The following is a 72089-nucleotide window of genomic DNA, read 5'->3' on the forward strand; positions in this document are numbered from 1 at the left end:
AAGAGCATCTCCACTCATGTTGCTGTGCAAACTGCCAGATGATATAGGTTGTGGTATTTTCTGATGGCCTTTGCAAGCAAACAAGTCTGGGAGTAAAGTCAATTAAAACATGGAAAGTTATACTTAAAATTTTTTTTTCGATAGTGAGTCCTTTGAGAAATACATACTTTAATAGAATATGATTGCCTTATATGTGTCAATATTTTCCCCACCAAAGAAAAATCTGAAAATGCTTGATTGTAAAATGTCACTTGTTTACCCAAGAGACTGGGTATGACTAAAGTTGTTCTAGAAATCCTCAATCCCTAGGTCGTAGTTTGCTGATGGTGCTGAGGGGAACCCTGGTGTGCGATTCAGTGCCTGCTACTCACAGGGAGGCTCTTAAGAACGCAGAGACCCGCCCAGTGGACCCCACGTGTGAGGACAGGATTGGCGCCTCGGGCTGGACTTGAAGAGGGAAATGCTTTAGAGAAGTGGAAGGAGATAAAGGAAGGGCACCTGAGCCATGGGGAGTCAGGGGTGGCTGGTTTAGACCTCAAGGAAAAGTGTACACCTGAGCACAGCCTGGGCCACACTTAGGATGCTATTGGCACTTCTGCTTGAATGGGGAAGAGAAAGGACATCCCCCTCCTGCTGGACTGAACTCTGGATAGATGTCTTCTTTAAAGCCTGGGGAGAGGAGCTTCTCTCCCATTATCTCCTGATACCTGTGTACATTCGAGACCCTTCCTGCTTTCTTTTTTCCCTCTGTTGACTCCCTTTCCTTATTATTCTTCTTTTTCCCCCTTTTTCCACTTTGTATTTATTTTACATATGTATATTTTATTGTTGTAAAAGTACATATATGATGAAATCCAACGTCTTAACAAGTTTTGAAATGTCCAGTCAGTCCTGTTGACTACATGCACCTTGTTGTACAGCATATGTCTAGAACTTTTCCATTTTGCAAATAACACATTCTAACTATTGAACAGAGAATTCCCATGTCAACCTCCTGCCAGCTCTTGGAACCACCCTTCTACTCTCTGCTTCTCGGAGTTTTCTTTCAGTTTTTGACCTTCTGTGACTGGCTTATTTCACTCTTACAAATGTCCTCCAAGTTCTTTCGTGTTTCTGCAAATGGCAGGATTTCCTTCTTTTTCAAAGACTGAATGACATTCCACTGTATGTATACACCACATTTTCTTTATTAATTCATCTTCCCATGGACACTAGGCAGTTTTCCTATGTTGTGTATTGTGTATAATGCTGCAATGGACATGAGATTGTAGATATCTCTTGGACATTCTTGTTTTATCTCCTTTGTATATAAACCTAAATGAGTGATTGCTGGATTTTATGATAGTTCTCTTAATAATTTTTGGGGGACCTCCATTCTGTTTTCCATAATGGCTACACCATTTTACATTACTACAGGGTACAGAAGTTCCACTTCTTCACATCTTTGCCAGCATCCATTAATTTTCTTTTCTTTTCTTTTCTTTTCTTTTTTTTTTTTTTTTTTTTTGCAGCACACTGGCCTCTCATTGTTGTGGGCTCTCCTGTTGTGGAGCACAGGCTCCAAACGCACAGGCTAAGCAGCCATGGCTCACGGGCCCAGCCGCTCAGTGGCATGTGGGATCCTCCCAGACCGGGGCACAAACACGTCTCCCCTGCATAGGCACGCAGACTCTCAACCACTGTGCCAAACGGAAGGCCCTAACTGTCTTTTTATAATTCACATCCTAAGAGGTGTGAGTGATATCTCCTTGTGGTTTCATTTCCATTTCCCTGATGCTTAGCGATGCTGAGCAAATTTTCATATGTAGATTGACCACTTGTATGTCTTTATGGAGAAATGTCTAGTGAAGCTTTTTACCCATTTTGAAACTCAGTTATTTGCCCGTCTTTTTTGGAAATTGACTTGTAGTAGTTTCTTATATATTCTGGATATTGGTCCCTTATTCATATACAAGGTTTACACATATTTCCTCCCATCCTATAAGTTGCCTTTTCATTCTGTTGATTGTTGAAGAGACTATCCTCTCTTCACTTGGTAATCTTAGAACCTTGGCACATATTAGTTGGCCATATATATGTGCGTTTATTTGGGGTCTCTATTATATTTCATTGGTCTATCTCACTGTCTTGATGCCAGTAGCAGACTGTTTTGACTACTGTGGCATTGTTATGTGTTTTGAGTTCAGGAAGTGTTAATCTCCATCATTGCTCTTTGCTCTCAAGATTGTTTTATCTACTTGGGGGTATTCCATATGTATTTTAGAATTCTGTCCACTTCTATAATAATGACATGGAATTTTGTGGGTTGTTGCAATATATGTGTACATCCATTTATGTAGTATAGAAATGCCAACAGTAATTAATAATCCAGTCTATGTACATGGTATGTCATTCCAATTCCTTGTCTCTTCTTTAATTTCTTTCCGCAATGTCCTGTAGTTTTCAGTATACAAATTTTTCACCTCCTACGGGGCCTTTTCCACTCCCTTCCTCAGGTCTTCTAGAGTCAGGGCTGAGAAGGATGGACTCATGGAGAGAGTGACATCCATCCCTCCCCTCTGCACCTACTCTCTGATTATGTCTAATACAGGTGTACTGGGCCATGCCCTTCACCTCTGTCTACAATTGAGCCCCTTGCTGGGAATTCCTCTTGGATCTGAGTGTTGACTGTACTATTTCAGTGTCCACAAGGACTCTCCCAATGCCTGGCGTGGGTACAAGAGCCCAAGATATACCTACATACGAATCATCAGATCAGGCCATCAAATTTTCTGCAGTAAGGAACAGCCAGGGGAGGGGTGGCTGGTTGCCTCTTTCTCATCTTTGGATTTCTTACACCTGAGCTTTCTAGTGTGGTAGCCACTAACCAAATGTGTCTATTTATAATTAATTTAGTTCAAACAATAATTAAATCATTCTATTAAAAAGCACAAAAACCACACAATTGCTTGGTCACACTAGCCATGTTTCAAGTGTGTCTGTAACATCTGGAATTTCAGGTTGGTAAAGTTGACGGTGAAAGCTATAAATGGGTCTATAGAAGTGAGGGGTCGGAAGGTGATTTTCTCAGCATCTCTCCCTCATTTGAAATTTTCAACTGTGATCAATATCTTATTGAAGGACTCTGTCTGCACAGAGCACAGGGGAGGTCTGAGAAGCTGCAGGGAAGACCAGGGTGATGCTCTGTGAGCCAGCAAGTCGAGTAGGAGCAATGGGTGGGTCAACTTGTATAATAAATTTATGCTCATGGTTGTGTTTGTACAAAATGCATGGTAGAGAGCATACATAGCAGTGATGCTGATGACGATTCACGTAGGGAACAACTCTCAGTTAGGATCTAAAACGAGGCAATTCCTAGAACACTTTGGTTCCACCCGGTTCTTTAGAAACGAAGGAAGGTGAATATGAAATCAGGAAGAAGAAGGAAATATGTGTAGAATTCTGATTTGTTCTTTCCAAATTTTAATGATATAATAGAGTTATGTTGTCCATGTCCTTTGACTGTACTGTGCTTATAGTCATCTTTTCTTGCTTTGCCATTCAGAAATTTTCTTTCTCACAAGACTACTCTTTCATTGCTTTTTCACTGCCAAAAATGAAAGGTTCGTTTCTGTTTGGTACCTGAAGGGTATTTTGCACCAGGATTTTGGTTTCAGTTTTACATTCACGTATGATGGCCATATCCTAGTGGGAACAAAACTGTCATAGTCACTTGACACTGGAGAACAAGTTCTTATAGTGAGTGTCAGGTGGTGGATGAGACTTGAACTCTCTCCCTCTACACTTTCAGGACTTGTAGCTTCACCTTACTTTTGTCCTCACTGTTTATTCCTCATGGAAAGGGCGCTCCCAGAGGTGGATGAGTCAGAGGACACATGCTTTGGAGCCACTGCATGTGCTCAGTCTCCTCATTTCAGCCTCAGCACCTCCCAAGGCTGATGTGCTGAGTTGCTTCCAATTGAGAGGGCTCCACGTGCAACTGCCTCTAAAGACCCTTCATGGCCGGCAGGAATTGTAGAGGACTGTGTGAAGGGGTTGTTGGGCTCGTTTCACACACTGGCTCTCACAGCCCTGCTAACCTGGTCTCCTGGAATTCACCAGGCCCAGGACAGAGACTCAGGGCAGCAGGACCCAGTGTCACTGCTCTTCTTACAACCCACTGCTTCATCCGGACAGCCCTGCCCCGGCTCCCCACACCCCAGTCCTGCCTACCCTCGGACCTTTCCTCAGGCCTTCCTTGGGCTTATCCTTCCCAGTTCTTCCAAGGCTGGGGTAAACCCTGACACGTGCTGTGTGTTTTGGAGGCTTCCCCTGCTGTAGAACTTTTGTTTCAGTATTCCAGACTAAGGGAATTGGTTCAAGTTACTTTTAACTCTAATATTGCTTTCATCCTCTCTAAGGGGCTAAGAGACTTATGGAGTTGTTTTGAAGTACCTAAGGTTAGCTCAGGCACTGGACCCTTACTTGTTTTGTGAATTTGGTTGCATATCTAGGCTATTGTGGAGAATGCTGCAATGAACCTAAGTTCATCTCATTGTGATACTGATTTAATTTCCTTTGGATATAAACCCAGTACTGTGATTGCTGAATCATATGATATTTCTGTTTATAATTTTATAAGGAACCACCATACTCTTTTTCATAATAGCGGCATCATTTTACATTTATATCTCCTGAGGAGATATTTCCCTCTTACACAGCACAATTCACCTGTCAACAAAGCTCATCACCACTGCACACTGCCTGAACACTACCTTGTTCTTCCCTCAACACAGCTGTTGCCCAGATTTGGTTAATATTCCTTTTCCTCAGAAGGAGATGGTGCAGAGATAAATGTTCTCAGCTCTTGACCTCCTATGTGGAAAAGCCAAACTGAGAACACAGGTGTGGGTCCCAATATGGATGCTCCGGATCCCTGACCTGCACTTACCACTCAGCCAAGGGATCCTCAGTCATGGAGCAAGGGAGTCCCTGCATTCGTATCCTTGGCTGGAAGTCCTAGCATCTCCAAAGGTCCAGACCTTGCCCATCAGGTGGCCTTAATGATCACAGAATCCAGGGCAGCTATGGGTGGGCTTATCAGTTGACTTTGGCACAGTCATTAATGTGAAATTCACCTCAAGACCTGAATTCTGGTAAGCTCCCAGATTCTGAGAGGTGTGAGACCCCATGTATACAGTACAGGTCATATCTGTCAGTGCTGGTGTCATTGCTTAAACAAGGCCAAAAGCAAATAAGAATCAAGGAGCTATTTTATTGTATTGGATAACATTACCATAAGCCATAGCATTGGTCAATTCCTGTAGCCCACACCCAAGGACTCAAAGTGGACCCTGACTGTTAGCCTGTACACTTCTCCTGCACAGCTGGCTTAGAGACAGGCTGTGCTCAGTTCAGGCTCCCTCTTCATAACGAAGTGTCCCACTTATGGAACAGCTCCCTAGAGTATGGACAGCCCCTGACTCAGTGGGCATACATACATTGTATAGAAAACAAAGACTGGGAGAAAAATATGATACGATTGATAGTGGCTGTATCTAAATGGTAGGATTTCAGTTTTGTCAAATCTTGTGTATTTGATTTTCTTTAAGACAAGTGATTAGTGAATAAATATAGCATATTTTGTCTAGGACTGAATTCAGTCCTTTAATAGAGGTTGCTGTTAATCAAGTATAAAATATTATACAACAGAAGACATGATAAATGCAGTAGCTGGAATTGTGGATGCTGGGTAAAGAGTGATCTGTGAAGAATCAAGAGACAGTGGCAATTTAGCAGAAGCTCAAAGCATGGGTCATGGGTCTGTGTCATTGACACAGAGCATGCAATTTAGTGTTTACCATTTTTTAGATCGACCCTTCCCTTCTGATTAGGCTCCCCTTAGCTACAAAGTCAAAGCTCTGTTTTCATTTCCTTCCTCTTGTCCTTTGCCTTCCTTCATCCCCCAAAGAGGATGGGCCAACACCAGCTCAGCCGACACTTACTATCCTCCCACATCCATACACACCACCCCATGTCCTCATCGAGAAGAAAGCCCCTGAGTAATTCCTGAGCAGCATCACCAGTGTCCTGACAGTTACTCTATGTCCCTCCAGCTCTCCCAGAGGATGTGGCGGTTGACCTGCACCGTGATAGGACAGAAGAAAAGCCTCCGTGGATCATCAAGGTAAGCTGGATTTTTTCTGGTCTGAGATAGAAATATTGCTTTATTTCTCTTTCAATAGATTTAAGTTATGAATATTTGAGGGTATTCCTTCCAGATACATACAATTACCTTGGTTGGGAGAATGTGGAGTGAGAGTCTATTACCAACCCTTGGTTCCTGATTCCTCAGGACATTAAAATTGATAGCATCCATTACAGCCTGTAGAGTATGGAGCTCTCTCTCCTGCAGCGATTTTTCCTCTAGGCAAAGAATTCTGTAATTTCCAACCTAAATGGACTTGGAAGTTCCATCCTCCCAGCAAGGTTCTTGCCTTTCAGCCTGAGTAGGTTTGCTCTGATAACCCTTGCTGGGTTCCCTGGACCACTGTTTCTTATGAGGTTTTCTACTGTCAGCAAATGAACAAAAGACCTGAGCATCTCTGTGATCTTATCCTCATAGTGTTTTCTCTTCTGTAATTGCAGGTGGCCTTCACAGAACGTGTAAACAGTATGTATTCTGGAATCAGTCACTTGGGGAGGAAGAACTTTGAAGATGAGAAAGTGGGACATTCTTGCTGGTTTTAGTGTAGAGGGCAAACTGATTCCAAATTTGTGCTGGGAATGAGAGTAGGGGCCCTGGTGACAGAAAGTGATTTACAGGTAATGTGACCAATTACTATAGTCCCAGGAAGAGTCTGTATTACGGTTAGGTGGTGTAGGTTTGTGTGCATGAGACTGGGTGTGTCTGTATGTGAAATGAGTGGGATGATTCTGTGTGTGTATGTGAACATTTTGTGTTGTCTTTCCCTTGATTCATGTTCCCCTAAACATCACTGTGACTGGTGCCAACTTTCTAAAATATATTCCCATCAACAGTGCATCATGAATGGGTATGGATATAAAAGTAAATAAACTGTACACTTTCAGGGTTTGCATTGATTTTATACCAATTGAGCCTCATTTAACCAGGAAAACAAATCCTATCACAACCCAGGCAAATGTTTACTGGATTATTTTTTTTTTTTCTTTTGGCTGTGTTGGGACTTCGTTGCACTGCGCGGGCTTCTCATTTCGGTGTCTACTGTTGTTCCAGACCACGGGCTCTAGGTGCATGGGCTTCAATTGTTGTGGCACGTGGGCTCAGTAGTTGTGACTTTCAGGCTCTAGAGCACAGGCTTAGTAGTTGTGGTGCACGGGTTTAGTTGCTCCATGGCTGGATTCTTAGTGAACAAAACTGGGTTTCATCATCCCTACTACTGGGTCAATTACAACTTCATTTAATAAGAAATCTCATCTCTTAGTACGTCTCATAGCATTCTGAATGGTTATGATACATCTCTCTACCACTTCCCTCATTCTAACTGTTTCCTATTAGAGCCTCCCGATGAGTCCTCCCCCCTTACCTGAAGCACCTAGTGCTATGCAGGCCTCCTTCCTTTTGCAAGGAGCCCATGCTTCTACCCACATGCCACACCCAGTTCTGGAGGAGTCCGAGAAAGAAGGAGCCTCCAGGAGTAGATGGAGGAAATTCACTCCACCTTTCTCCTTTGAGGCTAATATTCACTATCAGATTCTGTGCTAAGGAAACGCAATGTCCTTCTCCTGTGGAAAGTCTGTCTTCCATCACTTGTGCCGGCCCTGTTTCTGTGTGCTGGGCAAGAAACACTGCATACAGTGAAGACAGAACCAAGAGATCTACCCCAGGGATTGAGCTCAGGGTGGGCACTGGCTCCTTTCCCAGGAGGGCGGACAGGAGATTGTGCTTTAGAAGGTGGGACAGAGAAACCAAGCAGTGTGACAAGAGCATCTCCACTCATGTTGCTGTGCAAACTGCCAGATGATATAGGTTGTGGTATTTTCTGATGGCCTTTGCAAGCAAACAAGTCTGGGAGTAAAGTCAATTAAAACATGGAAAGTTATACTTAAAAAATTTTTTGCGATAGTGAGTCCTTTGAGAAATACATACATTAATAGAATATGATTGCCTTATATGTGTCAATATTTTCCCCACCAAAGAAAAAACTGAAAATGCTTCATTGTAAAATGTCACTTGTTTAACAAAGAGACTGTCTATGAGTAAAGTTGTTCTAGAAATCCTCAGTCCCTAGGTCGTAGTTTGCTGATGGTGCTGAGGGGAACCCTGGTGTGCGATTCAGTGCCTGCTACTCACAGGGAGGCTCTTAAGAACTCAGAGACCCGCCCAGTGGACCCCACGTGTGAGGACAGGATTGGCGCCTCGGGCTGGACTTGAAGGGGGAAATGCTTTAGAGAAGTGGAAGGAGATACAGGAAGGGCACCTGAGCCATGGGGAATCAGGTGTGGTTGGTTTAGAGATCAAGGAAAAGTGTACACCTGAGCACAGCCTGGGCCACACTTAGGATGCTGTTGGCACTTCTGGTTGAATGGGGAAGAGAAAGGACATCCCCCTCTTGCTGGAGTGAACTCTGGAGAGATGTCTTCTTTAAAGCCTGGGGAGAGGAGCTTCTCTCCCATTATCTCCTGATACCTGTGTACATTCGAGACCCTTCCTGCTTTTTTCTTTCCCTCTGTCGACTCCCTTTCCTTATTTTTCTTCTTTTTTCCCCTTTTTCCACATTGTATTTATTTTACATATGTGTATTTTATTGTTGTAAAAATACTTATACGATGAAATCCGACGTCTTAACAAGTTTTGAAATGTCCAGGCAGTCCTGTTGACTACATGCACCTTGTTTTACAGCATGTATCTAGAACTGTTCCAATTTGAAATAACACATTCTAACCATTGAACAGAGACTTCCCATGTCAACCTCCTGCCAGCTCTTGGAACCCCCCTTCTGCTCTCTGCTTCTCGGAGTTTTCTTTCAGTTTTTGACCTTCTGTGACTGGCTTATTTCACTCTTAGAAATGTCCTCTAATTTCTTTCGTGTTGCTGCAAATGGCAGGATTTCCTTCTTTTTCAAAGTCTGAGTGACTTTCCACTGTATGTATACACCACATTTTCTTTATTAATTCATCTTCCCATGGACACTAGGCAGTTTTCCTATGTTGTGTATTGTGTATAATGCTGCAATAGACATGAGATTGTAGATATCTCTTGGACATTATTGTTTTATCTCCTTTGTATATAAACCTAAATGAGTGACTGCAGGATTTTATGATAGTTCTCTTAATAATTTTTCAGGGACCTCCATTCTGTTTTCCATAATGGCTACACCATTTTACATTACTCCAGGGTACAAAACAGGGTACAGGAGTTCCACTTCTTCACATCTTTGCCAGCATCCATTAATTTTCTTTCTTTCTTATTTATTTATTTATTTTTTTTGCAGCACACGTGTCTCTCATTGTTGTGGGCTCTCCCGTTGCAGAGCACAGGCTCCAAATGCACAGGCTCAGCAGCCATGGGACATGGGCCCAGCCGCTCAGCGGCATGTGGCATCCTCCCAGACCGGGGAATGAACATGTGTCCCCTGCCTCGGCAGGCGGACTCTCAACCACTGTGCCACCACGGAAGATCTATTTGTCTTTTTATAATACACATCCTAACAGGTGTGAGTAATATCTCCCTGTGGCTTGATTTCCAGTTCCCTGATGCTTAGCGAGGTTGAGCAAATTTTCATATGTAGATTGACCACTTGTATGTCTTTATGGAGAAATGTCTAGTGAAGATTTTTACCCATTTTGAAACTCAGTTATTTGCCTGCTGTTTTTCTGAAATTGACTTGTAGTAGTCTCTTATATATTCTGGATATTGGTCTCTCATTCAGATACAAGGTTTACACATATTTCCTCCCATCCTATAGGTTGCCTTTTCATGCTGTTGATTGTTGAAGCGACTATCCTGTCTTCACTTGGTAATCTTAGAACCTTGGCCAAGATCAGTTGGCCATATATATGTGCGTTTATTTGAGGTCTCTCTATTATATTTCATTGGTCTATCTCACTGTCTTGATGCCAGTCGCAGACTATTTTGACTACTGTGGCATTGTTATGTGTTTTGAGTTCAGGAAGTGTTAATCTCCATCATTGCTCTTTGCTCTCAAGATTGTTTTATCTACTTGTGGGGGTTCCATATGTATTTTAGGATTCTGTCCACTTCTATAATAATGACATTGAATTTTGTGGGTTGTTGCGATATATGTGTACATCACTTTATGTAGAATAGAAATGCCAACAGTATTTAATAATCCAGTCTATGAACATGGTATGTCATTCCAATTACTTGTCTCTTCTTTAATTTTTTTCAGCAATGTCCTGTAGTTTCCAGTATATAAATTTTTCACCTCCTACGGGGTGTTTTTCACTGCCTTTCTCAGGTCTTATAGAGTCAGGATTGAGAAGGATGGACTCATAGAGAGATTGAAATCCCTCCCTCCCCCTGCACCTACTCTCTGATTATGTGTAATACAGGTGTACTGGGCCATGCCCTTCGCCTCTGTCTACAAGTGGGCCCCTTGCTGGGAATTCCTCTTGGATCTGAGTGTTGACTGTACTATTTCAGTGTCCACAAGGACTCTCCCAATGTCTGGCTTGGGTCCAAGAGCCCAAGATATACCTACATATGAATGATCAGATCAGGCCATCAAATTTTCTGCAGTAAATAACAACCATTGGAATGGTGGCTGGTTGCCTCTTTCTCATCTTTGGATTTCTTAGAACTGAGTTTCCAGTGTGGTAGCCACTAACCAAATGTGTCTATTTATAATTAATTTAGTTCAAACAAGACTTAACTCATTCTATTAAAAAATGCAAAAACCACACAATTGCTTGGTCACACTAGCCATGTTTGAAGTGTGTCTATAACATCTGGAATTTCAGGTTGGTAAGGTTGACGGTGAAAGCTGTAAATGGGTCTATAGAAGTAAGGGGTTGAAAGGTGATTTTCTCAGCACCTCCTCCTCATTTGAAATTTTCAACTGTGATCAATATCTTATTGAAGGACTCTGTCTGCACAGAGCACAGGGGAGGTCTGAGAACCTGGAGGGAAGACCAGGGGGATGCTCTGTGAGCCAGCAAGACGAGTAGGAGAAATGGGTGGGTCAACTTGTATAATAACTTTATGCTCATGTTGTGTTTGTACAGAATGGATCATGGAGAGCATATATAGCAGTGATGCTGATGACGATTCTGATAGCGAACAACTCTCAGGTAGGATCTAAAGCGAGACAACTCCTAGAACACTTGGGTTCCACCCGGTTCTTTAGAAACTAAGGAAGGTGAATATGCAAACAGGAAGAAGAAGGAAATATGTGTAGAATTCTGATTTGCTCTTTCCAAGTTTTAATGATATAATAGAGTTATTGTGTCCATGTCCTTTGACTGTACTGTGCTTATAGTCATCTTTTCTTGCTTTGCCATTCAGAAATTTTCTTTCTCACAAGACTACTCTTTCATTGATTTTTCTCTGCCAAAGATGAAAGGTTCGTTTCTGTTTGGTACCTGGAGGGTATTTTGCACCAGGGATTTTGGTTTCCTTTTTACATTCGCGTATGATGGCCATATCCTAGTGGGAACAAAACTCTCATAGTCACTTGACACTGGAGAACAAGTTCTTATACTGAGTATCAGGTGGTGGATGAGACTTGAACTCTCTCCCTCTACACTTTCAGGACTTGTAGCTTAATGTTACTTTTGTCCTCACTGTTTAATCCTCATGGAAAATGCGCTCCCAGAGATGGATGAGTCACAGAACACATGCTTTGGGGCCACTGCATGTGCTCAGTCTCCTCATTTCAGCCTCAGCACCTCCCAAGGCTGATGTGCTGAAGGTGCTTCCATTTGAGAGGGGTCCACGTCCAGCTGCCCCTTAAGACCCTTCATGGCCGGCAGGAATTTTAGAGGACTGTGTGAAGAGGCTGCTGGGCTCACTTCACACACTGGTTCTCACAGCCCTGCTAACCTGGTCTCCTGGAATTCACCAGGCCCAGGACAGAGACTCATGGCAGCAGGGCCCAGGGTCACTGCTCTTCTTACAACCCACTGCTCCATCCGGACAGACCTGCCCCTGCTCCCCACACTCCAGTCCTGCCTACCCTCTGACCTTTCCTCAGGCCTGCGTTGGTCTTATCCTTCCCAGTTCTTCTAAGACTGGTGTAAACCCTGGCAGTTGCTGTGTGTTTTTGAGGCTTCCTCTGCTGTAGAATATTGTGTCAGTATTCCAGGCTAAGGGAATAGGGAAAAGTTACTTTTAACTCTAACACTGCTTTCATCCTCTCTAAGGAGCTAAGAGACTTACGGAGTAGTTTTGATGTACCTAATGTTAGCTCAGGCACAGGACCCTTACTTGTTTTGTGAAGTTGGTTGCATATCTAGGCTATTGTGGAGAATGCTGTAATGAACATAAGTTCATCTCATTGTGATACTGATTTAATTTCCTTTGGCTATATACCCAGAACTGTGATTGCTGAATCATATGATATTTCTGTTTATAATTTTAAAAGGAACCCCCATACTCTTTTTCATAATAGCGGCACCATTTTACATTCCCACCAGCAGTGTACAAAGTTTCCAATTCCCCACATCTTGGCCTTGACTTGCGGGCTCTAGAGCACGGGCTTAGTAGTTGTGGGGCACGGGCTTAGTTGCTCCATGACTGGATTCTTAGTGAACAAAACTGTATTTCACAATCCCTACTACTGGGTCAATTACAACTTCATTTAATAAGAAATCTCATCTCTTAATGGGTCTCATAGCATTCTGAATGGTTATGATACAACTCTCTACCACTTCCCTCATTCTAACTCTTTCCTATTAGAGCTTCGGGATGAGTCCTCCCCCCTTACCTGAAGCACCTAGTTTTAGGTAGGCCTCCTTCATTTTGTAGGGAGCCCATGCTTGTCCCCACATGCCACACCCAGTTCTGGAGGAGTCCGAGAAAGAAGGAGCCTCCAGGAGTAGATGGAGGAAATTCACTCCACCTTTCTCCTTTGAGGCTAATATTCACTATCGGATTCTGTGCTAAGGAAACGCAATGTCTTTCTCCTGTGGAAAGTCTGTCTTCCATCACTTGTGCCGGCCCTGTTTCTGTGTGCTGGGCAAGAAACACTGCATACAGTGAAGACAGAACCAAGAGATCTACCCCAGGGATTGAGCTCAGGGTGGGCACTGACTCCCTTCCCAGGAGGGCGGAGAGGAGGTTGTGCTTTGCAAGGTGGGACAGAGAAACCAAGCAGTGTGACAAGAGCATCTCCACTCATGTTGCTGTGCAAACTGCCAGATGAAGTAGGTTCTTGGTATTTTCTGAAGGCTTTTGCAAGCAAACAAGTCTGGGAGTAAAGTCAATTAAAACATGGAAAGATATACTTAAAAATTTTTTTTCGATAGTGAGTCCTTTGAGAAATACATACTTTAATAGAATATGATTGCCTTATATGTGTCAATATTTTCCCCACCAAAGAAAACACTGAAAATGCTTGATTGTAAAATGTCACTTGTTTACCCAAGAGACTGTCTATGAGTAAAGTTGTTCTAGAAATCCTCAATCCCTAGGTCGTAGTTTCCTGATGGTGCTGAGGGGAACCCTGGTGTGCGATTCAGTGCCTGCTACTCACAGGGAGGCTCTTAAGAACGCAGAGACCCGCCCAGTGGACCCCACGTGTGAGGACAGGATTGGAGCCTCGGGCTGGACTTGAAGAGGGAAATGCTTTAGAGAAGTGGAAGGAGATACAGGAAGGGCACCTGAGCCATGGGGAGTCAGGGGTGCTTGGTTTAGACATCAAGGAAAAGTGTACACCTGAGCACAGCCTGGGCCACACTTAGGATGCTATTGGCACTTCTGGTTGAATGGGGAAGAGAAAGGACATCCCCCTCTTGCTGGAGTGAACTCTGGAGAGATGTCTTCTTTAAAGCCTGGGGAGAGGAGCTTCTCTCCCATTATCTCCTGATACCTGTGTACATTCGAGACCCTTCCTGCTTTCTTCTTTCACTCTGTTGACTCCCTTTCCTTATTTTTCTTCTTTTTTCCCCTTTTTCCACTTTGTATTTATTTTACATATGTATATTTTATTGTTATAAGAGTACACATACGATAAAATCCAACGTCTTTACAAGTTTTGAAATGTCCAGGCAGTCCTGTTGACTACATGCACCTTGTTGTACAGCATGTGTCTAGAACTTTTCCATTTTGCAAATAACACATTCTAACCATTGAACAGAGACTTCCCATGTCAACCTCCTGCCAGCTCTTGGAACATCCCTTCTACTCTCTGCTTCTCGGAGTTTTCTTTCAGTTTTTGACCTTCTGTGACTGGCTTATTTCACTCTTACAAATGTCCTCCAAGTTCTTCCGTGTTGCTGCAAATAGCAGGATTTCCTTCCTTTTCAAAGACTGAATGACATTCCACTGTATGTATACACCACATTTTCTTTATTAATTCATCTTCCCATGGACACTAGGCAGTTTTCCTATGTTGTGTATTGTGTATAATGCTGCAATGGACATGAGATTGTAGATATCTCTTGGACATTCTTGTTTTATCTCCTTTGTATATAAACCTAAATGAGTGATTGCTGGATTTTATGAGAGTTCTCTTAATAATTTTTGGGGGACCTCCATTCTGTTTTCCATAATGGCTACACCATTTTACATTATTTCAGGTTACAAAATAGGGTACAGAAGTTCCACTTCTTCACATCTTTGCCAGCATCCGTTAATTTGCTTTTTTTTTTCTTTTTTTTTTTTTTTGCATTACACGGGCTTCTCATTGTTGTGGGCTCTCCCGTTGAGGAGCACAGGCTCCAAACGCACAGGCTAAACGGCCATGGCTCATGGGCCCAGCTGCTCAGCGGCATGTGGGATCCTCCCAGACCGGGGCACAAACACGTGTCCCCTGCCTCGGCATGCGGACTCTCAACCACTGTGCCAACCGTGAGGCCCTAATTGTCTTTTTATAATACACATTCTAAGAGGTGTCGGTGATATCTCCTTGGGGCTTCATTTCCATTTCCCTGATGCTTAGCGATGTCGAGCAAATTTTCATATGTAGATTGACCACTTGTATGTCTTTATGGACAAATGTCTAGTGAAGCTTTTTACCCATTTTTAAAGTCCATTATTTGCCCGTGTTTTTCTGAAATTGACTTGTAGTAGTTTCTTATATATTCTGGATATTGGTCCCTTATGCAGATACAAGGTTTACACATATTTCCTCCCATCCTATATGTTGCCTTTTCATTCTGTTGATTGTTGAAGGGACTATCCTCTCTTCACTTGGTAATCTTAGAACCTTGGCCAAGATCAGTTGGCCATATATATGTGCGTTTATTTGGGGTCTCTCTATTATATTTCATTGGTCTATCTCACTGTCTTGATGCCAGTAGCAGACTATTTTGACTACTGTGGCATTGTTATGTGTTTTGAGTTCAGGAAGTGTTAATCTCCATCATTGCTTTTTGCTCTCAAGATTGTTTAATCTACTTGGGGGTGTTCCATATGTATTTTCGAATTCTGTCCACTTCTATAATAATGACATGGAATTTTGTGGGTTGTTGTGATATATGTGTACATCCCTTTATGTAGTATAGAAATGCCAATAGTATTTAATAATCCAGTCTATGAACATGGTATGTCATTCCCTTTACTTGTCTCTTCTTTAATTTCTTTCCGCAATGTCCTGTAGTTTTCAGTATACAATTTTTTCACCTCCTACGGGGCCTTTTCCACTGCCTTCCTCAGGTCCTCTAGAGTCAGGGGTGAGAAGGATGGACTCATGGAGAGAGTGAAATCCATCCCGCCCCTCTGCACCTACTCTCTGATTATGTCTAATACAGGTGTACTGGGCCATGCCCTTCACCTCTGTCTACAATTGGGCCCCTTGCTGGGAATTCCTCTTGGATCTGAGTGTTGACTGTACTATTTCAGTGTCCACAAGGACTCTCCCAATGCCTGGCGTGGGTACAAGAGCCCAAGATATACCTACATACGAATGATCAGATCAGGCCATCAAATTTTCTGCCGTAAGGAACAGCCAGGGGAGGGGTGGCTGGTTGCCTCTATCTCATCTTTGGATTTCTTAGAGCTGAGCTTTCCAGTGTGGTAGCCACTAACCAAATGTCTCTATTTATAATTAATTTAGTTCGAAAAATAATTAAATCATTCTATTAAAAAATGCAAAAACCACACAATTGCTTGGTCACACTAGCCATGTTCCAAGTGTGTCTGTAACATCTGGAATTTCAGGTTGGTAAAGTTGACGGTGAAAGCTATAAATGGGTCTATAGAAGTGAGGGGTTGGAAGGTGATTTTCTCAGCATCTCTTCCTCATTTGAAATTTTCAACTGTGATCAATATCTTATTGAAGGACTCTGTCTGCACAGAGCACAGGGGAGGTCTGAGAACCTGGAGGGAAGACCAGGGTGATGCTGTGTGAGCCAGCAAGTCGAGTAGGAGAAATGGGTGGGTCAACTTGTATGATAACTTTAGGCTCATAGTTGTGTTTGTACAAAATGCATGGTGGAGAGCATAGATAGCAGTGATGCTGAGGACGATTCACATAGGGAACAACTCTCAGGTAGGATCTAAAGGGACACAATTCCTAGAACACTTTGATTCCACCCGGTTCTTTAGAAATGAAGGAAGGTGAACATGAAATCAGGAAGAAGAAGGAAATATGTGTAGAATTCTGATTTGTTCTTTCCAAATTTTAATGATATAATAGAGTTATTGTGTCCATGTCTTTTGACTGTACTGTGCTTATAGTCATCTTTTCTTGCTTTGCCATTCAGAAATTTTCTTTCTCACAAGACTACTCTTTCATTGCTTTTTCACTGCCAAAAATGAAAGGTTCGTTTCTGTTTGATACCTGGAGGGTATTTTGCACCAAGGTTTTGATTTCATTTTTACATTCACGTATGATGGCCATATCCTAGTGGGAACAAAACTCCCATAGTCACTTGACACTGGAGAACAAGTTCTTATAGTGAGTGTCAGGTGGTGGATGAGACTTGAACTCTCTCCCTCTACACTTTCAGGACTTGTAGCTTAATGTTACTTTTGTCCTCACTGTTTATTCCTCATGGAAAGCGCGCTCCCAGAGATGGATGAGTCTCAGAACACATTCTTTTGGATCACTGCATGTGCTCAGTCTCCTCATTTCAGCCTCAGCACCTCCCAAGGCTGATGTGCTGAGAGGTTTCCAATTGAGAGGGCTCCACGTCCAACTGCCCCTAAAGACCCTTCATGGCCGGCAAGAATTCTAGAGGACTGTGTGAAGGGTCTGATGGGCTCGCTTCACACACTGGCTGTCACAGCCCTGCTAACCTGGTCTCCTGGAATTCACCAGGCCCAGGACAGAGACTCAGGGCGGCAGGACCCAGGGTCACTGCTCTTCTTACAACCCACTGCTCCATCCGGACAGCCCTGCCCCTGCTCCCCACACTCCAGTCCTGCCTTCCCTCGGACCTTTCCTCAGGCCTTCCTTGGGCTTATCCTTCCCAGTTCTTCCAAGGCTGGGGTAAACCCTGGCACGTGCTGTGTGTTTAGGAGGCTTCCCCTGCTGTAGAACTTTTGTTTCAGTATTCCAGACTAAGGGAATTGGTTCAAGCTACTTTTAACTCTAATATTGCTTTCATCCTCTCTAAGGGGCTAAGAGACTTACGGAGTTGTTTTGAAGTACCTAAGGTTAGCTCAGTCACAGGACACTTACTTTTTTTGTGAAGTTGGTTGCATATCTAGGCTATTGTGGAGAATGCTGCAATGAACCTAAGTTCATCTCATTGTGATACTGATTTAACTTCCTTTGGATATATACCCAGAACTGTGATTGCTGAATCATATGATATTTCTGTTTATAATTTTATAAGGAACACCCATACTCTTTTTCACAAGAGCTGCACCATTTTACATTACCACCAGCTGTGTACAAAGTTTCCAATTCCCCACATCTTGGCCTTAAACTGTTAATTTTTTTCTTTATAATACACAGCCTAACAGGTGTGAGGTGTTCATTTGCATTGCCCTGATGATTAGTGAGGTTGAGAACCTTTTCCTATATTTGTTACTCATTTGTATGCCTTTTTCAGGAAATGTCTTATTTAAGTCTTTGCACATTTCTTAACCCATTTATTTACCCTTTTTAATTTTTTAATGTATTTTGCATTTGAGTTGTAGTGTTTTTCTTAGATGTTTTGGACATTAGCTCCTTTTCTGATATATGTTTGTAATCTTTCTGTAAGTTATATTTTCATCCTATTGACTGTTGAAAAAACTATACTTTCCCTATTTGTTGTCTTAGAAGCTTGGTGAATTTCATTTGGCCCTGTATCTATGAGTTTTCTTGGGATTTATTTATTCTGGTCTTTAGGCCTATGTATCTGTTTCTATGTCAGTACCATACAGTTTTGATTCCTGTGGCTTTGTAGTGTGTTTTGAAGAGAGGAAGTGAGAAGCCTCCATCTATGTTCTTTGTTCTCAGGATTGTTTTGTCTGTTTGGACTCCTTAGTGTTTCCATATATATTTTAGGATCTTTTTTTTTCTATTTCTTTGAAAATGACATTGGGATTTTGATATGTATTACAATGAATTTATAATTACCTTTGGGTAGTGTAGAAATGTCAACAATAAGAAATCTCCAGTCTATGAATATGATATGCCATTTCAATTATTTTTTCCTTGTTAAATACTTTCAGCAGTGGTTTGTAGTTTTCAGTGTACAGGCCATTTACCTTCTAAGGGCATTTTGTCCCTTCCTTCCCTGGATATTTCAGAGGCAGTGGTGAGAACGATGGCCTCATGAAGTGATTGAATGTCCCTCTCTCCCTTCTGCAGCTGCTCGCTGATTATGTCTAGCACAGTTGCACTGGGCCATGCTCATTACCTCTCCCCCCAAGTGGAACACCTGTCGGGAATTCCTCTAGGATCTGGGTGTTGACATTACTGTTTCAGTGTCCCCAAGGTCTCATGAGTGCCTGGCAAGTGTGCCTGATCCTAGGAAACACCTACAAATGAATCATCAAATCTGGCAAGCAAACTGCCCTGCAGAATGTGTTGGGCTGCACCTCTCACACCTGCAAGCCCTGTACTTGCTCAACCTCAGGGCTAAGAACAGAGCCTGGAATCAGGGACAGAGACATTCATGGTTTAATAGATGGGAGATCTTTCACGTCAGAAGCAATGTAGTCCTGGAGAGACATCCCACTGTAGATAGCCAATGGCAGTCAGAACGCAGCAGCAGCAGTAGGAGCATTCTTCACTCTGGGCGGAATAGGCAGGCTACCAGTTAAAGGGGGAATTGACAGCAGTTGGGCTCATCGGTTACCAGGGAAACCAGCAGAGTGACGCATCCCTCTTACCTCTTGTACTAAGTACTTCACTGGGCACAAGTTTTTCCTTTGATAAACCATCAGCAAACAGCCATCTTGAATGGGTATATATATATATATATATATATATATATATGGAGAGAGAGAAAGAGAGGGATGTGTATTACAGTGTGGTAGCCACTAGCTAGATGTGCCTGTTATAATTTATTTAACTCAATTAATGATTAACTCATAGTATTAAAATAAAACAAATAAAATATCCAATTACTCAGTCACATTAGTCACATTTTAAATGTATCCATAAGACTTGTAAATTCATGTTCGTGTTTCTACAGATTCGACTCTGGATAGCATTTGTGGCCGTGATAAGGAAAAGGATACAGGTAGGAACAACACTTAGGTAGGATCTAATGGCAGAGGGTTCCTGGAACTTTAGGGTTATATCTCCTGCTTTGGAGACTGAGGAAGGTGGATATGAAATCAGAAAGAAGAATAAAATATGTGTAGAGTTCGGACTTGTTTTTTTCATATTTTAATGATACAAGAGAAAGCAATTGTGTCCTTAGACGTGACTGTGCTCTATAATCACATTTTCTTGATTTGCTCATCAAAAATGATCTTTTGCACATGAGCTGCTCTTTCTTGTGCTTGTCACTCCCTAATATGGAAGTTTGTTTTCTGGTTAGCACATGTAGGGTATTGTGCACAGGAGAGTTTGTTTTCTTTTGCATATTGACCCATGATGGACAGAACAAAACACTCATGGGTTAAAACACTCATGGGCCCTTGAAACTTGAGACCAAGTTCTTCTAGAAAGGGTGAGGTGGTGGATGAGAAGTGAACTGTCTCCCTCTGCACTTTCAGGACTTGTGGCTCCACCTCATGTTTTGTCCTCACTGTTAGTTCCTCTTGTAAAGGACAGTCCCAGAGATGGATGAGTCACAGAACACATGCTCTGGGAACACTGCATGTGCTCAGTCACCTTGAACTCATCTCAGCCTCTCCATTTCCCCAAGGCTGATGTGCAGACATGCTTCCATTTGAGAGGGGTCCACGTCCAGCTGCCCCTAAAGACCCTTCATGGCCGGCAGGAATTCTAGAGGACAGTGTGAAGGTGCTGCTGGGCTATTTCACACACTTGCTTTCAAAGCCCTGCTGACCTGGTCTCCTGGGGTTGACCAGGCCCAGGACAGAGACTCAGGGCAGCAGGACCCAGGGTCACTGCTCTTCTTACAACCCACTGCTCCTTCCAGACAGCCCTGCTCTTGCTCCCCACCGCACAGTCCTGCCTACCCTCTGACCTTTCCTCAGGCCTGCCTTGGTCTTATCCTTCCCAGTTCTTCCAAGGCTGGGGTATACCCAGGCAGGTGCTCTGTGTTTATGAGGCTTCCTCTGCTGTAGAATTTTGTTTCAGTTTTCCAGATTAAGGGAATTGGGACAAGTTACTTTTAACTCTAATATTGCTTTCATCCGCTCTAAGGGGCTAAGATACTTACGGAGTTCTTTTGAAGTACCTAAGGTTAGCTCAGGCACAGAACCCTTACTTGTTTTGTGAAGTTGGTTGCATGTTCTTCCCTCAACACAGCTGTTGCCCAGATTTGGTTAATATTCCTTTTCCTCAGAAGGAGATGGTGCAGAGATAAATGTTCTAAGCTCTTGATCTCCTAAGTGGAAAAGCCAAACTGAGAACCCAGGGGTTGGTCCCAATATGGATGCTCTGGATCCCTGACCTGCACTTACAACTCAGCCAAGGGATCCTCAGTCATGGAGCAAGGGAGTCCCTGCATTCGTATCCTTGGCTGGAAGTGCTAGCATCTACAAAGGTCCAGACCTTGCCCATCAGGTGGCCTTAATGATCACAGAATCCAGGGCAGCTATGGCTGGACTTATCAGTTGACTTTGGCACAGTCATTAATGTGAAATTCACCTCAAGACCTGCATTCTCCTGGTCAGCTACAGATTCTGAGAGGTTTGAGACACCATGTACACAGTACAGGTCATATCTGTCAGTGCTGGTGTCATTGCTTAAACAAGGCCGAAAGCAGATAAGAATCAGGGAGCTATTTATTGTATTGGATAACATTACCACAAGCCATAGAATTGGTCAATTCCTGTAGCCCACACCCAAGGACTCAAAGTGGAACCTGACTGTTAGCCTGTACACTTCTCCTGCACAGCTGGGTTAGAAACAGGCTGTGCTGAGTCCGGGCTCCCTCTTCATAACAAAGTGTCCCACTTATGGAACAGCTCCCTAGAGTATGGACAGCCGCTGACTCAGTGGGCATACGTACATTGTATAGCAAACAAAGACTGGGAGAAAAATATGATACGATTGATAGTGGCTGTATCTAAAGGGTAGGATTTCAGTTTTGTCAAATCTTGTGTATTTGATTTTCTTTAAGACAAGTGATTAGTGAATAAATGTAGCATATTTTGTCTAGGATTGAATTCAGTCCTTTAATGGAGGTTGCTGTTAATCAAGTATAAAATATCATACAACAGAAGTCATGATAAATGCAGTAGCTGGCATTGTGGATGCTGGGGAAAGAGTGATCTGGGAAAAATCAAGAGACAGTGGCAATTTAGCAGAAGCTCAAAAGAGGCAGGATGGGTCATGGGTCTCTGTCATTGAAACAGAGCATGCATTTTAATGTTTACCATTTTTTAGATCGACCCTTCCCTTCTGATTAGGCTCCCTTTAGCTACAAAGCCAAAGCTCTGTTTTCATTTCCTTCCTCTTGTCCTTTACCTTCCTTCATCCCCCAAAGAGGATGGCCCAACACCAGCTCAGCCCACACTTACTAACCTCCCACATCCATACACACCACCCCATGTCCTCATCGAGAAGAAAGGCCCTGAGTCATTCCTGAGCTGCATCACCAGTGTCCTGACAGTTACTCTGTGTCCCTCCAGCTCTCCCTGATGATGTGGCGGTAGACCTGCACCGTGATAGGACAGAAGAAAAGCCTCCGAGGATCATCAAGGTAAGCTGGATTTTTTCTGGTCTGAGATCGAAATATTGCTTTATTTCTCTTTCAATAGATTTAAGTTATGAATATTTGAGGGTATTCCTTCCAGATACATACAATTCCCTTGGTTGGGAGAATGTGGAGTGAGAGTCTATTACCAACTCATGGTGCCTGATTCCTCAGGACATTAAAATTGACAGCATCCATTACAGCCTGTAGAGTATGGAGCTCTCTCTCCTGGAGCGATTTTTCCTCTAGGCAGAGAATTCTGTAATTTCCAACCTAAATGGACTTGGAAGTTCCATCCTCCTAGAAAAGTTCTTGCCTTTCAGCCTGAGTAGGTTTGCTCTGATAACCCTTGCTGGGTTCCCTGGACCACTGTTTCTTATGAGGTTTTCTACTGTCAGCAAATGAACAAAAGACCTGAGCATCACTGTGATCTTATCCTCATAGTGTTTTCTCTTCTGTAGTTGCAGGTGGCCTTCACAGAACGTGAAAACGGTATGTATTCTGGAATCAGTCACTTGGGGAGGAAGAACTTGGAAGATGAGAAAGTGGGACATTCTTGCTGGTTTTAGTGTAGAGGGCAAACTGATTCCAAATTTGTGCTGGGAATGAGAGTAGGGGTCCTGGTGATAGAAAGAGATTTACAAGTAATGTGACCAGTTACTATAGTCCCAGGAAGAAGCTGTATTACGGTTAGGTGGTGTAAGTTTGTGTGCATGAGACTGGGTGTGTCTGTATGTGAAATGAGTGGGATGACTCTGTGTGTGTATGTGAACATTTTGTGTTGTGTTTCCCTTGACTTATGTTCCCATAAACATCACTGTTCCTTGTGCCATCTTTCTAAAAAATTTTCCCATCAACTCTGCATCATGAATGGGTATGGATATAAAAGTAAATAAACTGTACACTTTCAGGGTGTGCATTGATTTTATACCAAGTGAGCCTCATTTAACCTGGAAAACAAATCCTATCACCAACCAGGCAAATGTTTACTGGATTCTTTTTTTTTTTCTTTTGGCTGTGTTGGGTCTTCGTTGCACTGTGCGGGCTTCTCATTTCGGTGGCTACTGTTGTTCCAGACCACGGGCTCTAAGTGCATGGGCTACAAAATTTGTGGCACGTGGGCTCAGTAGTTGTGATTTTCAGGGTCTAGAGCACAGGCTTAGTAGTTGTGGTGCACGGGTTTAGTTGCTCCATGGCTGGATTCTTAGTGAACAAAACTGGGTTTCAGCATGCCTACTACTGGGCCAATTACAACTTCATTTAATAAGAAATCTCATCTCTTAGTACGTCTCATAACATTCTGAATGGTTATGATACATCTCTCTGCCACTTCCCTCATTCTAACTGTTTCCTATTAGAGCCTCAGGAGGAGTCCTCCCCCCTTACCTGAAGCACCTAGTGCTAGGCAGGACTCCTTCTTTTTGCAGGGAGCCCATGCTTGTACCCACATGCCACACCCAGTTCTGGAGGAGTCCGAGAAAGAAGGAGCCTCCAGGAGTAGATGGAGGAAATTCACTCCACCTTTCTCCTTTGAGGCTAATATTCACTATCGGATTCTCTGCTAAGGAAACGCAATGTCCTTCTCCTGTAGAAAGCCTGTCTTCCATCACTTGTGCCGGCCCTGTTTCTGTGTGCTGGGCAAGAAACACTGCATACAGTGAAGACAGAACCAAGATATCTACCCCAAGGATTGAGCACAGGGTGGGCACTGGCTCCCTTCCCAGGAGGGAGGACAGGAGGTTGTGCTTTGCAAGGTGGGACAGAGAAATCAAGCAGTGTGACAAGAGGATCTCCACTCATGTTGCTGTGCAAACTGCCAGATGATGTATGTTCTTGGTATTTTCTGAAGGCTTTTGCAAGCAAACAAGTCTGAGAGTAAAGTCAATTAAAACATGGAAAGTTATACTTAAAATTTTTTTTCGATAGTGAGTCCTTTGAGAAATACATACTTTAATAGAATATGATTGCCTTATATGTGTCAATATTTTCCCCACCAAAGAAAAAACTGAAAATGCTTGATTGTAAAATGTCACTTGCTTAACCATGAGACTGTCTATGAGTAAAGTTGTTCTAGAAATCGTCAATCCCTAGGTCGTAGTTACCTGATGGTGCTGAGGGGAACCCTGGTGTGCGATTCAGTGCCTGTTACTCACAGGGAGGCTCTTAAGAACTCAGAGACCCGCCCAGTGGACCCCACGTGTGAGGACAGGATTGCCGCCTCGGGCTGCACTTGAAGAGGGAAATGCTTTAGAGAAGTGGAAGGAGATACTTTAAGGACACCTGAGCCATGGGGAGTCAGGTGTGGTTGGTTTAGAGATCAAGGAAAAGTGTACACCAGAGCACAGCCTGGGCCACACTTAGGATGCTATTGGCACTTCTGGTTGAATGGGGAAGAGAAAGGACATCCCCCTCCTGCTGGAGTGAACTGTGGAGAGATGTCTTCTTTAAAGCCTGGGGAGAGGAGCTTCTCTCCCATTATCTCCTGATACCTGTGTACATTCGAGACCCTTCCTCCTTTCTTCTTTCCCTCTGTTGACTCCCTTTCCTTATTTTTCTTCTTTTTTCCCCTTTTTCCACTTGGTATTTATTTTACATATGTATATTTTATTGTTGTAAAAGTACACATACGATGAAATCCAACGTCTTAACAAGTTTTGAAATGTCCAGTCAGTCCTGTTGACTACATGCACCTTGTTGTACAGCATGTGTCTAGAACTTTTCCATTTTGAAATAACACATTCTAACCATTGAACAGAGACTCCCCATGTCAACCTCCTGCCAGCTCTTGGAACCACCCTTCTACACTCTGCTTCTAAGAGTTTTCTTTCAGTTTTTGACCTTCCGTGACTGGCTTATTTCACTCTTACAAATGTCCTCCAAGTTCTTTCGTGTTGCTGCAAATAGCAGGATTTCCTTCTTTTTCAAAGACTGAATGGCATTCCACTCTATGTATACACCACATTTTCTTTATTAATTCATCTTCCCATGGACACTAGGCAGTTTTCCTATGTTGTGTATTGTGTATAATGCTGCCATGGACATGAGATTGTAGATATCTCTTGGATATTCTTGTTTTATCTCCTTTGTATATAAACCTAAATGAGTGACTGCTGGATTTTATGAGAGTTCTCTTAATAATTTTTGGGGGACATCCATTCTGTTTTCCATAATGGCTACACCATTTTACATTACTACAGGGTACAAAACAGGGTACAGGAGTTCCACTTCTTCACATCTCTGCCAGCATCCATTAATTTTCTTTCTTTCTTTTTTTTTTTTTTTTTTTTTTTTGCAGTACATGTGTCTCTCATTGTTGTGGGCTCTCCCGTTGCGGAGCGCAGGCTCCAAACACACAGGCTCAGCGGCCATGGCTCATGGGACAATCTGCTCAGCGGCATGTGGGATCCTCCCAGACCTGGGCACGAACATGTGTCCCCTGCATCGGCAGGCGGACTCTCATCCACTGTGCCAGCAGGGAAGCCCTAATTGCCTTTTTATAATACACAACCTAACAGGTGTGAGTGATATCTCCTTGTGGCTTGATTTCCATTTCCCTGATGCTTAGCGAGGTGGAGCAAATTTTCATATGTAGATTGACCACTTGTATGTCTTTATGGAGAAATGTCTAGTGAAGCTTTTTACCCATTTTGAAACTCAGTTATTTGCCCGCTGTTTTTTTGAAATTGACTTGTAGTAGTTTCTTATATATTCTGGATATTGGTCCCTTATTCAGATACAAGGTTTACACATATTTCCTCCCATCCTATAGGTTGCCTTTTCATTCTGTTGATTATTGAAGAGACTATCCTTTCTTCACTTGGTAATCTTAGAACCTTGGCAAAGATCAGTTGGCCATATATATGTGCGTTTATTTGGGGTCTCTCTATTATATTTCATTGGTCTATATCACTATCTTGATCCCAGTAGCAGACTGTTTTGACTACTGTGGCATTGTTATGTGTTTTGAGTTCAGGAAGTGTTAATCTCCATCATTGCTCTTTTCTCTCAAGATTGTTTTATCTACTTGGGGGGTTCCATATGTATTTTAGAATTCTGTCCACTTCTATAATAATGACATGGAATTTTCTGGGTTGTTGTGATATATGTGTACATCACTTTATGTAGTATAGAAATGCCAACAGTATTTAATAATCCAGTCTATGAACATGGTATGTCATTCCAATTACTTGTCTCTTCTTTAATTTCTTTCTAGAGTGTCCTGTAGTTTTCAGTATACAAATTTTCACCTCCTACGGGGCCTTTTCCACTGCCTGCCTCAGGCCTTCTAGAGTCAGGATTGAGAAGGATGGACTCATGGAGAGAGTGAAATCCCTCCCTCCCCCTGCACCTACTCTCTGATAATGTCTAATACAGGTGTACTGGGCCATGCCCTTCACCTCTGTCTACAAGTGGGCCCCTTGCTGGGAATTCCTCTTGGATCTGAGTGTTGACTGTACTATTTCAGTGTCCACAAGGACCCTCCCAATGCCTGGCGTGGGTTCAAGAGCCCAAGATATACCTACATACGAAGGATCAGATCAGGCCATCAAATTTTCTGCAGTAAAGAACAACCAGGGGAAGGGTGGCTGGTTGCCTCTTTCTCATCTTTGGATTTCTTACAGCTGAGCTTTCCAGTGTGGTAGTCACGAACCAAATGTGTCTATTTATAATTAATTTAGTTCAAAGAATAATTAACTCATTCTATTAAAAAATGCAAAAAACACACAATTGCTTGGTCACACTAGCCATGTTTGAAGTGTGTCTGTACCATCTGGAATTTCAGGTTGGTAAGGTTGACGGTGAAAGCTATAAATGGGTCTATAGAAGTGAGGGGTCGAAAGGTGATTTTCTCAGCATCTCTCCCTCATTTGAAATTTTCAACTGTGATCAATATCTTATTGAAGGACTCTGTCTGCACAGAGCACAGATGAGGTCTGAGAACCTGGAGGGAAGACCAGGGGGATGCTGTGTGAGCCAGCAAGTCGAGTAGGAGAAATGGGTGGGTCAACTTGTATAATAACTTTATGCTCATGGTTGTGTTTGTACAGAATGGATCTTGGAGAGCATAGATAGCACTGATGCTGATGACGATTCACATAGCGAACAACTCTCAGGTAGGATATAAAGCGAAACAATTCCTAGAACACTTGGGTTCCACCCGGTTCTTTAGAAACTAAGGAAGGTGAATATGAAATCAGGGAGAAGAAGAAAATATGTGTAGGATTCTGATTTGCTCTTTCCAAATTTTAATGATATAATAGAGTTATTGTGTCCATGTCCTTTGACTGTACTGTGCTTATAGTCATCTTTTCTTGCTTTGCCATTCAGAAATTTTCTTTCTCACAAGACTATTCTTTCATTGCTTTTTCACTGTCAAAGATGAAAGGTTCGTTTCTGTTTGGTACCTGTAGAGTATTTTGCACCAGGATTTTGGTTTCAGTTTTACATTCACGTATGATGGCCATATCCTAGTGGGAACAAAAGTCTCATAGTCACATGACACTAGAGAATAAATTCTTATAGTGAGTGTCAGGTGGTTGATGAGACTTGAACTCTCTCCCTCTACACGTTCAGGACTTGTAGCTTCATCTTACTTTTGTCCTCACTGTTTATTCCTCATGGAATGCGCACTCCCAGAGGTGGATGAGTCACAGAACACATACTTTGGAATCAATGCGTGTGCTCAGTCTCCTCATTTCAGCCTCAGCACCTCCCAAGGCTGATGTGCAGACATTTTTCCATTTGAGAGGCCTCCACGTCCAGCTGATCCTAAAGACCCTTCATGGCTGGCAGGCATTCTAGAGGACTCTGTGAAGGGGTTGCTGGGCTTGCTATACACACTGGCTCTCACAGACCTGCAAACCTGGTCTCCTGAAATTCACCAGGCCCAGGAGAGAGACTCAGGGCAGCAGGACCCAGGGTCACTGCTCTTCTTGCAACCCACTGCTCCATCCGGACAGCCCTGCCCCTGCTCCCCACACCCCAGTCCTGCCTACGCTCTGACCTTACCTCAGGCCTGCCTTGGTCTTATCCTTCCCAGTTCTTCCAAGGCTTGTGTAAACCCTGGCAGGTGCTGTGTGTTTAGGAGGCTTCCCCTGCTGTAGAACTTTTGTTTCAGTATTCCAGACTAAGGGAATTGGTTCAAGTTACTTTTAACTCTAATATTGCTTTCATCCTCTCTAAGGGGCTAAGAGACTTATGGAGTTGTTTTGAAGTACCTAAGGTTAGCTCTGGCACAGGACCCTTACTTGTTTTGTGAAGTTGGTTGCATATCTAGGCTATTGTGGAGAATGCTGCAATGAACTTAAGTTCATCTCATTGTGATACTGATTTAATTTCCTTTGGATATATACCCAGAACTGTGATTGCTGAATCATATGATATTTCTGTTTATAATTTTATAAGGAACCCCCGTACTGTTTTTCATAAGAGCTGCACTATTTTACATTCCCACCAGCAGTGTACAAAGTTTCCAATTCCCTACATCTTTGCCTTAAGCTGTTAATTTTTTTCTTTATAATACACAGCCTAACAGGTGTGAGGTGTTCATTTTCCTTGCCCTGATGATTAGTGAGGCTGTGAACCTTTTCCTATATTTGTTAGCCATTTGTATGTCTTTTTCAGGAAATGTCTTATTTAAGTCTTTGCACATTTCTGAACCCAGTTATTTGCCCTTTTTAATTTTTTAATGTATTTTGCATTTGAATTGTAGTGTTTTTCTTAGATGTTTTGGACATTTGCTCCTTTTCTGATATATGTTTGTAATCTTTCTGTAAGTTATATTTTCATCCTATTGACTGTTGAAAAAACTATACTTTCCCTATTTGTTGTCTTAGAAGCTTGGTGAATTTCATTTGGCCATGTATCTATGAGTTTTCTTGGGGGTTATTTATTCTGGTCTTTAGGCCTATGTATCTGTTTCTATGTCCATACCGTACAGTTTTGATTCCTGTGGCTTTGTAATGTGTTTTGAAGTCAGGAAGTGAGAAGCCTCCATCTATGTTCTTTGTTCTCAGGATTGTTTTGTCTGTTAGGAGTCCTTAGTGGTTCCATATGTATTTTAGGATTTTTTTTCTTTTACTTTGAAAATGACATTGGGATTTTTATATGTATTACAATGAATTACTACTTACCTTCGTGTAGTGTAGAAATGTCAACAATAATATGTCTCCAGTCTATGAATATGCTATGTCATTTCAATTATTTTTTCCCTGTTTAATTCTTTCAGCAGTGGTTTATAGTTTTCAGTGTACAGGCCATTTACCTTCTAAGGGCATTTTGTCCCTTCCTTCCCTGGATTTTTCAGAGGCAGTGGTGAGAAGGATGGCCTCATGATGTGAGTGAATGTCCCTCCCTCCCTTCTGCACCTGCTCGCTGATTATGTCTAGCACAGGTGCACTGGGCCATGCTCATTACCTCTCCCCTCAAGTGGAACACCTGTCGGGAATTCCTCTAGGATCTGGGAGTTGACATTACTGTTTCAGTGTCCCCAAGGTCTCATGAGTGCCTGGCAAGTGTGCATGAGCCTAGGAAGCACCTACAAAGGAATCATCAAATGTGGCCAGCAAACTGCCCTGCAGAAGGTGTTGGGCTGCACCTCTCACGCCTGCAAGCCCTGTACTTGCTCAGCCTCAGGGCTAAGGAAAGAGCCCGGAGTCAGGGACAGAGACATTCATGGTTTAATAGATGGGAGATCTTTCACGTCTTAAGCAAAGTGGTCCTGGAGAGACATCCCACTGTAGATAGGCGATGGCAGGCAGAACGCAGCAGCAGCAGTAGCAGCATTCTTCTCTCTGGGCGGAATAGGCAGGCTTCCAGTTAAAGGGGGAATTGACAGCAGATGGGCTCATCGGTTACCAGGGAAACCAGCAGAGGGACGCATCCCTCTTACCCCTTTGGCTAAGTACCTTCACGGGGCAGAGGTTTTACCTTCATTAAACCATCAGCAAATAGTCAACTTTAATTGATACAACATACAGAGGTGAATAAACAGGGGAGTGGTGGTAACATTCTCCATATATTATATATATATATATACATTTATATGGAGAGAGAGAGAGGGATGTGTATTACAACGTGGTAGCCACTAGCTAGATGTGCCTGTTACAATTTATTTAATTCAGTCAATGATTATCTTAGTGTATTAAAATAAAACAAAATAAAATAACCAATTACTCAGTCACATTAGTCACATTTTAAATGTATCCATAAGACTTGTACATTCGTATTCGTGTTTCTACAGAATCGACTCTGGATAGCATTTGTGGCTGTGATGAGGAAAAGGATACAGGTAGGAACAACACTTAGGTAGGATCTAATGGCAGAGGGTTCCTGGAACTTTAGGGTTAAATCTCCTCCTTTGGAGACTGAGGAAAGTGGATATGAAATCACAAAGAAGAATGAAATATGTGTAGAGTTCTGACTTTTTTTTCATATTTTAATGATACAATAGAGAGAAATTGTGTCCTTAGACATGACTGTGCTCTACAATCACCTTTTCTTGATTTGCTCATCAAAAATGATCTTTTGCACATGAGCTGCTCTTTCTTGTGCTTGTCACTGCCTAATATGGAAGTTTGTGTTCTGGTTAGCACATGTAGGGTATTGTGTAAGGTTAGAGACAGGCTGTGCTCAGTCTGGGCTCCGTCTTCATAACGAAGTGTCCCACTTATGGAACAGCTCCCTAGAGTACGGACAGCCCCTGACTCAGTGGGCATACGTACATTGTATTGAAAACAAAGACTGGGAGAAAAATATGATAGGATTGATAGTGGTTGTATCTAAATGGTAGGATTTCAGTTTTGTCAAATCTTGTGTATTTGATTTTCTTTAAGACAAGAGATTAGTGAATAAATATAGCATATTTTGTCTAGGATTGTATTCACTCCTTTAATAGAGGTTGCTGTTAATCAAGTATATAATATACAACAGAAGACATGATAAATGCAGTAGCTGGCATTGTGGATGCTGGGGGAAGAGTGATCTGGGAAAAATCAAGCGACAGTGGCAATTTAGCAGAAGCTCAAAAGAGGCAGGATGGGTCATGTGTCTCTGTAATTGAAACAGAGCATGCATTTTAGTGTTTACAATTTCTTAGATCGACCCTTCCCTTCTGATTAGGATTCCCTTAGCTTCAAAGCCAAATCTCTGTTTTCATTTCCTTCCTCTTGTCCTTTGCCTTCCTTCTTCCCCAAAGGGGATGGCCCATCACCAGCTCAGCGCACACTTACTAACCTCCCACATCCATACACACCACCCCATGTCCTCTCGAGAAGAAAGACCCTGAGTAATTCCTGAGCAGCATCACCAGTGTCCTGACAGTTACTCTCTGTCCCTCCAGCTCTCCCTGAGGATGTGGCGGATGACATGCACCGTGATAGGACAGAAGAAAAGCCTCCGTGTATCCCCAAGGTAAGCTGGATTTCTTCTGGTCTGAGATAGAAATATGGCTTTATTTCTCTTTCAATAGAATTAAGTTATGAATATTTGAGGGTATTCATTCCAGATACATACAATTCCCTTGATAGGGAGAATGTGGAGTGAGAGTCTATTACCAACTCATGGTGCCTGATTCCACAGGACATTAAAATTGACAGCATCCATTACAGCCTGTAGAGTACAGAGCTCTCTCTCCTGCAGCGATTTTTCCTCTAGGCAAAGAATTCTGTAATTTCCAACCTAAATGGACTTGGAAGTTCCATCCTCCTAGCAAAGTTCTTGCCTTTCAGCCTGAGTAGGTTTGCTCTGATAACCCTTGCTGGGTCCCCTGGACCACTGTTTCTTATCAGGTTTTCTACTGTCAGCAAATGAACAAAAGACCTGAGCATCACTGTGATCTTATCCTCATAGTGTTTTCTCTTCTGTAATTGCAGGTGACCTTCCCAGAACGTGAAAACGGTATGTATTCTGGAATCAGTCACTTGGGGAGGAAGAACTTTGAAGATGAGAAAGTGGGACATTCTTGCTGGTTTTAGTGTAGAGGGCAAACTGATTCCAAATTTGTGCTGGGAATGAGAGTAGGGTCCCTGGTGATAGAAAGTGATTTACAAGTAATGTGACCAATTACTATAGTCCCAGGAAGAATCTGCATTACGGTTAGGTGGTGTAGGTTCGTGTGCATGAGACTGGGTGTGTCTGTATGTGAAATGAGTGGGATGATTCTGTGTGTGTATGTGAACTTTTGGTGTTATGTTTCCCTTGATTTATGTTCCCCTAAACATCACTGTTACTGGTGCCAACTTTCTAGAAAATATTCCCATCACCACTGCATCATGAATGGGTATGGATATAAAAGTAAATAAACTGTACACTTTCAGTGTGTGCATTGATTTTATACCAAGTGAGCCTCATTTAACCTGGAAAACAAATCCTATCACCACCCAGGCAAATGTTTACTGGATTCTTTTTTTTTTTTTTTGGCTGTGTTGGCTCTTTGTTGCAGTGCACGGGCTTCTCATTTCGGTGGCTTCTCTTGTTCCAGAGCACGGGCTCTAGGTGCATGGGCTTCAATAGTTGTGGCACATGGGCTCAGTACTTGTGATTTGCGGGCTCTAGACCCCAGGCTTTGTAGTTGTGGTGCACGGACTTAGTTGCTCCATGGCTGGATTCTTAATGAACACAACTGGGTTTCAGCATCTCTACTACTGGGTCAATTACAACTTCATTTAATAAGAAATCTCATCTCTTAGTAGGTCTCATAGCATTCTGAATGGTTATGATACATCTCTCTGCCACTTCCCTCATTGTGTTTCCTATTAGAGCCTCGGGATGAGTCCTCCCCCCTTACCTGAAGCACCTAGTGCTAGGCAGGCCTCCTTCCTTTTGCAGGGAGCCCATGCTTGTACCCACATGCCACACCCAGTTCTGGAGGAGTCCGAGAAAGAAGGAGCCTCCAGGAGTAGATGGAGGAAATTCACTCCACCTTTCTCCTTTGAGGCTAATATTCACTATCGGATTCTGTGCTAAGGAAACGAAATGTCCTTCTCCTGTGGAAAGTCTGTCTTCCATCACTTGTGCCGACTCTGTTTCTGTGTGCTGGGCAAGAAACACTGCATACAGTGAAGACAGACCCAAGAGATCTACCCCAGGTATTGATCTCAGGGTGGGCACTGGCTCTGTCTGTCCTGTCCGTGATCCATCATTCATCATGGTTGTGACTCTTGGACAGACACTTATCTCTCTAAATTTCCACACCCTCCACCATAACATATGGGTTACAGCCCCCACTTTGCCCTCCCCTTCACCCCCAACAGGGCTGGGTGTCAGACATGATAATGGATATTCTCCATGAGCTGTAAAGCATTGTTCCCATGAAAAAGCTGAAGAGTAAGCTTGAATCCCCCTTTACTTGGAGCCGTCAAATCCCTTCTCTCCTTTCAACAGCTACGAAATATCCAGCTTCTTCATGCCATCATTCAGGATTGAACACTTATAGAGCATTTGTGAAGCACCGGTCCTTTATTTTTCAAACATTTTACCTGTATTCAATCATTTTTGGCCACATGACATAATGCTAAAAGTAGGCCATATTAACATTTCTACATCTCAGAACAGGGAACTGAGGCAAAGAGGGATCTACATATCATTCCCAAGCACATGCTTCTTCCAAACGGGATTTGAATCCAGTCCATCAGTCATGGTCCCAATGGTTTGCTGAGTTTCTAGACATTCTCAGTTAAATAAAGATATTTGCCCACAAAACATGTCTGTTGGGTGTTTTCACTGCATACCAAACTGCAATATCTTCCTAAGTCCAACTTTGTTTCAGGAGGCTCTGCTGGGCCGCTGGTGAGGAAAGGGACCAAAGGATTGAACTGTGAATAAATTATTGCTAATTTCCCCATTGTCTTCTGCCAGCAAGATGTCAATAATTGTCTCTATTGTAATGCATTTCCCAGGATGCTGCTCCCAGAATGCCAGAAGAAGAAACACTCATGAGAGGTCAAGAATATCAATCCCAGGCTGGCTGAAAAAGTTCCGCATCTGGCCACATTTTAGGGGGCACCCTATAAATGACCCAGCTGAAGGTACTGTGGAAAATTTTTCATTAGGTTCACTCAAGAATAATTATTCTAGTTGATTCAGTGCCTCATATTGAAGAAAAAGCTATGAAATATTAAGCAGTATTCTTCTTTTATTCCATGTGTTCAAATTGAAACTTACTAAGCCAGCTGGTACTGTTTTAACCATGGAAGTAAACATACATTTAAAATTCAACATTTGGTTCATGTTTAAGAGTGAAGATGGTCTCTAGTTACGGTTTAGACTTTAGCTGATTTTTGAACGTTAGCAACAACTCATCCCTCCCTGAAACCATGTTTTGAGATTTCTTTAAATTATTAGACATTATTTAGAACAGGATTATATTGACATAAAAGTTGTACATGCAGTACAGAAAATTCCTGTATCCTATCACTCCAGTTTCAGCTATTAATAATATATAGCATAGGTGAAGTACATTTGTTACAATTAGTGAAACAATGTAAGTATATTTTTACTAATGAAAAGTCCGTAGTTCACCTAAGAGTCACCCCTTGTGTTGTTATATTCAATGATATTTGAAATATGTACAATATTATTTGTCACCATTATGGTGCCATACAGAAATGTGTACACTAATGTTCATAGTAGCATTATTCTTAGTAGCCAAAAGATACAAACAATCCAAAGTCCATGAGGTGATGAATGGATAAATAAAATGTGATATATACACAGAATGGAATAATTTTCAACCATAAAAAGGAATTAAAGATTGACTTATGCTACAAAATGAATGATCCAAATAATATAAAAAATATTTTATTGTTAGTGAAATTAGGCAGGCACAGAAAGACAAATATTATATGATTCCACTATTATGAGATACCTAGTGTAGGCAAACTCACAGACACCGGAAGTAGAAATTACCAAGGTCAGGAGGCAGGAGTAAGGTGGATTATGATTTAATGGGTACAGAGGTTACGTTGAATTAATGAAAAAGATTAAGATGTAGATTGTGTTGATGGCTACACAGCATTGTGAAAGTAAGAAATGCTAGTGAACTGTCTACTTAAAAATTATGAAAAGCATAAATATGTATATTTCATCACAATAAAATAAGTCAAAAATCCAACAGAATGGACGATGAATGAAGGAGCGACAGATTTGATTAGAAGGAAGCTGAAAGAGTCTTGTAACATTTCAAGAAGAAGGGGGATTTGGAGGGACTTTGAAATGGGCAGAGGGGCCGTGGGACTCTATACTGAAACATAGTGCAATGTTAGTGTTTAAGCTTTTTCAGACTGACACTTTCAAATTGATTAGGTTCCCTACAGCTAGAAAGCTAAAGGTTCTCTTCCTCATTTCTGAAATGTTCCTCCCCTTTGCCTTCTTCCACCCACCAGGGAGGTTTGTCCAACAGCACCTCAGTCCACACTCATTAACCACCTGCATCCATACACTCCCACCCTGTGTGAACATTAACGAGGCTCTCTGAGTAATTCCTGAGCAGCATCACCAGTGTCCTGACATTAACCCTGTGTCCTCCTAGAGCCCCCTGAGGACCTGTTGGAAGAACTGCCCTATGTGAGGGCAGTTGAAGAGGCTCCTTCTACCTCCAGGGTAAGCTCCCCTTATTTATCAGAGATTAAAAGTTTGCTTCATTTCTTTCTTTTCCAATTGATTTCAGATATGAAGATCTACAGTGTTCAAGACAGCTGATGTATACAGTTTTGCTTGGTTGGATGAATGCTGATTGAAGGTCTTTCCCAACAGATAACTCATTCAAAAGTCCATTTAAAAAATGGCAACATCAGTTAGAAACTGTATAGTCAGACACACTTTCCTCAGCAGAAAATTTCCCTCCTTGAAATAGACTTTTGTATTTGCCCCTCAAATTGGACCTGAGAGATCTTCCAGGCAAAGCTCCAGCCTTTCCCACAGCTGTCTTCTCTGGTTTCTTTTGGGGCTATTGACTCAACAACAGTTCCCAATTTGGTTTTCTGAGGACAAAAAAAGAGATGAAATACCTGTGTCCGCAGAGCACAGGATGCTGAGATCCTTACACTGTTTTCTCTTCTCTAATCACAGGTGGATAGGACAGCAAACAAAAACGGTACGTATTCAGAGATCACCCCTCTGCTGAGGAACAATCTAGATGATGAAGACGGTGGGACTCTCTTGCTGGCTTTGCTTGGAGAGACACCCTGATTCAGGGTCCCTACAGGGATGAGGGCTGGGGGTGTAGAGCTAGAGACTGATTTCCCAGTAAAAAGCCATGCCCAAGTTCTATGGTCCTGGAAGTAACTGCATCATTTAGATGATGTGGGTTTGTATGTATCAGGGTTGGGGTGTGGTCCATGTGTGAGCCTATGTGGTGTGTTTGTGAACCTCCATGCATAAGCGTGTGTGTGTTTCCTGAGGAGATATTTCCCTCTTACACAGCACAATTCACCTGTCAACAAAGCTCATCACCACTGCACACTGTCTGTCCACAACCTTGTTCTTCCCTCAACACAGCTGTTGCCCAGATTTGGTTAATATTCCTTTTCCTCAGAAGGAGATGGTGCAGAGATAAATGTTCTAAGCTCTTGACCTCCTAAGTGGAAAAGCCAAACTGAGAACCCAGGGGTGGGTCCCAATGTGGGTGCTCTGGATCCCTGACCTGCACTTACCACTCAGCCAAGGGATCCTCAGTCATGGAGCAAGGGAGTCCCTGCATCCGTATCCTTGGCTGGAAGTCCTAGCATCTCCAAAGGTCCAGACCTTGCCCATCAGGTGGCCTTAGTGGTCACAGAATCCAGGGCAGCTATGGGTGGGCTTATCAGTTGACTTTGGCACAGTCATTAAGGTGAAATTCACCTCAGGACCTGCATTCTCCTGGTCAGCTCACAGATTCTGAGAGGTGTGAGACCCCATGTATACAGTACAGGTCATATCTGTCAGTGCTGGTGTCATTGCTTAAACAAGGCCAAAAGCAGATAAGAATCAGGGAGCTATTTTATTGTATTGGATAACATTACCATAAGCCTTAGAATTGGTCAATTCCTGTAGCCCACACCCAAGGACTCAAAGTGGAACCTGACTGTTAGCCTGTACACTTCTCCTGCACAGCTGGGTTAGAGACAGGCTGTGCTCAGTCCGGGCTCCCTCTTCATAACGAAGTGTCCCACTTATGGAACAGCTCCCTAGAGTATGGACAGGCCCTGACTCAGTGGGCATACGTACATTGTATAGAAAACAAAGACTGGGAGAAAAATATGACACGATTGATAGTGGCTGTATCTAAAGGGTAGGATTTCAGTTTTGTCAAATCTTGTGTATTTGATTTTCTTTAAGAGAAGTGATTAGTGAATAAATATAGCATATTTTGTCTAGGATTGAATTCAGTCCTTTAATGGAGGTTGCTGTTAATCAAGTATAAAATATCATACAACAGAAGACATGATAAATGCAGTAGCTGGCATTGTGGATGCTGGGGAAAGAGTGATCTGGGAAAAATCAAGAGACAGTGGCAATTTAGCAGAAGCTCAAAAGAGGCAGGATGGGTCATGGGTCTGTGTCATTGAAACAGAGCATGCATTTTAGTGTTTACCATTTTTTAGATCGACCCTTCCCTTCTGATTAGGCTCCCCTTAGCTAGAAAGCCAAAGCTCTGTTTTCATTTCCTTCCTCTTGTCCTTTGCCTTTCTTCCTCCACCAAAGAGGATGGCCCAACACCAGCTCACGCCACACTTACTAACCTCCCACATCCATACACACCACCCCATGTCCTCATCGAGAAGAAAGCCCCTGAGTAATTCCTGAGCAGCATCACCAGTGTCCTGACAGTTACTCTGTGTCCCTCCAGCTCTCCCTGAGTATGTGGCGGTTGACATGCACCATGATAGGACAGAAGAAAAGCCTCCGTGGATCCCCAAGGTAAGCTAGATTTCTTCTGGTCTGAGATAGAAATATTTCTTTATTTCTCTTTCAATAGAATTAAGTTATGAATATTTGAGGGTATTCATTCCAGATACATACAATTCCCTTGGTTGGGAGAATGTGGAGTGAGAGTCTGTTACCAACTCATGGTGCCTGATTCCACAGGACATTAAAATTGACTGCATCCATTACAGCCTGTAGAGTACAGAGTTCTCTCTCCTACAGCGATTTTTCCTCTAGGCAAAGAATTCTGTAATTTCCAACCTAAATGGACTTGGAAGTTCCATCCTCCTAGCAAAGTTCTTGCCTTTCAGCCTGAGTAGGTTTGCTCTGATAACCCTTGCTGGGTTCCCTGGACCACTGTTTCTTATCAGGTTTTCTACTGTCAGCAAATGAACAAAAGACCTGAGCATCACTGTGATCTTATCCTCATAGTGTTTTCTCTTCTGTAATTGCAGGTGACCTTCCCAGAACGTGAAAACGGTATGTATTCTGGAATCAGTCACTTGGGGAGGAAGAACTTTGAAGATGAGAAAGTGGGACATTCTTGCTGGTTTTAGTGTAGAGGGCAAACTGATTCCAAATTTGTGCTGGGAATGAGAGTAGGGTCCCTGGTGATAGAAAGTGATTTACAAGTAATGTGACCAATTACTATAGTCCCAGGAAGAATCTGCATTACGGTTAGGTGGTGTAGGTTTGTGTGCATGAGACTGGGTGTGTCTGTATGTGAAATGAGTGGGATGACTCTGTGTGTGTATGTGAACTTTTTGTGTTGTGTTTCCCTTGATTTATGTTCCCCTAAACATCACTGTTACTGGTGCCAACTTTCTAGAAAATATTCCCATCACCACTGCATCATGAATGGGTATGGATATAAAAGTAAATAAACTGTACACTTTCAGTGTGTGCATTGATTTTATACCAAGTGAGCCTCATTTAACCTGGAAAACAAATCCTATCACCACCCAGGCAAATGTTTACTGGATTCTTTTTTTTTTTTTTTTGGCTGTGTTGGCTCTTCGTTGCAGTGCACGGGCTTCTCATTTCGGTGGCTTCTCTTGTTCCAGAGCACGGGCTCTAGGTTCATGGGCTTCAATAGTTGTGGCACGTGGGCTCAGTAGTTGTGATTTGCGGGCTCTAGAGCACAGGCTTTGTAGTTGTGGTGCACGGACTTAGTTGCTCCATGGCTGGATTCTTAATGAACACAACTGGGTTTCAGCATCCCTACTACTGGGTCAATTACAACTTCATTTAATAAGAAATCTCATCTCTTAGTAGGTCTCATAGCATTCTGAATGGCTATGATACATCTCTCTGCCACTTCCCTCATTGTGTTTCCTATTAGAGCCTCGGGATGAGTCCTCCCCCCTTACCTGAAGCACCTAGTGCTAGGCAGGCCTCCTTCCTTTTGCAGGGAGCCCATGCTTGTACCCACATGCCACACCCAGTTCTGGAGGAGTCCGAGAAAGAAGGAGCCTCCAGGAGTAGATGGAGGAAATTCACTCCACCTTTCTCCTTTGAGGCTAATATTCACTATCGGATTCTGTGCTAAGGAAACGAAATGTCCTTCTCCTGTGGAAAGTCTGTCTTCCATCACTTGTGCCGACTCTGTTTCTGTGTGCTGGGCAAGAAACACTGCATACAGTGAAGACAGACCCAAGAGATCTACCCCAGGTATTGATCTCAGGGTGGGCACTGGCTCTGTCTGTCCTGTCCGTGATCCATCATTCATCATGGTTGTGACTCTTGGACAGACACTTATCTCTCTAAATTTCCACACCCTCCACCATAACATATGGGTTACAGCCCCCACTTTGCCCTCCCCTTCACCCCCAACAGGGCTGGGTGTCAGACATGATAATGGATATTCTCCATGAGCTGTAAAGCATTGTTCCCATGAAAAAGCTGAAGAGTAAGCTTGAATCCCCCTTTACTTGGAGCCGTCAAATCCCTTCTCTCCTTTCAACAGCTACGAAATATCCAGCTTCTTCTTGCCATCATTCAGGATTGAACATTTATAGAGAATTTGTGAAGCACCGGTCCTTTATTTTTCAAACATTTTACCTGTATTCAATCATTTTTGGCCACATGACATAATGCTAAAAGTAGGCCATATTAACATTTCTACATCTCAGAACAGGGAACTGAGGCAAAGAGGGATCTACATATCATTCCCAAGTACATGCTTCTTCCAAACGGGATTTGAATCCAGTCCATCAGTCATGGTCCCAATGGTTTGCTGAGTTTCTAGACATTCTCAGTTAAATAAAGATATTTGCCCACAAAACATGTCTGTTGGGTGTTTTCACTGCATACCAAACTGCAATATCTTCCTAAGTCCAACTTTGTTTCAGGAGGCTCTGCTGGGCAGCTGGTGAGGAAAGGGACCAAAGGATTGAACTGTGAATAAATTATTGCTAATTTCCCCATTGTCTTCTGCCAGCAAGATGTCAATAATTGTCTCTATTGTAATGCATTTCCCAGGATGCTGCTCCCAGAGTGCCAGAAGAAGAAACACTCATCAGAGGTCAAGAATATCAACCCCAGGCTGGCTGAAAAAGTTCCGCATCTGGCCACATTTTAGGGGGCACCCTATAAATGACCCAGCTGAAGGTACTGTGGAAAATTTTTCATTAGGTTCACTCAAGAATAATTATTCTAGTTGATTCAGTGCCTCATATTGAAGAAAAAGCTATGAAATATTAAGCAGTATTCTTCTTTTATTCCATGTGTTCAAATTGAAACTTACTAAGCCAGCTGGTACTGTTTTAACCATGGAAGTAAACATACATTTAAAATTCAACATTTGGTTCATGTTTAAGAGTGAAGATGGTCTCTAGTTATGGTTTAGACATTAGCTGATTTTTGAACGTTAGCAACAACACATCCCTCCCTAAAACCATGTTTTGAGATTTCTTTAAATTATTAGACATTATTTAGAACAGGATTATATTGACATAAAAGTTGTACATGCAGTACAGAAAATTCCTGTATCCTATCACTCCAGTTTCAGCTATTAATAATATATAGCATAGGTGAAGTACATTTGTTACAATTAGTGAAACAATGTAAGTATATTTTTACTAATGAAAAGTCCGTAGTTCACCTAAGAGTCACCCCTTGTGTTGTTATATTCAATGATATTTGAAATATGTACAATATTATTTGTCACCATTATGGTGCCATACAGAAATGTGTACACTAATGTTCATAGTAGCATTATTCTTAGTAGCCAAAAGATACAAACAATCCAAAGTCCATGAGGTGATGAATGGATAAATAAAATGTGATATATACACAGAATGGAATAATTTTCAACCATAAAAAGGAATTAAAGATTGACTTATGCTACAAAATGAATGATCCAAATAATATAAAAAATATTTTATTGTTAGTGAAATTAGGCAGGCACAGAAAGACAAATATTATATGATTCCACTATTATGAGGTACCTAGTGTAGGCAAACTCACAGACACCGGAAGTAGAAATTACCAAGGTCAGGAGGCAGGAGTAAGGTGGATTATGATTTAATGGGTACAGAGGTTACGTTGAATTAATGAAAAAGATTAAGATGTAGATTGTGTTGATGGCTACACAGCATTGTGAAAGTAAGAAATGCTAGTGAACTGTCTACTTAAAAATTATGAAAAGCATAAATATGTATATTTCATCACAATAAAATAAGTCAAAAATCCAACAGAATGGACGATGAATGAAGGAGCGACAGATTTGATTAGAAGGAAGCTGAAAGAGTCTTGTAACATTTCAAGAAGAAGGGGGATTTGGAGGGACTTTGAAATGGGCAGAGGGGCCGTGGGACTCTATACTGAAACATAGTGCAATGTTAGTGTTTAAGCTTTTTCAGACTGACACTTTCAAATTGATTAGGTTCCCTACAGCTAGAAAGCTAAAGGTTCTCTTCCTCATTTCTGAAATGTTCCTCCCCTTTGCCTTCCTCCACCCACCAGGGAGGTTTGTCCAACAGCACCTCAGTCCACACTCATTAACCACCTGCATCCATACACTCCCACCCTGTGTGAACATTAACGAGGCTCTCTGAGTAATTCCTGAGCAGCATCACCAGTGTCCTGACATTAACCCTGTGTCCTCCTAGAGCCCCCTGAGGACCTGTTGGAAGAACTGCCCTATGTGAGGGCAGTTGAAGAGGCTCCTTCTACCTCCAGGGTAAGCTCCCCTTATTTATCAGAGATTAAAAGTTTGCTTCATTTCTTTCTTTTCCAATTGATTTCAGATATGAAGATCTACAGTGTTCAAGACAGCTGATGTATACAGTTTTGCTTGGTTGGATGAATGCTGATTGAAGGTCTTTCCCAACAGATAACTCATTCAAAAGTCCATTTAAAAAATGGCAACATCAGTTAGAAACTGTATAGTCAGACACACTTTCCTCAGCAGAAAATTTCCCTCCTTGAAATAGACTTTTGTATTTGCCCCTCAAATTGGACCTGAGAGATCTTCCAGGCAAAGCTCCAGCCTTTCCCACAGCTGTCTTCTCTGGTTTCTTTTGGGGCTATTGACTCAACAACAGTTCCCAATTTGGTTTTCTGAGGACAAAAAAAGAGATGAAATACCTGTGTCCGCAGAGCACAGGATGCTGAGATCCTTACACTGTTTTCTCTTCTCTAATCACAGGTGGATAGGACAGCAAACAAAAACGGTACGTATTCAGAGATCACCCCTCTGCTGAGGAACAATCTAGATGATGAAGACGGTGGGACTCTCTTGCTGGCTTTGCTTGGAGAGACACCCTGATTCAGGGTCCCTACAGGGATGAGGGCTGGGGTGTAGAGCTAGAGACTGATTTCCCAGTAAAAAGCCATGCCCAAGTTCTATGGTCCTGGAAGTAACTGCATCATTTAGATGATGTGGGTTTGTGTGTATCAGGGTTGGGGTGTGGTCCATGTGTGAGCCTATGTGGTGTGTTTGTGAACCTCCATGCATAAGCGTGTGTGTGTTTCCTGAGGAGATATTTCCCTCTTACACAGCACAATTCACCTGTCAACAAAGCTCATCACCACTGCACACTGTCTGTCCACAACCTTGTTCTTCCCTCAACACAGCTGTTGCCCAGATTTGGTTAATATTCCTTTTCCTCAGAAGGAGATGGTGCAGAGATAAATGTTCTAAGCTCTTGACCTCCTAAGTGGAAAAGCCAAACTGAGAACCCAGGGGTGGGTCCCAATGTGGGTGCTCTGGATCCCTGACCTGCACTTACCACTCAGCCAAGGGATCCTCAGTCATGGAGCAAGGGAGTCCCTGCATCCGTATCCTTGGCTGGAAGTCCTAGCATCTCCAAAGGTCCAGACCTTGCCCATCAGGTGGCCTTAGTGGTCACAGAATCCAGGGCAGCTATGGGTGGGCTTATCAGTTGACTTTGGCACAGTCATTAAGGTGAAATTCACCTCAGGACCTGCATTCTCCTGGTCAGCTCACAGATTCTGAGAGGTGTGAGACCCCATGTATACAGTACAGGTCATATCTGTCAGTGCTGGTGTCATTGCTTAAACAAGGCCAAAAGCAGATAAGAATCAGGGAGCTATTTTATTGTATTGGATAACATTACCATAAGCCTTAGCATTGGTCAATTCCTGTAGCCCACACCCAAGGACTCAAAGTGGAACCTGACTGTTAGCCTGTACACTTCTCCTGCACAGCTGGGTTAGAGACAGGCTGTGCTCAGTCCGGGCTCCCTCTTCATAACGAAGTGTCCCACTTATGGAACAGCTCCCTAGAGTATGGACAGGCCCTGACTCAGTGGGCATACGTACATTGTATAGAAAACAAAGACTGGGAGAAAAATATGACACGATTGATAGTGGCTGTATCTAAAGGGTAGGATTTCAGTTTTGTCAAATCTTGTGTATTTGATTTTCTTTAAGACAAGTGATTAGTGAATAAATATAGCATATTTTGTCTAGGATTGAATTCAGTCCTTTAATGGAGGTTGCTGTTAATCAAGTATAAAATATCATACAACAGAAGACATGATAAATGCAGTAGCTGGCATTGTGGATGCTGGGGAAAGAGTGATCTGGGAAAAATCAAGAGACAGTGGCAATTTAGCAGAAGCTCAAAAGAGGCAGGATGGGTCATGGGTCTGTGTCATTGAAACAGAGCATGCATTTTAGTGTTTACCATTTTTTAGATCGACCCTTCCCTTCTGATTAGGCTCCCCTTAGCTAGAAAGCCAAAGCTCTGTTTTCATTTCCTTCCTCTTGTCCTTTGCCTTTCTTCCTCCACCAAAGAGGATGGCCCAACACCAGCTCACGCCACACTTACTAACCTCCCACATCCATACACACCACCCCATGTCCTCATCGAGAAGAAAGCCCCTGAGTAATTCCTGAGCAGCATCACCAGTGTCCTGACAGTTACTCTGTGTCCCTCCAGCTCTCCCTGAGTATGTGGCGGTTGACATGCACCATGATAGGACAGAAGAAAAGCCTCCGTGGATCCCCAAGGTAAGCTAGATTTCTTCTGGTCTGAGATAGAAATATTTCTTTATTTCTCTTTCAATAGAATTAAGTTATGAATATTTGAGGGTATTCATTCCAGATACATACAATTCCCTTGGTTGGGAGAATGTGGAGTGAGAGTCTGTTACCAACTCATGGTGCCTGATTCCACAGGACATTAAAATTGACTGCATCCATTACAGCCTGTAGAGTACAGAGTTCTCTCTCCTACAGCGATTTTTCCTCTAGGCAAAGAATTCTGTAATTTCCAACCTAAATGGACTTGGAAGTTCCATCCTCCTAGCAAAGTTCTTGCCTTTCAGCCTGAGTAGGTTTGCTCTGATAACCCTTGCTGGGTTCCCTGGACCACTGTTTCTTATCAGGTTTTCTACTGTCAGCAAATGAACAAAAGACCTGAGCATCACTGTGATCTTATCCTCATAGTGTTTTCTCTTCTGTAATTGCAGGTGACCTTCCCAGAACGTGAAAACGGTATGTATTCTGGAATCAGTCACTTGGGGAGGAAGAACTTTGAAGATGAGAAAGTGGGACATTCTTGCTGGTTTTAGTGTAGAGGGCAAACTGATTCCAAATTTGTCCTGGGAATGAGAGTAGGGTCCCTGGTGATAGAAAGTGATTTACAAGTAATGTGACCAATTACTATAGTCCCAGGAAGAATCTGCATTACGGTTAGGTGGTGTAGGTTTGTGTGCATGAGACTGGGTGTGTCTGTATGTGAAATGAGTGGGATGACTCTGTGTGTGTATGTGAACTTTTTGTGTTGTGTTTCCCTTGATTTATGTTCCCCTAAACATCACTGTTACTGGTGCCAACTTTCTAGAAAATATTCCCATCACCACTGCATCATGAATGGGTATGGATATAAAAGTAAATAAACTGTACACTTTCAGTGTGTGCATTGATTTTATACCAAGTGAGCCTCATTTAACCTGGAAAACAAATCCTATCACCACCCAGGCAAATGTTTACTGGATTCTTTTTTTTTTTTTTTGGCTGTGTTGGCTCTTCGTTGCAGTGCACGGGCTTCTCATTTCGGTGGCTTCTCTTGTTCCAGAGCACGGGCTCTAGGTTCATGGGCTTCAATAGTTGTGGCACGTGGGCTCAGTAGTTGTGATTTGCGGGCTCTAGAGCACAGGCTTTGTAGTTGTGGTGCACGGACTTAGTTGCTCCATGGCTGGATTCTTAATGAACACAACTGGGTTTCAGCATCCCTACTACTGGGTCAATTACAACTTAATTTAATAAGAAATCTCATCTCTTAGTAGGTCTCATAGCATTCTGAATGGTTATGATACATCTCTCTGCCACTTCCCTCATTGTGTTTCCTATTAGAGCCTCGGGATGAGTCCTCCCCCCTTACCTGAAGCACCTAGTGCTAGGCAGGCCTCCTTCCTTTTGCAGGGAGCCCATGCTTGTACCCACATGCCACACCCAGTTCTGGAGGAGTCCGAGAAAGAAGGAGCCTCCAGGAGTAGATGGAGGAAATTCACTCCACCTTTCTCCTTTGAGGCTAATATTCACTATCGGATTCTGTGCTAAGGAAACGAAATGTCCTTCTCCTGTGGAAAGTCTGTCTTCCATCACTTGTGCCGGCCCTGTTTCTGTGTGCTGGGCAAGAAACACTGCATACAGTGAAGACAGACCCAAGAGATCTACCCCAGGTATTGATCTCAGGGTGGGCACTGGCTCTGTCTGTCCTGTCCGTGATCCATCATTCATCATGGTTGTGACTCTTGGACAGACACTTATCTCTCTAAATTTCCACACCCTCCACCATAACATATGGGTTACAGCCCCCACTTTGCCCTCCCCTTCACCCCCAACAGGGCTGGGTGTCAGACATGATAATGGATATTCTCCATGAGCTGTAAAGCATTGTTCCCATGAAAAAGCTGAAGAGTAAGCTTGAATCCCCCTTTACTTGGAGCCGTCAAATCCCTTCTCTCCTTTCAACAGCTACGAAATATCCAGCTTCTTCTTGCCATCATTCAGGATTGAACACTTATAGAGCATTTGTGAAGCACCGGTCCTTTATTTTTCAAACATTTTACCTGTATTCAATCATTTTTGGCCACATGACATAATGCTAAATGTAGGCCATATTAACATTTCTACATCTCAGAACAGGGAACTGAGGCAAAGAGGGATCTACATATCATTCCCAAGTACATGCTTCTTCCAAACGGGATTTGAATCCAGTCCATCAGTCATGGTCCCAATGGTTTGCTGAGTTTCTAGACATTCTCAGTTAAATAAAGATATTTGCCCACAAAACATGTCTGTTGGGTGTTTTCACTGCATACCAAACTGCAATATCTTCCTAAGTCCAACTTTGTTTCAGGAGGCTCTGCTGGGCAGCTGGTGAGGAAAGGGACCAAAGGATTGAACTGTGAATAAATTATTGCTAATTTCCCCATTGTCTTCTGCCAGCAAGATGTCAATAATTGTCTCTATTGTAATGCATTTCCCAGGATGCTGCTCCCAGAGTGCCAGAAGAAGAAACACTCATCAGAGGTCAAGAATATCAACCCCAGGCTGGCTGAAAAAGTTCCGCATCTGGCCACATTTTAGGGGGCACCCTATAAATGACCCAGCTGAAGGTACTGTGGAAAATTTTTCATTAGGTTCACTCAAGAATAATTATTCTAGTTGATTCAGTGCCTCATATTGAAGAAAAAGCTATGAAATATTAAGCAGTATTCTTCTTTTATTCCATGTGTTCAAATTGAAACTTACTAAGCCAGCTGGTACTGTTTTAACCATGGAAGTAAACATACATTTAAAATTCAACATTTGGTTCATGTTTAAGAGTGAAGATGGTCTCTAGTTACGGTTTAGACTTTAGCTGATTTTTGAACGTTAGCAACAACACATCCCTCCCTGAAACCATGTTTTGAGATTTCTTTAAATTATTAGACATTATTTAGAACAGGATTATATTGACATAAAAGTTGTACATGCAGTACAGAAAATTCCTGTATCCTATCACTCCAGTTTCAGCTATTAATAATATATAGCATAGGTGAAGTACATTTGTTACAATTAGTGAAACAATGTAAGTATATTTTTACTAATGAAAAGTCCGTAGTTCACCTAAGAGTCACCCCTTGTGTTGTTATATTCAATGATATTTGAAATATGTACAATATTATTTGTCACCATTATGGTGCCATACAGAAATGTGTACACTAATGTTCATAGTAGCATTATTCTTAGTAGCCAAAAGATACAAACAATCCAAAGTCCATGAGGTGATGAATGGATAAATAAAATGTGATATATACACAGAATGGAATAATTTTCAACCATAAAAAGGAATTAAAGATTGACTTATGCTACAAAATGAATGATCCAAATAATATAAAAAATATTTTATTGTTAGTGAAATTAGGCAGGCACAGAAAGACAAATATTATATGATTCCACTAGTATGAGGAACCTAGTGTAGGCAAACTCACAGACACCGGAAGTAGAAATTACCAAGGTCAGGAGGCAGGAGTAAGGTGGATTATGATTTAATGGGTACAGAGGTTACGTTGAAATGATGAAAAAGATTAAGATGTAGATTGTGTTGATGGGTACACAGCATTGTGAAAGTAAGAAATGCTAGTGAACTGTCTACTTAAAAATTATGAAAAGCATAAATATGTATATTTCATCACAATAAAATAAGTCAAAATTCCAACAGAATGGACGATGAATGAAGGAGCGACAGATTTGATTAGAAGGAAGCTGAAAGAGTCTTGTAACATTTCAAGAAGAAGGGGGATTTGGAGGGACTTTGAAATGGGCAGAGGGGCCGTGGGACTCTATACTGAAACATAGTGCAATGTTAGTGTTTAAGCTTTTTCAGACTGACACTTTCAAATTGATTAGGTTCCCTACAGCTAGAAAGCTAAAGGTTCTCTTCCTCATTTCTGAAATGTTCCTCCCCTTTGCCTTCCTCCACCCACCAGGGAGGTTTGTCCAACAGCACCTCAGTCCACACTCATTAACCACCTGCATCCATACACTCCCACCCTGTGTGAACATTAACGAGGCTCTCTGAGTAATTCCTGAGCAGCATCACCAGTGTCCTGACACTTACCCTGTGTCCTCCTAGAGCCCCCTGAGGACCTGTTGGAAGAACAGCCCTATGTGAGGGCAGTTGAAGAGGCTCCTTCTACCTCCAGGGTAAGCTCCCCTTATTTATCAGAGATTAAAAGTTTGCTTCATTTCTTTCTTTACCAATTGATTTCAGATATGAAGATCTACAGTGTTCAAGACAGCTGATGTATACAGTTTTGCTTGGTTGGATGAATGCTGATTGAAGGTCTTTCCCAACAGATAACTCATTCAAAAGTCCATTTAAAAAATGGCAACATCAGTTAGAAACTGTATAGTCAGACACACTTTCCTCAGCAGAAAATTTCCCTCCTTGAAATAGACTTTTGTATTTGCCCCTCAAATTGGACCTGAGAGATCTTCCAGGCAAAGCTCCAGCCTTTCCCACAGCTGTCTTCTCTGGTTTCTTTTGGGGCTATTGACTCAACAACAGTTCCCAATTTGGTTTTCTGAGGACAAAAAAAGAGATGAAATACCTGTGTCCGCAGAGCACAGGATGCTGAGATCCTTACACTGTTTTCTCTTCTCTAATCACAGGTGGATAGGACAGCAAACAAAAACGGTACGTATTCAGAGATCACCCCTCTGCTGAGGAACAATCTAGATGATGAAGAAGGTGGGACTCTCTTGCTGGCTTTGCTTGGAGAGACACCCTGATTCAGGGTCCCTACAGGGATGAGGGCTGGGGGTGTAGAGCTAGAGACTGATTTCCCAGTAAAAAGCCATGCCCAAGTTCTATGGTCCTGGAAGTAACTGCATCATTTAGATGATGTGGGTTTGTGTGTATCAGGGTTGGGGTGGGGTCCATGTGTGAGCCTATGTGGTGTGTTTGTGAACCTGCATGCATAAGCGTGTGTGTGTTTCCTGAGGAGATATTTCCCTCTTACACAGCACAATTCACCTGTCAACAAAGCTCATCACCACTGCACACTGTCTGTACACTACCTTGTTCTTCCCTCAACACAGCTGTTGCCCAGATTTGGTTAATATTCCTTTTCCTCAGAAGGAGATGGTGCAGAGATAAATGTTCTAAGCTCTTGACCTCCTAAGTGGAAAAGCCAAACTGAGAACCCAGGGGTGGGTCCCAATGTGGGTGCTCTGGATCCCTGACCTGCACTTACCACTCAGCCAAGGGATCCTCAGTCATGGAGCAAGGGAGTCCGTGCATCCATATCTTTGGCTGGAAGTCCTAGCATCTCCAAAGGTCCAGACCTTGCCCATCAGGTGGCCTTAGTGGTCACAGAATCCAGGGCAGCTATGGGTGGGCTTATCAGTTGACTTTGGCACAGTCATTAATGTGAAATTCACCTCAAGACCTGCATTCTCCTGGTCAGCTCACAGATTCTGAGAGGTGTGAGACCCCATGTATACAGTACAGGTCATATCTGTCAGTGCTGGTGTCATTGCTTAAACAAGGCCAAAAGCAGATAAGAATCAGGGAGCTATTTTATTGTATTGGATAACATTACCATAAGCCTTAGAATTGGTCAATTCCTGTAGCCCACACCCAAGGACTCAATGTGGAACCTGACTGTTAGCCTGTACACTTCTCCTGCACAGCTGGGTTAGAGACAGGCTGTGCTCAGTCCGGGCTCCCTCTTCATAACGAATTGTCCCACTTATGGAACAGCTCCCAAGAGTATGGACAGCCCCTGACACAGTGGGCATACATACATTTTATAGAAAACAAAGACTGGGAGTAAAATATGATACGATTGATAGTGGCTGTATCTAAATGGTAGGATTTCAGTTTTGTCAAATCTTGTGTATTTGATTTTCTTTAAGACAAGTGATTAGTGAATAAATATAGCATATTTTGTCTTGTATTGAATTCAGTCCTTTAATAGAGGTTGCTGTTAATCAAGTACAAAATATTGTACAATAGAAGACCTGACAAATGCAGTAGCTGGAATTGTGGATGCTGGGGAAAGAGTGATCTGGGAAAAATCAAGAGACAGTGGCAATTTAGCAGAATCTCAAAAGAGGCAGGTTGGGTCATGGGTCTGTGTCATTGAAACAGAGCATGCATTTTAGTGTTTACCATTTTTTAGATCGACCCTTCCCTTCTGATGAGGCTCCCCTTAGCTAGAAAGCCAAAGCTCGGTTTTCATTTCCTTCCTCTTGTCCTTTGCCTTCCTTCCTCCCCCAAAGAGGATGGCCCAACACCAGCTCACGCCACACTTACTAACCTCCCACATCCATACACACCACCCCATGTCCTCATCGAGAAGAAAGCCCCTGAGTAATTCCTGAGCAGCATCACCAGTGTCCTGACAGTTACTCTGTGTCCCTCCAGCTCTCCCTGAGGATGTGGCGGATGACATGCACCATGATAGGACAGAAGAAAAGCCTTCGTGTATCCCCAAGGTAAGCTAGATTTCTTCTGGTCTGAGATAGAAATATTGCTTTATTTCTCTTTCAATAGAATTAAGTTATGAATATTTGAGGTTATTCCTTCCAGATACATACAATTCCCTTAGTTGGGAGATTGTGGAGTGAGAGACTATTACCAACCCATGGTGCCTGACTCCACAGGACATTACAATTGACAGCATCCATTACAGCCTGTAGTGTACGGAGCTCTCTCTCCTGCAGCGATTTTTCCTCTAGGAAAAGAATTCTGTAATTTCCAACCTAAATGGACTTGGAAGTTCCATCCTCCCAGCAAAGTTCTTGCTTTTCACCCTGAGTAGGTTTGCTCTGATAACCCTTGCTGGTTTCCCTGGACCACTGTTTCTTATCAGGTTTTCTACTGTCAGCAAATGATCAAAAGACCTGAGCATCACTGTGATCTTATCCTCATAGTGTTTTCTCTTCTGTAATTGCAGGTGACCTTCACAGAACATGAAACCGATATGTATTCTGGAATCAGTCACTTGGGGAGGAAGAACTTTGAAGATGAGAAAATGGGACATTCTTGCTGGTTTTAGTGTAGAGGACAAACTGATTCCAAATTTGTGCTGGGAATGAGAGTAGAGTCCTGGTGATAGAAAGTGATTTACAAGTAATGTGACCAGTTACTATAGTCCCAAGAAGAAGCTTTATTACGGTTAGATGGTGTAGGTTTGTGTGCATGAGACTGGGTGTGTCTGTATGTGAAATGAGTGGTATGACTCTGTGTGTGTATGTGAACTTTTTGTGTTGTTTTTCCCTTGATTTATGTTCCCCTAAACATCACTGTTACTGGTGCCAACTTTCTAGAAAATATTCCCATCACGACTGCATCTTGAATGGGTATGGATATAAAAATAAATAAACTGTACACTTTCAGTGTGTGCATTGATTTTATACCAAGTGAGCCTCATTTAACCTGGAAAACAAATCCTATCACCACCCAGGCAAATGTTTACTGGATTCTTTTTTTTTTTTTTTTTGGCTGTGTTGGGTCTTCGTTGCAGTGTGCGGGCTTCTCATTTCGGTGGCTTCTGTTGTTCCAGAACACGGGCTCTAGGTGCATGGGCTTCAATAGTTGTGGCACGTGGGCTCAGTAGTTGTGACTTGCGGGCTCTAGAGCACAGGCTTAGTTGTTTTGGTGCACAGGCTTAGTTGCTCCATGGCTAAATTCTTTTTTTGTTTTTTTTATTTGAGAGAGTATATTAATAATTTTTATTGATTACTTCTTTTTTTTCCTTTTCGGCTCAAAGATAATTTTTTTATTAGTTTCTGCTTTATAACAAAGTGAATCAGTTATACATTTACATCTGTTCCCACATCCCTTTCCTCATGCATCTCCCTCCCTCCCAACCTCCCCATCCCTCCCCTCCAGGCGGTCACAAAGCACCGAGCTGATGTCCCTGTGCTCTGTGGCTGGTTCCCACTATCTATCTACCTTACGTTTGGTACTGTATATATGTCCATGCCTCTCTTTCGCTTTGTCACAGCTTACCCTTCCCCCTCCCCATACCCTCAAGTCCATTCTCAAGTAGGCCTGTGTCTTTATTCCCGTTTTACCCCTAGGTTCTTCATGACATTTTTTTTAATTCCATATATATGTGTTAGCATACAGTATTTGTCTTTCTCTTTCTGACTTACTTCACTCTGTATGACAGACTCTAGGTCTACCCACCTCATTACAAATAGCTCAGTTTCATTTCTTTTTATGGCTGAGTAATATTCCATTGTATATATGTGCCACATCTTCTTTATCCATTCATCTGATGATGGACATTTAGGTTGTTTCCAGCTCCGGGCTATTGTGAATAGAGCTGCAATGAACATTTTGGTACATGTCTCTTTTTGAATTATGGTTTTCTCAGGGTATATGCCTAGTAGTGGGATTGGTGGGTCATACTGTAGTTCTATTTGTAGTTTTTTAAGGAACCTCCATACTGTTCTCCATAGTGGCTGTACCAATTCACATTCCCACCAGCAGTGCAAGTGTGTTCCCTTTTCTCCACACCCTCTCCAGCATTTATTGTTTCTAGATTTCTTGATGATGGCCATTCTGACTGGTGTGAGATGATATCTCATTGTAGTTTTGATTTGCATTTCTCTAATGATTAATGATGTTGAGCATTCTTTCATGTGTTTGTTGGCAATCTGTATATCTTCTTTGGAGAAATGCCTATTTAAGTCTTCTGCCCATTTTTGGATTGGGTTGTTTGTTTTTTTGCTATTGAGCTGCATGAGCTGCTTATAAATTTTGGAGATTACTCCTTTGTCAGTTGCTTCATTTGCAAATATTTTCTCCCATTCTGAGGGTTGTCTTTTGGTCTTGTTTATGGTTTCCTTTGCTGTGCAAAAGCTTTGAAGTTTCATTAGGTCCCATTTGTTTATCTTTGTTTTTATTTCCATTTCTCTAGGAGGTGGGTCCAAAAGGATCTTGCTGTGATTGATGTCATAGAGTGTTCTGCCTATGTTTTCCTCTAAGAGTTTGATAGTTTCTGGCCTTACATTTAGGTCTTTAATCCATTTGGAGCTTATTTTTGTGTATGGTGTTAGGGAGTGATCTAATCTCATACTTTTACATGTCCCTGTCCAGTTTTCCCAGCACCACTTATTGAAGAGGCTGTCCTTTCTCCACTGTACATTCCTGCCTCCTTTATCAAAGATAAGTTGACCATATGTGCGTGGGTTTATCTCTGGGCTTTCTATCCTGTTCCATTGATCTATCTTTCTGTTTTTGTGCCAGTACCACACTGTCTTGATTACTGTAGCTTTGTAGTATAGTCTGAAGTCAGGGAGCCTGATTCCTCCAGCTCCTTTTTTCGTTCTCAAGATTGCTTTGGCTATTCGGGGTCTTTTGTGTTTCCATACAAATTTTGAAATTTTTTGTTCTAGTTCTGTGAAAAATGCCAGTGGTAGTTTGATAGGGATTGCATTGAATCTGTAGATTGCTTTGGGTAGTAGAGTCATTTTCACAATATTGATTCTTCCAATCCAGGAGCATGGTATATCTCTCCATCTATTTGTATCATCTTTAATTTCTTTCATCAGTGTCTTATAATTTTCTGCATACAGGTCTTTTGTCTCCTTAGGTAGGTTTATTCCTAGATATTTTATTCTTTTTCTTGCAATGGTAAATGGGAGTGTTTTCTTGATTTCATTTTCAGATTTTTCATCATTAGTGTACAGGAATGCCAGAGATTTCTTTGCATTAATTTTGTATCCTCTACTTTTCCAAAGTCATTGATTAGCTCTAGTAGTTTTCTGGTAGCATCTTTAGGATTCTCTATGTACAGTATCAAGTCATCTGCAAACAGTGACAGCTTTACTTCTTCTTTTCCAATTTGGATTCCTTTTATTTCCTTTTCTTCTCTGATTGCTGTGGCTAAAACTTCCAAAACTAGGTTGAATAATATTGGTGAGAGTGGGCAGCCTTGTCTTGCTCCTGATCTTAGTGGAAATGGTTTCAGTTTTTCACCATTGAGGACAATGTTGGCTGTGGGTTTGTCATATATGGCCTTTATTATGTTGAGGAAAGTTCCCTCTATGCCTACTTTCTGCAGAGTTTTTATCATAAATGGGTGTTGAATTTTGTCGAAAGCTTTCTCTGCATCTATTGAGATGATCATATGGTTTTTCTCCTTCAACTTGTTAATATGGTGTATCACATTAATTGATTTGCGTATATTGAAGAATCCTTGCATTCCTGGAATAAACCCCACTTGATCATGGTGTATGATCCTTTGAATGTGCTGTTGGATTCTGTTTGCTAGTATTTTGTTGAGGATTTTTGCATCTATGTTCATCAGTGAGATTGGCCTGTAGTTTTCTTTGTGACATCCTTGCCTGGTTTTGGTATCAAGGTGATGGTGGCCTCGTAGAATGAGTTTGGGAGTGTTCCTTACTCTGAAATTGTTTGGAAGAGTTTGAGAAGGATGGGTGTTAGCTCTTCTCTAAATGCTTGATAGAATTCGCCTGTGAAGCCATCTGGTCCTCGGCTTTTGTTTGTTGGAAGATTTTTTATCACAGTTTCAATGTCAGTGCTTGTGATTGGTCTGTTCATATTTTCTATTTCTTCCTGATTCAGTCTTGGCAGGTTGTGCATTTCTAAGAATTTGTCCATTTCTTCCAGGTTGTCCATTTTATTGGCATAGAGTTTCTTGTAGTAATCTCTCATGATCTTTTGTATTTCTGCAGTGTCAGTTGTTACTTCTCCTTTTTCGTTTCTAATTCTATTGATTTGAGTCTTCTCCCTATTTTTCTTGATGAGTCTGGCTAATGGTTTGTCAATTTTATTTATCTTCTCAAAGAACCAACTTTTAGTTTTATTGATCTTTGCTATCGTTTCCTTCATTTCGTTTTCATTTATTTCTGATCTGATCTTTATGATTTCTTTCCTTCTGCTAGCTTTGGGGTTTTTTGTTCTTTCTCTAATTGCTTTAGGTGCAGGGTCAGGTTGTTTACTCGAGATGTTTCCTGTTTCTTAAGGTGGGATTGTATTGCTAAAAACTTCCCCCTTAGAACTGCTTTTGCTGCGTCCCATAGGTTTTGGGTCATCATGTCTCCATTGTCATTTGTTTCTAGGTATTTTTTTATTTCCTCTTTGATTTCTTCAGTGATCACTTCGTTATTGAGTAATGTATTGTTTAGCCTCCATGTGTTTGTATTTTTTACAGATCTTTTCCTGTAATTGATGTCTAGTCTCATAGCATTGTGGTTGGAAAAGATACTTGATACAATTTCAATTTTCTTAAATTTACCAAGGCTTGATTTGTGACCCAAGATATGATCTATCCTGGAGAATGTTCCATGAGCACTTGAGAAAAATATGTATTCTGTTGTTTTTGGATGGAATGTCCTATAAATATCAATTAAGTCCATCTTGTTTAATGTATCATTTAAAGCTTGTGTTTCCTTATTTATTTTCATTTTGGATGATCTGTCCATTGGTGAAAATGGGGTGTTAAAGTCCCCTACTATGAGTGTGTTACTGTCGATTTCCCCTTTTATGGCTGTTAGTATTTGCCTTATGTATTGAGGTGCTCCTATGTTGGGTGCATAAATATTTACAATTGTTATATCTTCTTCTTGGATTGATCCCTTTATCGTTATGTAGTGTCCTTCTTTGTCTCTTGTAATAGTCTTTATTTTAAAGTCTATTTTGTCTGATATAAGAATTGCTACTCCAGCTTTCTTTTGATTTCCATTTGCATGGAATATCTTTTTCCATCCCCTTACTTTCAATCTGTATGTGTCTATAGGTCTGAAGTGGGTCTCTTGTAGACAGCATATATATGGGTCTTGTTTGTGTATCCATTCAGCCACTCTGTGTCTTTTGGTGGGAGCATTTAGTCCATTTACATTTAAGGTAATTATTGATATGTATGTTCCTATTCCCATTTCCTTAATTGCTTTGGGTTCGTTATTGTAGGTCTATTCCTTCTGTTGTGTTTCTTGCCTAGAGAAGTTCCTTTAGCATTTGTTGTAAAGCTGGTTTGGTGGTGCTGAACTCTCTCAGCTTTTGCTTGTCTGTAAACGTTTTAATTTCTCCATCAAATCTGAATGAGATCCTTGCTGGGTAGAGTAATCTTGGTTGCAGGTTTCTCTCCTTCATCACTTTAATTATGTCCTGCCACTCCCTTCTGGCTTGTAGAGTTTCTGCTGAGAGATCAGCTGTTAACCTGATGGGGATTCCCTTGTGTGTTATTTGTTGTTTTTCCCTTGCTGCTTTTAATATGATTTCTTTGTGTTTAATTTTTGACAGTTTGATTAATATGTGTCTTGGTGTATTTCTCCTTGGATTTATTCTGTATGGGACTCTCTGTGCCTCCTGGACTTGATTAACTATTTCCTTTCCCATATTAGGGAAGTTTTCAACTATAATCTCTTCAAATATTTTCTCAGTCCCTTTCTTTTTCTCTTCTTCTTCTGGAACCCCTATAATTCGAATGTTGGTGCGTTTAATGTTGTCCCAGAGGTCTCTGAGACTGTCCTCTGTTCTTTTCATTCTTTTTTCTTTATTTTGCTCTGCAGCAGTTATTTCCACTATTTTATCTTCCACCTCACTTATCCGTTCTTCTGCCTCAGTTATTCTGCTATTGATCCCATCTAGAGTATTTTTCATTTCACCTATTGTGTTTTTAATCGATGCTTGATTCATCTTTAGTTCTTCTAGGTCCTTGTTAACTGTTTCTTGCATTTTGTCTATTCTATTTCCAAGATTTTGGATCTGGGAAATAGAATCTTGGATCATCTTTACTATCATTATTCTGAATTCTTTTTCAGGTAGTCTGCCTATTACCTCTTCATTTGTTAGGTCTGGTAGGTTTTTATCTCGCTCCTTCACCTGCTGTGTGTTTTTCTGTCTTCTCATTTTGCTTATCTTACTGTGTTTGAGGTCTCCTTTTTGCAGGCTGCAGGTTCGTAGTTCCCGTTGTTTTTGGTGTCTGTCCCCAATGGCTAAGTTTGTTTCAGTAGGTTGTATAGGCTTCCTGGTGGGGGGGACTAGTGCCTGTGTTCTTGTGGTTGAGGCTCGATCTTGTCTTTCTGGTGGACAGGTCCACGTCTGGTGGTGTGTTTTGGGGTGCCTGTGGCCTTATTATGTTTTTAGGCAGCCTCTCTGTTAATGGGTGGGGTTGTGTTCCTGCCTTGCTAGTTGCTTGGTATAGCTTGACCATCACTGTAGTTTGCTGGTCGTTGACTGAAGCTGGATGCTAGTGTTGAGATGGAGATCTCTGGGAGATATTCGCTGCTTGATATTATGTGGAGCTGGGAGGTCTCTTGTGGATCCGTGTCCTGAAGTTGGCTCTCCCACTTCAGAGGCACAGCACTGACTCCTGGCTGCAGCACCAAGAGCCTTTCATCCACCCGGCTCAGAATAACAGGGAGAAAAAGTAGAAAGAATTAGTAGAAGAAAGAGAGAGAGAGAGAGAGAAAGAAAGGAAAAGGAAAGAAAGGAAGGAAGGAAGGAAGGAAGGAAGGAAGGAAGAAAGAAAGAAAGAAAGAAAGGAGGGAGGGAGGGAGGAAGGATGGAAAGAAAGAAAGAAAGAAAGGAGGGAGGGAGGAATGAAAGGAAAAGGAAGAGTGAATGGAAGAAGGGATGAAGGAAGGAAAGAAAGAAAGAAAGTGAGGGAGGGAGGAAGGAAAGTAAAAGAAAGAGTGAAAGGGAGAAGGGAGGGAGGGAGGGAGGAAGGAAGGAAAGAAAGAAAGACAGGAGTGAGGGAGGGAGGAAGGAAAGAAAAAGAAAGTGAAAGGAAGCGTGGGAGGAGGGAGGGAGGAAAGAAGGACAGGAGGGATGGAGGGAGGGAGGAAGGAAAGAAAAAGAGTGAACGGAAGAAGGGAGCGAGGGAGGGAGGAAGGAATGAAAGAGAGAAAGAAGGAAAGGAGGGGCGGAGGGAGGGAGGGAGGAAGGGAAGGTAGGAAAAAAAGAGCAGGTAAAGTAAAATAGAATAAAGTATGAAATATAGTAGCGTTATTAAAATTAAAAAGTAATTATTGAAAAAAAAATGGACAGATAGAACCCTGGGACATATGGTGGAAGCAAAGCTATACAGAGAGAATCTCACACAGAAGAATACACATACACATTCACAAAAAGAGAGCAGGGGGAAAAATCAAAAATCTTGCTCTCCAAGTCCACCTCCTCAATTTGGGATAATTCGTTGTAAAAAGAGGAAAAGGGCGAGAAGTCTGAAATCTTGCTCTCTAAGTCCACCTCCTTAATTTCGGATAATTCGTTGTAAAAAGAGGAAAAGGGGGGAAAGTCTTAAATCTTGTCCTCAAAGTCCACTTCCTCAATTTGGCATGATTCGCTGTCCATTCATGCACTCCACAGATGCAGGGCACATCAAGTGGACCGTGGAGCTTTAATCCGCTGCCTCCAAGGCTGCACAGAGAGATTTCCCTGTCTCTTCTCTGCTCTCACAGCTCCCGGGTCTCAGCCTTGGACCTGGCCCCACCTCTGCGCATCGGTCACCGGAGGGCGTCCGTTCTTCGCTCAGACAGGACGGGTTTAAAGGAGCCGCTGATTCAGGGGCTCTGGCTCACTCAGGCATAGGGGAGGGAGGGGCACACAGAGTGGGGCGGGCCTGCGGCGGCAGAGGCCGCTGTGACGTTGCACCAGACCGAGGTGCTCCGTGCGCTTTCCCGGGAAAGCCGTCCCTGGGTCCCGGGACCCCGGCAGTGGTGGGGTGCACAGGCCTCCCAGAAGGCAGGGCGGACAGTGACCCGCGCTCACACACAGGCCCCGCGGCGGTGGCAGCAGCAGCCCCAGCGTCCCACGCCGGTCTCCGGGGTCCGTGCCTCTACCCGCAGCTCGCGCCCATCTCCGGTGCTTCCCCAAGCAGCCCTCTTAATGCCCTCTCCTCACGCACCAGGAAACAAAAGGGAAGAAAAAGTCTCTTGCCTCTTCGGCAGCTCCAGACCCTTTCCCCGGACTCCCTCTGGGCTAGCCGTGGTGCACTAACCCCTTCAGGCTCTCTTCCTGCCGCCAGCCCCAGTCCTCTCCCTGCGCTCCGACTGAAAGCCGATACCGGAACCTCAGCTCCCAGCCCCGCCCGCCCCAGCGCCCGAGCAGACAAGCCTCTTGGGCAGGGGTGTGCCTGCGGGCACCGATCCAATGTCCCGGAATCTCTCCACTTTGCCCTCCAAACCCCTGTTGCTGTGCTCTCCTCTGCTACTCCAAAGCTTTCCCCCTCCGCCACCTGCAGTCTCCACCCGCGAAGGGGCTTGTAGTGTGTGGAAACCTTTCCTCCTTCACGGCTCCCTCCCACTGGTGCAGGTCCCGTCCCTATCCTATTGTCTCTGTTTATTCTTTTTTTCTTTTGCCCTACCCAGGTATGTGGGGAGTTTCTCGCCTTTTGTGGGATCTGAGGTCTTCTGTCAGCATTCAGTAGGTGTTCTGCAGGAGTTGTTCCACGTGTAGATGAATTTCTGATGTATCTGTGGGGAGGAAAGTGATCTCTGCGTCTTACTCTTCCGCCATCTTCCTCCAGGTCCCATGGCTGGATTCTTAATGAATAAAACTGGGTTTCAGAATCCCTACTACTGGGTCAATTACAACTTAATTTAATAAGAAATCTCATCTCTTAGTAGGTCTCATAGCATTCTGAATGGTTATGATACATCTCTCTGCCACTTCCCTCATTCTAACTGTTTCCTATTAGAGCCTCGGGATGAGTCCTCCCCCCTTACCTGAAGCACCTAGTGCTAGGCAGGCCTCCTTCCTTTTGCAGGGAGGCCATGCTTGTACCCACATGCCACACCCAGTTCTGGAGGAGTCCGAGAAAGAAGGAGCCTCCAGGAGTAGATGGAGGAAATTCACTCCACCTTTCTCCTTTGAGGCTAATATTCACTATCGGATTCTGTGCTAAGGAAACGAAATGTCCTTCTCCTGTAGAAAGTCTGTCTTCCATCACTTGTGCCGGCCCTGTTTCTGTGTGCTGGGCAAGAAACACTGCATACAGTGAAGACAGAACCAAGAGATCTACCCCAGGGATTGAGCTCAGGGTAGGCACTGGCTCTGTCTGTCCTGTCCGTGATCCATCATTCATCATCGTTGTGACTCTTGGACAGTCACTTATCTCTCTAAATTTCCACACCCTCCACCATAACATATGGGTTACAGCCCCCCACTTTGCCCTCCCCTTCACCCCCAACAGGGCTGGGTGTCAGACATGATAATGGATATTCTCCATGAGCTGTAAAGCCTTGTTCCCATGAAAAAGCTGAAGAGTAAACTTGAATCCCCCTTTACTTGGAGCCGTCAAATCCCTTCTCTCCTTTCAACAGCTACGAAATATCCAGCTTCTTCTTGCCATCATTCAGGATTGAACACTTATAGAGCATTTGGGAAGCACTGGTCCTTTATTTTTCAAACATTTTACCTGCATTCAATCATTTTTGGCCACATGACATAATGCTAAAAGTAGGCCATATTAACATTTCTACATCTCAGAACAGGGAACTGAGGCAAAGAGGGATCTACATATCTTTCCCAAGTGCATGCTTCTTCTAATCGGGATTTGAATCCAGTCCATCAGTCATGGTCCCAATGGTTTGCTGACTTTCTAGACATTCTCAGTTAAATAAAGATATTTGCCCACAATACCTGTCTGTTGGGTGTTTTCACTGCATACCAAACTGCAAGATCTTCCTAAATCCAACTTTGATTCAGGAGGCTCTGCTGGGCCGCTGGTGAGGAAAGGGACCAAAGGATTGAACTGTGAATAAATTATTACTAATTTCCCCATGGTCTTCTGCCAGCAAGATGTCAATAGTTGTCTCTATTGTAATGCATTTCCCAGGATGCTGCTCCCAGAATGCGAGAAGAAGAAACACTCATCAGAGGTCAAGAATATCAACCCCAGGCTGGCTGAAAAAGATCCGGATCCGGCCACATTTTAGGGTGCACCCTATAAATGACCCAGCTGAAGGTACTGTGGAAAATGTCTCATTCGGTTCACTCAAGAATAATTATTCTAGTTGATTCAGTGCCTCATATTGAAGAAAAAGCTATGAAATATTAAGCAGTATTCTTCTTTTATTCCATGTGTTCAAATTGAAACTTACTAAACCTGATGGTACTGTTTTAACGATGGAAGTAAACATGCATTTAAAATTCAACATTTGGTTCATGTTTAAGAGTGAAGGTGGAGACTTCCGGGTAAGATGGCGGAAGAGTAAGACGCGGAGATCACCTTCCTCCCCACGGATACACCAGAAATACAGCTACACGTGAAACAACTCCTACAGAACACCTACTGAACGCTGGCAGAAGACCCCAGACCTCCCAAAAGGCAAGAAACTCCCCACATACCTGGGTAGGGCAAAGCGGAGAGATCCGCACACAGAGGATCGGTGCCGAGCGGCACTCACCAGCCCGAGAGGCTTGTCTGCTCACCCGCCGGGGCGCGCAGCGCTGGAAGCTGAGGCTCGGGCTTCGGTCAGAGCGCAGGGAGAGGACTGGGGCTGGCGGCGAGAACTCAGCCTGAAAGGGGCTAATGTGCCACAGCTAGCCGGGAGGGAGTCCGTGAAAACTCTGGAGCTGCCGAAGAGGCAAGAGACTTTTTCTTCCCTCTTGGTTTCCTGGTGCGCGAGGAGAGGGGATTAAGAGCGCTGCTTAAAGGGGCTCCACAGACGGGCGCGAGTCGCGACTGAAAGCGCGGAGCCCAGTGACGGGCGTGGGACGCTGGGGCTGCTGCTGCCGCCGCCAAGAAGCCTGTGTGCGAGCGCAGGTCACTGCCCACACCGCCCTTCCGGGAGCCTGTGCAGCCCGCCACTGCCGGGGTCCCGGGATCCAGGGGCGGCTTCCCTGGGAGAACGCACGGCGCGCCTCGGGCTGGTGCAACGTCACGCCGACCTCTGCCGCTGCAGGCTCGCCCCGCACTACGTGCCCCTCCCTCCCTCCCGGCCTGAGTGAGCCAGAGTCCCCGAAGAGGCTGCTCCTTTAACCCTGTCCTATCTGAGCGAAGAGCAGACGCCCTCTGGCTACCTACACGCAGAGGCGGGGCCAAATCCAAAGCTGAGACCCAGGAGCTGTGAGAACAAAGAAGAGAAAGGGAAACCTCTCCCAGCAGCCTCAGAAGCAGCGGATTAAAGCTCCACAATCAACTTGATGTATCCTGCATCTGTGGAATACATGAATAGACAACACATCATCCCAAATTGAGGAGCCTGGAGTCAGTGCTGTGCCTCTGAGGTGGGAGAGCCAACTTCAGGACACTGGTCCACAAGAGACCTCCCAGCTCCACATAATATCAAACGGCGAAAATCTTCCAGAGATCTCCATCTCAACACCAGCACCCAGCTTCACTCAACGACCAGCAGGCTACAGTGCTGGACACCCTGAGCCAAACAACTAGCAAGACAGGAACACAACGCCACCCATTAGCAGAGAGGTGGCCTAAAATCATAAAAAGTCCACAGACACCCCAAAACACACCACCAGACGTGGACCTGCCCACCAGAAAGACAAGATCCAGCCTCATCCACCAGAACACAGGCACTAGTCCCCTCCACCAGGAAGCCTACACAACCCACTAAACCAACCTTAGCCACTGGGGACAGACACCAAAAACAACGGGAACTACGAACCTGCAGCCTGCAAAAAGGAGACCCCAAACACAGTAACATAAGCAAAATGAGAAGACAGAAAAACACACAGCAGGAGAAGGAGCAAGATAAAAACCCACCAGACCTAACAAATGAAGAGGTAATAGGCACTCTACCTGAAAAAGAATTCAGAATAATGATGGTAAAGATGATCCAAGATTCTATTTCCCAGATCCAAAATCTTGGAAATAGAATAGACAAAATGCAAGAAACAGTTAACAAGGACCTAGAAGAACTAAAGATGAATCAAGCATCGATTAAAAACACAATAAATGAAATAAAAAATACTCTAGATGGGATCAATAGCAGAATAACTGAGGCAGAGGAACGGATAAGTGAGGTGGAAGATAAAATAGTGGAAATAACTGCTGCAGAGCAAAATAAAGAAAAAAGAATGAAAAGAACAGAGGACAGTCTCAGAGACCTCTGGGACAACATTAAACACACCAACATTCGAATTATAGGGGTTCCAGAAGAAGAAGAGAAATAGAAAGGGACTGAGAAAATATTTGAAGAGATTATAGTTGAAAACTTCCCTAATATGGGAAAGGAAATAGTTAATCAAGTCCAGGAGGCACAGAGAGTCCCATACAGAATAAATCCAAGGAGAAATACGCCAAGACACATATTAATCAAACTGTCAAAAATTAAACACAAAGAAATCATATTAAAAGCAGCAAGGCAAAAACAACAAATAACACACAAGGGAATCCCCATCAGGATAACAGCTGATCTCTCAGCAGAAACTCTACAAGCCAGAAGGGAGTGGCAGGACATAATTAAAGTGATGAAGGAGAAAAACCTGCAACCAAGATTACTCTACCCAGCAAGGATCTCATTCAGATTTGATGGAGAAATTAAAACGTTTACAGACAAGCAAAAGCTGAGAGAGTTCAGCACCACCAAACCAGCTTTACAACAAATGCTAAAGGAACTTCTCTAGGCAAGAAACACAACAGAAGGAATATACCTACAATAATGAACCCAAAACAATTAAGAAAATGGGAATAGGAACATACATATCGATAATTACCTTAAATGTAAATGGACTAAATGCTCCCACCAAAAGACACAGAGTGGCTGAATGGATACAAAAACAAGACCCATCTATATGCTGTCTACAAGAGACCCACTTCAGACCTAGAGACACATACAGACTGAAAGTAAGGGGATGGAAAAAGATATTCCATGCAAATGGAAACCAAAAGAAAGCTGGAGTAGCAATTCTCATATCAGACAAAATAGACTTTAAAATAAGGACTACTAGAAGAGACAAAGAAGGACACTACATAATGATCAAGGGATCGATCCAAGAAGAAGATATAACAATTGTAAATATTTATGCACCAAACATAGGAGCACCTCAATACATAAGGCAAATACTAACAGCCATAAAAGGAGAAATCGACAGTAACACAATCATAGTAGGGGACTTTAACACCCCACTTTCACCAATGGACAGATCATCCAAAATGAAAATAAATAAGGAAACACAAGCTTTAAATGATACATTAAACAAGATGGACTTAATTGATATTTATAGGACATTCCATCCAAAAACAACAGAATACACATTTTTCTCAAGTGCTCATGGAACATTCTCCAGGATAGATCATATCTTGGGTCACAAATCAAGCCTTGGTAAATTTAAGAAAATTGAAATTGTATCAAGTATCTTTTCCGACCACAATGCTATGAGACTAGATATCAATTACAGGAAAAGAGCTGTAAAAAGTACAAACACATGGAGGCTAAACAATACACTACTTAATAACGAAGTGATCACTGAAGAAATCAAAGAGGAAATTTAAAAATACCTAGAAACAAATGACAATGGAGACACGACGACCCAAAACCTATGGGATGCAGCAAAAGCAGTTCTAAGAGGGAAGTTTATAGCAATACAATCCCACCTTAAGAAACAGGAAACATCTCGAATAAACAACCTAACCTTGCACCTAAAGCAATTAGAGAAAGAAGAACAAAAACATCCCAAAGTTAGCAGAAGGAAAGAAATCATAAAAATCAGATCAGAAATAAATGAAAAAGAAATGAAGGAAACGATAGCAAAGATCAATAAAACTAAAAGCTGGTTCTTTGAGAAGATAAACAAAATTGATAAACCATTAGCCAGACTCATCAAGAAAAGAAGGGAGAAGACTCAAATCAATAGAATTAGAAATGAAAAAGGAGAAGTAACAACTGACACTGCAGAAATACAAAAGATCATGAGAGATTACTATAAGCAACTCTATGCCCATAAAATGGACAACCTGGAAGAAATGGACAAATTCTTAGAAATGCACAACCTGCCAAGACTGAATCAGGAAGAAATAGAAAATATGAACAGACCAATCACAAGCACTGAAATTGAAACTGTGATAAAAAATCTTCCAACAAACAAAAGCCCAGGACCAGATGGCTTCACAGGCGAATTCTATCAAGCATTTAGAGAAGAGCTAACACCTATCCTTCTCAAACTCTTCCAAAATATAGCAGAGGGGGGAACACTCCCAAACTCATTCTACGAGGCCACCATCACCTTGATACCAAAACCAGGCAAGGATGTCACAAAGAAAGAAAACTACAGGCCAATATCACTGATGAACATAGATGCAAAAATCCTCAACAAAATACTAGCAAACAGAATCCAACAGCACATTAAAAGGATCATACACCATGATCAAGTGGGGTTTATTCCAGGAATGCAAGGATTCTTCAATATACGCAAATCAATCAACGTGATACACCATATTAACAAATTGAAGGAGAAAAACCATATGATCATCTCAATAGATGCAGAGAAAGCTTTCGACAAAATTCAACACCCATTTATGATAAAAACCCTGCAGAAAGTAGGCATAGAGGGAACTTTCCTCAACATAATAAAGGCCATATATGACAAACCCACAGCCAGCATCGTCCTCAATGGTGAAAAACTGAAACCATTTCCACTAAGATCAGGAACTAGACAAGGTTGCCCACTTTCACCACTCTTATTCAACCTAGTTTTGGAAGTTTTAGCCACAGCAATCAGAGAAGAAAAGGAAATAAAAGGAATCCAAATTGGAAAAGAAGAAGTAAAGCTGTCACTGTTTGCAGATGACATGATACTATACATAGAGAATCCTAAAGATGCTACCAGAAAACTACTAGAGTTAATCAATGAATTTGGTAAAGTTGCAGGATACAAAATTAATGCACAGAAATCTCTGGCATTCCTATATACTGATGATGAAAAATCTGAAAGTGAAATCAAGGAAACACTCCCATTTACCATTGCAACAAAAAGAATAAAATATCTAGGAATAAACCTACCTAAGGAGACAAAAGACCTGTATGCAGAAAATTATAAGACACTGATGAAAGAAATTAAAGATGATACAAATAGATGGAGAGATGTACCATGTTCTTGGATTGGAAGAATCAACATTGTGAAAATGACTCTACTACCCAAAGCAATCTACAGGTTCAATGCAATCCCTATCAAACTACCACTGGCATTTTTCACAGAACTAGAACAAAAAATTTCACAATTTGTATGGAAACACAAAAGACCCCGAATAGCCAAAGCAATCTTGAGAACGAAAAATGGAGCTGGAGGAATCAGGCTCCCTGACTTCAGACTATACTACAAAGCTACAGTAATCAAGACAGTATGGTACTGGCACAAAAACAGAAAGATAGATCAATGGAACAGGATAGAAAGCCCAGAGTTAAACCCACGGACATATGGTCACCTTATCTTTGATAAAGGAGGCAGGAATGTACAGTGGAGAAAGGACAGTCTCTTCAATAAGTGGTGCTGGGAAAACTGGATAGGGACATGTAAAAGTATGAGATTAGATCACTCCCTAACACCATACACAAAAATAAGCTCAAAATGGATTAAAGACCTAAATGTAAGGCCAGACACTATCAAACTCTTAGAGGAACACATAGGCAGAACACTCTATGACATAAATCACAGCAAGATCCTTTTGGACCCACCTCCTAGAGAAATGGAAATAAAGACAAAAATAAACACATGGGACCTAATGAAACTTCAAAGCTTTTGCACAGCAAAGGAAACCATAAACAAGACCAAAAGACAACCCTCAGAATGGGAGAAAATATTTGCAAATGAAGCAACTGACAAAGGATTAATCTCCAAAATTTATAAGCAGCTCATGCAGCTCAATAACAAAAAAACAAACAACCCAATCCAAAAATGGGCAGAAGACCTAAATAGACATTTCTCCACAGAAGATATACAGACTGCCAACAAACACATGAAAGGATGCTCAACATCTTTACTCATTAGAGAAATGCAAATCAAAACTACAATGAGATATCATCTCACACCAGTCAGAATGGCCATCATCAAAAAATCTAGAAACAATAAATGCTGGAGAGGGTGTGGAAAAAAGGGAACACTCTTGCACTGCTGGTGGGAATGTGAATTGGTACAGCCGCTATGGAGAACGGTATGGAGGTTCCTTAAAAAACTACAAATAGAACTACCATATGACCCAGCAATCCCACTACTGGGCATATACCCTGAGAAAACCATAATTCAAAAAGAGACATGTACCAAAATGTTCATAGCAGCTCTATTTACAATAGCCCGGAGATGGAAACAACCTAAGTGTCCATCATCGGATGAATGGATAAAGAAGATGTGGCACATATATACAATGGAATATTACTCAGCCATAAAAAGAAATGAAATTGAGCTATTTGTAATGAGGTGGATAGACCTAGAGTCTGTCATACAGAGTGAAGTAAGTCAGAAAGAGAAAGACAAATACTGTATGCTGACACATATATATGGAATTTAAGAAAAAAAAATGTCATGAAGAACATAGGGGTAAGACAGGAATAAAGACACAGACCTACTAGAGAATGGACTTGAGGATATGGGGAGGGGGAAGGGTAAGCTGTGACAAAGTGAAAGAGCGGCATGGACATATATACACTACCAAATGTGAGGTACATAGCTAGTGGGAAGCAGCCGCATAGCACAGGGAGGTCAGCTCGGTACTTTGTGACCGCCTGGAGGGGTGGGATAGGGAGGGTGGGAGGGAGACGCAAAAGGGAGGGGTTATGGAAACATATGTATATGTATAACTGATTAAATTTGTTATAAAAAAATGGGAGAAAATAAAAAATATATGCATTAAAAAAAAAAAGAGTGAAGGTGGTCTCTAGTTATGGTTTAGACATTAGCTGATTTTTGAACTTTAGCAAGAACACATCCCTCCCTGAAACCATGTTTTGAGATTTCTTTAAATTATTAGACATTATTTAGAACAGGATTATATTGACATAAATGTTGTACATGCAATACAGAAAATTTCTGTATCCTATCGCTCCAGTTTCAGCTATTAATAATATATAACATAGGTGGAGTACATTTGTTACAATTAGTGAAACAATGTAAGTATATTTTTACTAATGAAAAGTCCCTAGTTCACCTCAGAGTCACCCCTTGTGTTGTTATATTCAATGATATTTGAAATATGTACAATATTATTTGTCACCATTATGGTGCCATACAGAAATGTTTACACTAATGTTCATAGTAGCATTATTCTTAGTAGCCAAAAGATACAAACAATCCAAAGTCTATGAGGTGATGAATGGATAAATAAAATGTGATATATACACAGAATGGAATAATTTTCAACCATAAAAAGGAATTAAAGATTGACTTATGCTACAAAATGAATGATCCAAATAATATAAAGAATATATTATTGTTAGTGAAATAAGGCAGGCGCAGAAAGACAAATATTATATGATTTCACTCTATGAGGTACCTAGTGTAGGCAAACTCACAGACACCGGAAGCAGAAATTACCAAGGTCAGGAGGCAGGAGTAAGGTGGATTATGATTTAATGGGTACAGAGGTTACGTTGAAATGATGAAAAAGATTAAGATGTAGATTGTGTTGATGGCTACACAGCATTGTGAAAGTAAGAAATGCTAGTGAACTGTCTACTTAAAAATTATGAAAAGCATAAATATGTATATTTCATCACAATAAAATAAGTCAAAAATCCAACAGAATGGACGATGAATGAAGGAGCATCATATTTGATTAGAAGGAAGCTAAAAGAGTCTTGTAACATTTCAAGAAGAAGAGGGATTTGGAGGGAATTTGAAATGGGCAGAGGGGCCGTGGGGCTCTATACTGAAACATAGTGCAATGTTAGTGTTTAAGCTTTTTCAGACTGACACTTTCAAATTGATTAGGTTCCCTACAGCTAGAAAGCTAAAGGTTCTCTTCCTCATTTCTGAAATATTCCTCCCCTTTACCTTCCTCCACCCACCAGGGAGGTTTGTCCAACAGCACCTCAGTCCACACTCAGTAACCACCTGCATCCATACACTCCCACCCTGTGTCCACATTAACGAGGCTCTCTGAGTAATTGCTGAGCAGCATCACCAGTGTCCTGACACTTACTCTGTGTCCTCCTAGAGCCCCATGAGGACCGGTTGGAGGGACTGCCCCATGCGAGGGCAGTTGAAGAGGCTCCTTCTACCTCCAGGGTAAGCTCCCCTTATTTATCAGAGATTAAAAGTTTGCTTCATTTCTTTCTTTTCCAATTGATTTCAGATATGAAGATCTACAATGTTCAAGACAGCTGATGTATACAATTTTGCTTGGTTGGATGAATGCTGATTGAAGGTCTTTCCCAACAGATAACTCATTCAAAAGGCCATTTAAAAAATGGCAACATCAGTTAGAAACTGTAGAGTCAGACACACTTTCCTCAGCAGAAAATTTCCCTCCTTGAAATAGACTTTTGTATTTGCTCCTCAAAGTGGACCTGAGAGATCTTCCAGGCAAAGCTCCAGCCTTTCCCACAGCTGTCTTCTCTGGTTTCTTTTGGGGCCATTGACTCAACAACAGTTTCCCATTTGGTTTTCTGAGGACAAAAAAAGAGATGAAATACCTGTGTCCGCAGAGCACAGGCTGCTGAGATCCTACACTGTTTTCTCTTCTCTAATCACAGGTGGATTGGACAGCAAACAAAACCGGTATGTATTCAGAGTTTACCCCTGTGCTGAGGAACAATCTAGATGATGAAGACGGTGAGACACTCTTGCTGGCTTTGCTTGGAGAGACACCCTGATTCAGAGTCCCTACAGGGATGAGGGCTGGGGGTGTAGAGCTAGAGACTGATTTCCCAGTAAAGAGCCATGCCCAAGTTCTATGGTCCTGGAAGTAACTGCATCATTTAGATGATGTGGGTTTGTGTGTATCAGGGTTGGGGTGGGGTCCATGTGTGAGCCTATGTGGTGTGATTGTGAGCCTGCATGCGTGAGCGTGTGTGTGTTTCCTGAGGAGATATTTCCCTCTTACACAGCACAATTCACCTGTCAACAAATCTCATCACCACTGCACACTGTCTGTCCACATCCTTGTTCTTCCCTCAACACAGCTGTTGCCCAGATTTGGTTAATATTCCTTTTCCTCAGAAGGAGATGGTGCAGAGATAAATATTCTCAGCTCTTGACCTCCTAAGTGGAAAAGCCAAACTGAGAACCCAGGGATGGGTCCCCATGTGGATGCTCTGGATCCCTGACCTGCACTTACCACTCAGCCAAGGGATCCTCAGTCATGGAGCAAGGGTGTCCCTGCATCCGTATCCTTGACTGGAAGTCCTAGCATCTCCAAAGGTCCAGACCTTGCCCATCAGGTGGCCTTATGGTCACAGAATCCAGGGCAGCTATGGGTGGACTTATCAGTTGACTTTGGCACAGTCATTAATGTGAAATTCACCTCAAGACCTGCATTCTCCTGGTCAGCTCACAGATTCTGAGAGGTGTGAGACCCCATGTATACAGTACAGGTCATACCTGTCAGTGCTGGTGTCATTGCTTAAACAAGGCCAAAAGCAGATAAGAATCGGGGATATTTTATTGTATTGGATAATATTACCATAAGCTTTAGAATTGGTCAATTCCTGTAGTCCACAAGCAAGGACTCAAATTGGAACCTGGCTGTTAGCCTGTACAGTTCTCCTGCACAGCTGGGTTAGAGACAGGCTGTGCTCAGTCTGGGCTCCCTCTTCATAACAATGTGTTCCACTTATGGAACAGCTCCCTAGAGTATGGACAGCCCCTGACTCAGTGGGCATACGTACATTGTATAGAAAACAAAGACTGGGAGAAAAATATGATACGATTGATAGTGGCTGTATCTAAAGGGTAGGATTTCAGTTTTGTCAAATCTTCTGTATTTGATTTTCTTTAAGACAAGTGATTAGTGAATAAATATAGCATATTTTGTCTAGGATTGTATTCAGTCCTTTAATAGAGGTTGCTGTTAATCAAGTATAAAATATCATACAACAAAAGACGTGACAAATGCAGGAGCTGGCATTGTGGATGCTGGGGAAAGAGTGATCTGGGAAAAATCAAGAGACAATGGCAATTTAGCAGAAGCTTAAAAGAGGCAGGATGGGTCATGGGTCTGTGTCATTAAAACAGAGCATGCATTTTAGTGTTTACCATTTTTTAGATCGACCCTTCCCTTCTGATGAGGCTCCCCTTAGCTAGAAAGCCAAAGCTCGGTTTTCATTTCCTTCCTCTTGTCCTTTGCCTTATTTCATCCCCCAAAGAGGATGGCCCAACACCAGCTCAGCCCACACTTACTGACCTCCCACTTCCATACACACCACCCCATGTCTTCATCAAGAAGAAAGCCCTTGAGTAATTCCTGAGCAGCATCACCAGT

At 42.4% G+C, this 72089-nt stretch overlaps 1 protein-coding gene across 1 annotated transcript; it reads left to right on the top strand.

The window, feature by feature from the left end:
* Nucleotides 1-20464: 20464 nt before the first annotated feature.
* LOC309800880 (uncharacterized protein) lies at nt 20465-48901 on the top strand (the record flags this gene model as incomplete). The annotated part of the gene is made up of 11 exons (XM_082615188.1): nt 20465-20498; nt 22298-22368; nt 22824-22854; nt 27411-27476; nt 31703-31773; nt 32235-32259; nt 34260-34388; nt 35891-35961; nt 36430-36454; nt 42378-42448; nt 48863-48901. 11 exons carry the CDS (start codon nt 20465-20467, stop codon nt 48899-48901), a joined length of 633 nt encoding a protein of 210 aa, XP_082471314.1.
* Between the last annotated feature and the right edge of the window lie 23188 nt (nt 48902-72089).

The sequence above is a fragment of the Mesoplodon mirus genome, assembly GCF_964341445.2.
Source record: "Mesoplodon mirus genome assembly, chromosome: 3".
Classification (NCBI taxonomy): Eukaryota; Metazoa; Chordata; class Mammalia; order Artiodactyla; family Ziphiidae; genus Mesoplodon; species Mesoplodon mirus.